At 61.7% G+C, this 60,747-nt stretch overlaps 2 protein-coding genes across 4 annotated transcripts; one reads left to right on the top strand and one right to left on the bottom strand.

The window, feature by feature from the left end:
- Positions 1-15,787: 15,787 nt before the first annotated feature.
- CDH15 (cadherin 15) lies at positions 15,788-55,971 on the top strand. Of its 3 annotated transcripts, XM_059713970.1 has the most exons (16): positions 15,788-27,768; positions 27,868-28,002; positions 28,915-29,026; positions 49,433-49,579; positions 50,940-51,095; positions 51,278-51,422; positions 52,123-52,280; positions 52,581-52,709; positions 52,802-52,987; positions 53,164-53,417; positions 53,520-53,662; positions 53,748-53,984; positions 54,066-54,305; positions 54,395-54,531; positions 54,607-54,771; positions 55,038-55,971. In XM_059713970.1, exons 3-16 carry the CDS (start codon positions 28,946-28,948, stop codon positions 55,233-55,235), a joined length of 2,376 nt encoding a protein of 791 aa, XP_059569953.1. In that variant the 5' UTR covers positions 15,788-27,768; positions 27,868-28,002; positions 28,915-28,945; the 3' UTR covers positions 55,236-55,971. The 3 variants fall into 3 exon arrangements, with proteins under 3 accessions (XP_059569953.1, XP_059569955.1, XP_059569956.1); XM_059713972.1 differs by lacking the exons at positions 15,788-27,768; positions 27,868-28,002 and adding an exon at positions 28,403-28,484; XM_059713973.1 differs by lacking the exons at positions 15,788-27,768; positions 27,868-28,002; positions 28,915-29,026 and adding an exon at positions 45,165-46,130.
- SLC22A31 (solute carrier family 22 member 31) lies at positions 55,963-60,224 on the bottom strand. Its single transcript, XM_059713974.1, has 9 exons — positions 59,934-60,224; positions 59,172-59,275; positions 58,935-59,089; positions 58,474-58,642; positions 57,864-58,009; positions 57,676-57,784; positions 57,237-57,451; positions 56,811-56,922; positions 55,963-56,699 (listed from the first exon to the last, which is right to left on the bottom strand). Exons 1-9 carry the CDS (start codon positions 60,201-60,203, stop codon positions 56,303-56,305), a joined length of 1,677 nt encoding a protein of 558 aa, XP_059569957.1. The 5' UTR covers positions 60,204-60,224; the 3' UTR covers positions 55,963-56,302.
- Between the last annotated feature and the right edge of the window lie 523 nt (positions 60,225-60,747).

Here is a 60,747-nt window from a genome sequence, read left to right on the forward strand (position 1 = left end):
AGCATTGCCTGGCTTTTCACCGGGGGCGCAGCCACTCTGCCTTCCCTTCGGTGGGCTGAGAGAGAGGGCTCTGTGTCCCACTGAGAGCGCGGGCGCACGCTTTGTTCCCAAGCCAGGCGACGGGTTGCTGGCAGTGCCAAGTGGGACAGCTGCCCTCCCTGGTCCTCCACAGCTGTCATTTCAAAGGCTGAGGCATCTGCCAGCCCACAACATTATCCCCCATAAGCTGGCTGCGGTCCCCGCTAGGCACATCAGGGGCATCAGCCAGCAGGGTCTGTCTAGGGGTCAGGATGTTGAGGTGGTATCCTCCACAACCCTCCCTCCCCAGTCATCTTTATCTCCCCCAGCCCTTTTCAGGAGCTCCCTGTTGGGCAGCTGTGCCAGCTCGGAGAGACCAGTGCGGCTTTCTCCGGAGCCTGTTCTGTTCACAGCAATCCTGGATGCATCGGAAAGGATCACTCGAGAGCCGTGCGTCAGATCTGTCCATGCAACGGGCTTCCAGCGTGGCCAGGGAGCCCCCTCCTGCCCCCTCCGTTCCTACGTGGTCCAGTGCTGCAGCCCCTGATGGGGCAGGCGCTCCAGTGCTTATGTTTGGAAGGATTTCCCCAGATGATACCACAGAGCCACTGCGCTGTGCCTGCCCTGGTCCCCGCTCAACAAGTCTGGGCCAGGAAAGGCAGCTGCACCGCTGGATAAAAGCCGTGCTGCGTACAGTGATCCCAAGGACACCCAAAGCACAGGACACAGGGGCGTGAGGTGGCCTGCGATACGGGGCCCCAGGTGAGATGCCATCAACCCGAGGGAGTTTGTCCTTTGCCAGACAATTGAACGCATCTTGGCTGGCCCTGCTGCAGAGATTTCTGGCACTCAGGAGAGGTTTTGTTGGTGGCACTTGAGTTTTCTGAGTCACAGAATTAAAAAGGAATCTCATTTTGGATGCAGTTTGTAGTATAATTGAACGTGTAACACCGGCTGCTGCGGGGCACGGTTGAGGCAAATAGCTTAGCAAGACTAAAGCATTTCAGACCTTGGGAAGGAAAAATGTCGGCCTTGCATTTGGTGCTGTGAAAATGCAAGGGCTGTCCTCCTCGTCCTGCAGGGTGGAAGGGACTCAGCCTTCCCACGGGGCTGTATTCGCCCTGCCAGCCTGGAGCATTACAGAAGTATTTTGTCGTGTCCGGAAGGAGATCCCCTGGGCCGCTCGCTGGACTGGGACGCCAGGCTGGATGCACCAATTTGGCAATTCGTGGGTCTCAGGACCTCCGTAAATACATTGCTGATGCCTTCCAAGGTGGTGCTTTATGCAATCTCTGATCTTCTTGTTTGTCAGGTGGGGAGATCGCTGTGGACGTGCCCCATTCGCACGCTCTGCCTCTGGATTATAGAATCAGAGAAAGTGAGGGTAGGAAGGGAGCTCAGGAGGTCACATCTAGTCCAACCCCTGCTCAAAGCAGGACCATCCTTGACTACATCATCCCAGCCAAGGCTTTGTCTAGCCAGGTCTTAACAATCTCCAAGGATGGAGAGTCCACCACGTCTCTGGGTAACTCATTCCAGTGCTTCACCACCCTCCTAGTAAGAGTGTTTTCCCTAATATCCAACCTCAACTTCCCTTGCTGCAACTTGAGCCCATTGCTCCTTGTTCTGTCATCTGTCTCCACTGAGAACAGTCCAGCTTCATCCTCTTTGCAGCCCCCCAAAAGGGAGGTGAAGGCTGCTATTCAATCCCCTCCATCTTCTCTTCTGCAGACTCCGTCAGCCCAGTTCCCTCGGCCTCTCCTCACAAGTCATTTGTATTATCTACTACTGCCAGTGTTGGAGCCAGGACACAGGGCAAGATGGGCTGTTGGCCTGACTCAGGATGGCTCTGCTTTCTCTTCTTAGTCCCTTCTTCTTGCGTGAAGCAAGAGCCACAACACCACGATTTACCGAGTGGTTCTCAGAAGGCAGGAGGGGACTGTCCCTGCCCTCGGGGGCAATCCAGGGGCACACAGTGATGGAGGCACAAATCCTTGACACTCAGGAAACCTATATTCTTTGTTTGTCCCAGGTGACCCCCGGCCTCGAAGACAAGGAAGGGGAGCTCTTGGTGAAGGGGCCGACGGTGTTTCGCGAATACTGGAACCGGCCTGCAGAAACCAAAGACGCTTTCACCCCCGACGGCTGGTTCCAAACAGGTACCACATGGGCACCGTGGCAGTCCTGGGGAGGGATTTGCTCCATCAGTGAGGGCACGGGGAGGTCTGCTTGTTCCCCTGTGTCTTGCTGCTGGCTGGGTCATCGTGGAGCAGTGCCAGTGCAGGGTCTCGCTCCCTTCCCTCCCCGTCTGTCTGGAAGCAAGGAGTAGCCGCATTGCCCAGCTCTGGGAGAAGAACGGGCAGGGTAATGGGGGCATTACTGGGTTAAGCGTGGTCAAGTCATGCATCAGAGTGGGCAGAAACTCCCTCTGGCTGGGCTGGTCTTCAGATGCCGGAGCTGCTTCCTAGAAAACCTTCAAAGCCCTTGCCCCCTTTGCAAACAGGACCCACTGCCACCAGTAACAGAGCAAGTTTTAGCACCCAAGCAGCCGCTCGGTACCTGAAACACAGCAATGCATTAACATCAGGCTGGGCACCTCGAGCCAAGCCCTATTGAAATGAGGAGCAGGGTTCCCATCGTCCTAGTGGGAATTGGGTTTTCCATAAAGAAAGCTGGCTCTGCTTCCCTGCCCAGCACTGTCCAGCATCCATCGAGGAAGTGACGGCGAGCTCTGCACGCCGCAGACACCGCAGGGTCATTGCGACCGGTCAGGAATTTTTCAAGGGCATGTCTCGTTGGAATACGCCACTTCACCAACGCTTCAGCTTTCTGGGGGGTGCAATTAATTTTCCAACACGAAAAAGAAATGTGGAGAAAAATCTAGAAGTTGCCAAAATGTTTCACTGCAGTGGTTTTGAGATGAAACGCGCCGGTTTTCCAGTAAGTTGTCATTTTGAAATTGAAATTCGTTATGGTAAAAGAAAACACAGAACAGCAAGGCGATGCTGTTGAGATGTGAACAAAAGGTTTTGGTGACCTGAGTTGTGTGCGCCTTGGACTTCTAGGTCACAAACGTTTTCAATATCGGACCTTTCCTCTCGATTCCAGGCAGGAAAAGCAAGGTGTTTGGGACTGGGGTGGGGAGCTGTGTGTCATGACATTTTCTTGCCTGGCAGTCAAACCATATCCTCCGCAGGTCTGTGGTTGGTTTTGCTCTGGATTTCCTGTGGTGCTGTCGTGGCACCGTACAGGCTGCCAGGGGGACCCATCCTCCCTGCATAAGCATTGGGAAAACAGAGTGCCGCTCTGAAACACCGTCTGATAGCAGCACCCTAATGAACCAAACTGCATGCCCCATGTATCCAGGCCAGAGTGGCACAGCTGGAATTTCACATGCTTCTAAAACAATGCTTGTTCCCAGTCTCCTGACCAAAAACTATCGTCCGAAGTATTAGCCAAGAATGCAAGGTACCAAATTCCACGAAATCAGTAGCTGCAAGCGGTTACTGAGCTGGAAAGAAGCAACAAGCCTTGAGTAAGTTATTCCTCCGCTCTAACTGTCATGTGCTGACCGTGCTCAGCACATCTGGGCAGAATTATCCAGCTGCAGCACCCTGGTGAACTGGAAGTACAACAAGGAGCTCGCTTTGGTCCCAAGCTCAGCTTGGAGTGTAGTGGGACCACAGGGCACCTTTGAAATAGCGTTTGCCGGGTTAAACCTGTTGGTTAATACCTCTGCCCTGTTTTGCTTTCTGTTACCTGGCTTCCTGGCAATGTGCTGTGAGTATTATGGAAGAAATGTAGACCTATTTGCCCCACTGCATTTGGGCCACCTTGAATCTTACGGATACAACAAATGCTATTCTTCCCCCCGCACTTAAACTTCCATCGTAGCCCTGCCGTGCACACAGCACTGCATTTTGCATTTCCATTCTTATTGCATGCCAGCTGTGCCATCAGCAGTCCTCAGGAGCACAGGGCTGCATTTCTAGTGCCCTCTCCATGGCCTTTTTATTGATTTTGCACATCATAAAAAAACACTTCCCTCCCCCCGACAACGCTACAATTTTTGCTTCCTTTAATTGAAGCTGGAGTTGTGACACCCCCCCTCTCCCCTGAGTGCTGTTCCCAGTGCCGGTATCACACCAGTAGCAAGGTTTCGTGACTCGGCATCAGCAGACAATGCAGGGTGTGGGGCAGTCAGCCTAAAACAATTTTTAGTCACCACTCCTGATGAATATTTGAAATGCAAAGGAATAGCGTGCATTAATTATTGTAAAGAGATGTCTTTAGGAGAAAATGATTTTGAAATTCAGTTTAATTTCATTGTAATGCGCTGCAAACAGGAAGGGAGTATGTGTGCTTAATTGGCTCTCGGGGGTAAGGCCTGGAAGATGGCATGCCTTTGTCACAGGCCATTAGCGATACAGACTGCATAATGAGAGAGTACAATCAGCTCACAGCTGCCGGCTCCTACAGGGAGAGAATGATATTAAATAGAAATCAGTATAAATTAAACTTAACCCCTTCATTTACCTCCAAAGCTAGGAATACTTGGGGGTTGGGGGGAAGTGAGAGTGGCAGCCGTGGGTTAGCGACCAGGGGCAGGAAGCCCAGGAGCCTTCCCCGGTCCAGCTCGATTTCTGCCCTCCCTTATGGCAAAGCTGGGAGGAGGATGGTATTGGGGCTGGGGTGTGGGGGGTGTTAGTTCTGTTTCCTCTGGCCCATGAAATGTTTGGTCTTTTGACCTCTTTCCCTGTCCCTCACCGGTGCAACGCTGGCAGGTGGGTGTGCTATCAGCAACGCAGCCTCCAGCCCCTCCTGGACTGTCGTCTTCACTCCTGGAAACGAGTGCTTCTTTTTGTGTGCAGAAGCAGAGATCCCAGTCCTGCGTGGCAGCTGGGAGTAGCCACCCCCTGCAGCCCAGGCTCTTGTGTGCTGTAGCTAGGTAGCTGTTAGCAGGTGGGATTTCAAGAACAGATGCATTAACCAAAGGTCGTTAACTTTCAGAGAAACGAGTGTTCGGGCAGCATCGCAGCATCGTGCTGCTTGCTTACGGATAACCCGCTAAGGCTGCCCCTGCACGTGTGTGCAAACACGGTCCTTGAATGGACTTGAATCTGCAGGGTACCACTGCTCTGTCTCCCTCTAGCACTGATGAAAGGCAGCTTTAACACCCGTGAGCCCACACCCTAATCCACATCGGGGTCCAGCTGCACGGGAAATGTCTAGCCCGGATGAAGCACCCAACCCAGCACGAGCACAGGCTATTGACAGGGCTTCTCAAGCGCTCTTCAAGGACACATGGAAGCATGCTCTCAGCTGGAGTAGGAATGAGCTTCAAGGAGACCAAACTGGGAAACAGTGTGCAGCGCTATTGCTAATAACGCCTGAGTTGTAATTTAGCGTTCTGCTGATTGTTAATGACAGTCCTAGAAACCAGCAGGTCAGCAAATGAAGAATAATTACTGCAAGCGAATGCACAGAGTGTTACTCTTGCAGCATCTCGTGGCGGATGTATCCGTACGAAGGCATAGCTGTCGCGGGCATCTGTCTGCAAAAGGGTGCTGGGCTGGAGAGAGACGCACGCCACAGCCTGCGGCCCGGTGGTAGTAAACAACGGGTGAAACCTGTGATTGATGCCGAATCCGGGTAGAAAAGGCAGGTCTTGGGCCTGTCTTCTCCCATGGTAGATAGCAACTGCACCGTGTCCAGAGAAAGCACCATGGTGGATGCAATTCCCAAATCACAGGTGCTGTGCGCATACTTCTTGGTGCGCTGCTGAGCCCTCGAAGGGTCTCCGTTTCTCTCCATGGAGACTTGCGCTTTGCAGCGCTCTGCTGTCAGCTCTCCCCTTCCATGTAAAAGAGCAGCTCGGTTGAACACCTTCGGTTTCGATCCTGCCTAGACTTCCTCCCAAAGGCGTTCATGGCAGTGTCCTAATGCTCATAATGCCTAGAAGCATATGGTCCTCAACTAGCCCATGGAAATCCCTGTATTGCTTTTGATCCCTAGTATCTTCCAAACGGCTTCGTTCTCCATCAGTTCTTCTCCGCAGACAAGCCAAGGCCACCCCGTTGTTGGACACGTCCCCTCGGAGGGTGGATGGATCGGCCTCTGCGCGAGCAGAGTGATTTTTCTTTTGAAGCCGGCGTTCCTCTCCGACGTGCTCCAGAAACGTGTCACAGCAGCAGGCACCGAACTTGCCACGTGCCCTGTTGCAAGCACCTGTCAAGATACCTCATGTTTCCCCTTCTGCAGCAAGAGGCTTGTTCCTCGAGCCGGTCGGTGCCTCTAGCGCTTCTGGGTGCTGGATAAGTGCCTTCTGCTGCCTCTTTCCTTGCCTGCTCAGGACCTGTGTCCTTGTGCTCCCTGTGTTTCTTGGGGAACGTGGGGGAAAGAGCCGAAAAAGGAGGCAGAACAGAGGCAAGGTGGCCTTTTTTCCTCCTTACTGGAAGCTCCTGTATTAACCCTCCTCTCCCTTCCAGGGAAGAGAGGACCCCAGGCTGCCTTTCTCAGGAGAGAAGTGATTGCTCCTCACCCTACATAGTAGGGAGAAGTGGAGCGTGGCCGCTAGCCCCCAAAAACCAAACCCATGACAACGGCGGGGGAAAGGAGCTGAACGCAGCAAGCCCACACCTCTCATTTCTCTAGCTCAGAGATCAATGCCGTGGCAATGCCCACGTCTGCAGAGGAGATTGCTTTACACCTGCAGAACGAAGGGGCGGTGCGGACACATCTAAAGTCACCTGCGTTTGGGAAAGCCGCGCTGCAGTCGGTACCGCCTGATGGGAATGTAAAGCATCGTCCCAAACTCTGTGGAGGAGAGTCGAAGCCGTGGTTGTCATGTCAGTAATTTATGGTTAACTCCCTTGCCCGTCGCTTGGCAGGGCCGTTGTCGAGTCTGGCTGGCTCTGCCGCTCGCTTCCATTTCGGGTGGGTTTGATGAGTTTTGTTGTGTGAATGCTTCTGACAGAGCCGCCTTGATCAAAGCCTCCAGTCCTCTCCGGAGAGCGCCGGGGTCCCACCTGCTAGCAGACGTCTGAGCAGCGCCACGCCATAGGAGACCAAGGCAAACCCAGAAGAAGAACATGCAATGCCTTCCCTCCCTTCTCGGGGCGACGTCTTCGGAGGACTCCTAACCCCTGAGTGTCTGGGGGGTGAAAGGCAGAGTTGGACCCATTCCCTGCACAGCCCCGCAGCGAGTCTGCCGGGCTGGCAAAGACCGATCCCTGATCGCTCCCAGCACTTCTCCCCACCCCGCTTGCATCCATTCCCCACAGCTCTCTGACCCTCGTGAAGTCAAGACCCATTTCCATCATCTCTGCCCTGGAAGTGATGGTCGTCGGTGTGTGATCTCGCTAGCCGCCGGCAGAGAGAAAGAGGTTGGGAGGCTGCCTAAATTGCAGAATTGTTTGACTGGGACACACCTGCCGTACTCACCGTCGGTGAGAAGGCAAGATACGTCCTTTTGAGGAATCTGGCACTGCAAAAGCTTGCACAGTCACGAGAGATGAGATGCTCGAGCAGCATCCTCCTCAGGGGAAAGGCGGCTTCCATGCACATTTGCCCACACATCCAGAAAATGAGAATCTGGTGTATTGAGGGAGATTTATTTTCAATTACAGGTTAAGGCAAAGACATGAAATAGCACTGGGTTTGAAAGCAGTGCATAAATCCTGCTACAAATCCATGTATCTCAGCTCCATATAATAAGATTTTATTGATTGCTATATTGTATCTGTCAGAATAAAACTCTCTTAATGCATGCATCAGGGCTGAGAAGATAGAAGGCGCGTCGGCAGTGGAATCTGATGCAGGAATCGATGCAATTTGATTAATATGTTGTTAAGAGAGCAAGAGTTATTTAACTTGTTTGATGCGCGTTTTGAAACGCCGCTGCCTTTCTTTTGAGTTTCTGGCTTTGGGCTGCGTTTGAGGAGCTGCCTCGTGGTTGTTTGTCCCGGGTTATCACTTGGAGCTCGTGCGAGATCCCTTTGTGGAGGTCAGGAAACCCCCACGCCCGTTCTTACGGGCTACAAACCCCTCTTAGGTCCGTCCGTTGGGGGCTTTAGGAAAGGGGGACCCGGAAGATCAGAAGTCCCTTTGTTTCGGGTACGAAAATCTATTCTGCCGCATGAGAGGCAGTTATGGAGAAACGAAGAAGTAGGTTTACAGCAAAATGCAACCGGAGAAGCCAGAAGCAGCCTTCGGCGCTGGCAGGCTTTCAAGCGTGGTGCCACCCTGCCGAGCCCAGGCAATGAGCGTGCTGCTCGCGCACAGCTCGAGCGCTTCCACCTCCAGCTACAAACTCAGGCAGCCAGGAAGGATCTGGGCATCGCCGTGCAGAGCCCGGTCCCTCCCGAGGCTTTCCCTCTCCCTGGCACCTCGTTTCGAGCGACAGGCCTAAGGGGTTTTGGGAGCTGACCTGAAGAACAGCATCCGCGTGGCACCGTCTTGCTTTCTCCTTCAGTGTGTTGTGCACCGTCGGAAATAGAGAGGGGGACACAGACTCCTGGGTCCTGGTCCGAGCGGTTTTCTTTTTACCTTTGCTTGAGTCCTGATTAGATATCCTGGCATGTGGGGACGCAATTTATGCCGCAACTCAGGTCCCATCCCATGAGGTGCAGGCTGCGGATGGCGGCTGGGCTGCGCTGGGACTTCAAGCCGGACGTTCGTGGCTGGAGGGTCTTGCCCCCTCGCTCAGGGTCAGCCCGATGCCAGATTTGGGGTCAGGAAGGAATTTTTCCCCTTGTTCAGACTGGGGTGGGGGTTGCTTTCCTCTCCCTTACCTGGGATCTCTCGAGCGCATATTAACAACTTTGTACAGCAGCAGGACGGCGGCTGCCGTGAACCGCCTGCTTTCGCCGTGGCAGGTTCGGTCGCGATGTGTGGTGCTGTGTTAGGGGTGACCGTGTCGCGTTGCTCCGAGGTTGGACAGTGGAGGTGTCTGGGCCGATCCTGCCGTAGGTAGCGGTTGGGCTAGATGCGACCTCCTCCCAGCCCTGCTTCTCTAGGATACGATGATAGCTCCGGCCACAGAAGGAGAAAGAGAACAAGGTCAGGCCTCCAGGGACGTTCGAAGACCCTTCTTTACAAGGACAGCGTGACAAGTCTGAGGTTTCGACGTTGGGAGTTTTTCCCGGGTGTTAGCCACCCCCCCACATCTGCTGTGACAGATTGAGAGCCCTCGCCGCGATGACTAAGAGCCTGCTGCGGCATTTCAGCCCACAGGTACCCGGGATTGCCGGCACGTCCTTGGGACAACCGGGCGGATCTTTTATACCAGCGTGGCCTTTCCAGTGGGGGTCAGCTCGGGTGCCGAAAGGAGGGACCGAAGAGCACGGCCTGGAAAGAGCCGGCGAGGCAGCGTTGAGCAGCCTGCTCCGTGCTCCCCTTGGCACAGACTTTCCCTGTCTCTGGAGCTAAGCAGGTGTTTCCTCGTCAAGAAAATCACTTCCATTTGTGGGCGTAACACTGACACCTGAAAACAGAAACTGCTTTAGCCTGAGCAAGGCGGTTTATAAATAGAAATGCATCTAATTAGCATCCTAATATGCAATTTTTCTGTTTGTTTGCAGTGTCTCTCCCAGTCATAAATTCAGTTAATACAAATGCTATTTTTTTTTTTAAATATTGCTTAATTAGGAGCTGGTGCAGATGTGGCAAGTGGCTTCTCAGGGTGGGAAGCCCACCAGGGAAAGGGAAAGGGCTGTTCCCGTGACTCTGGGCTGGGGGACAGAGCTCTCTTCCAGCCTGGGCACGCTGACATTGCTCTCTCGTCCGCGCCCTGGCGTGCTCTGCCGTGCGGCTCTGCTGTCCAGGCTGCGACTATTCCCAAGATCGAGACAGTGAAAGCCCTGGGAATTAGCAATACGGAGGTGCATGCATGAGCAGGGTTTAGACGATAAGGAAACTCCAAAGTCATGCTCCAGTTTAAGGGGTTCTGCATGGCTTCAAACTGTTCTCTTTTGTCTCCTACCAGAGCAGTGGGAGAGTTTACTTAATAGCCTCCCATTCCTAATTAACTCCTCCTGGCTGGAAGGTTTCACCGGCTCTGATGAGACGACACGCCAGGTTTGTCTCGTGGTTTCCAAGTCTCGGGGCTCCTACAACATCGCAGCAACAAAGCTCTGTGTTTCTTTGCCTGGATGCAGTTCACTTTATGAAGGCAGGAGGTCTGCAGGATTTGACTTGGGCATCTGCTTGCTGCTGCGAGAAGCAGTCTGGATCCCACCTTTTGGGTGGCATGGGCAGGCGTGGCCACAGCTGGCCGTAACAGCATCACAACTGCAGCTGGAGGCGGCAGGTGCTCAGCACCTCTGCAACCCGGCCCTTAGCCGCTCCTTGGCTGGGCGTGCCGGTCTCAGCCCAGGGCAGGTAGAGTCAGCGACTGGTGGCAACTTTTCCTTCCTCTCCAGGGCAGGCATGAAGGGTGCCCGCATGCTGCGGTCCCTCCATTCAGACCTGGGTTATATTTCAAGGGCAAGTTAAGTCTTGTCTGGCAGATGGAAACGCTCCCCGTGGGAATGACGAGTGAGCAGCGAGGGCTTCTAGTGGGAAACTGAGAAGGGTGAAGTGAGGAGATGCAGAGGCCAAGTACTGATCAGTGGAGACCGAGCTACACTGCCCACACGAGAGAAGTTGAAGTTAGATGTTAAGAAAAGCTTCCAGCCGAAGAGGGCAATAAAACACTGGAACGTGTTGCCCAGAGAGGTTGTGGTATCTCCATCCTTGGAGGTTTTGCAAACCTGGGTAGACAAATCCTTGGCTGGGATGATGTAGTTGGGGCTGGTGCTGCTTTGGGCAGGGGGTTGGACTAGATGTGACCTCCTGAGGTCCCTTCCCACCTGAATTTTCTAGTTTTCTACATATCTGGTCATTCCCATTGTGTTTGGTGAGCCCCGTCTCTGCCTCCAGCTGCTTTGAGCACGGCTGCGTTCACAGGCAGGGAGTCAGCAGACCACCTGAGCCGGCGGGGTCATATCTTCACCGGTGTTCGTTGGCGGTGTGGGGCAGACTCTTCCACAAGACGGGTAAAAGCTGATATGGGGAGGGTCCAGACTGCATTTTGTGCCACGTGGGGCTTCAAACAGCCACAGCCGTGCATATGCAGAGAGCTTTGGACCTGGGCAGTAAGAGATGGAGTGGGTTTGGGGGGATGTGTTTGAAGCACACTACACGCCGCAGCCAGGGCTTGCAGAGGGCAGGGGGTACTTGCGGCATCTTGGAGGGTCTCGTGTCCCCCAAGTGCCCTCTGGCTGTTTGCTCTGCTCAAAGCTGGGCCCAGACTCAGCGGGGTCACACCACCCCGCTCCGCTCTCACCCAGGACATTCAGCCTTGCAATGGGCTTGGGTGCATTTCACCTCCTTGCGCTGCTACTCCAGCATGGTCAGAGGTCTCCAGGTGCTTTCAAGTGAATGGTTTGCCCTTGGATTCCCTTCTCAACTGTTCTCTCATCTTGGTGGAGCTCTTTGGACGTTGTCTTCCTGCGGGAACGTGGCCGAACTCCACCCGTCCATGGGAACGGGTGTTGCAGCTGTCCGAGGGACCTCCGGTCGTCTGTGGTGGCTGGCGGAGGGCAAGGGTGTTCGAGGCGTCGATCTGGTTATTGCTCCTTCCTTCTTTTACCTTCCGGCCAGTTTTGCACACTCAGCTTTCTCCCTTCCTCGGCGGGTCGGTGCCCGGAGCCCAAGACGCTGCAACAAAGCCCGTGCTGTTTGCTCCCTTCGCCGGTGCTGCTTTGGCGCTCGGATTTCCAGTTGAGCCGCAGGCTCGAGGAGGTGGGATAGCACAAATTGCTGTCAGCTCCTAGGAGAAGCCGGCAACTCATCCTGGCCGTACCTCCCTGGCTCCGTGCAATCGTGAGCCCGTAAGGCAAGAGCTGTAAGTGGTTAGGCTTTTGCTTGGGGCTGGTAGCACGGGCTGACTAGAAGGCTTGAAAAGGAGCCAAATGCCTTTAATTTTGAAGAGGCTCCAGCTCGCCATCCACTCTCTAGTCCCGGCCAGATAACATCATAGGAAGTGCGCGTTCCAGGCATTTACTTTCAACAGACCCATCCCCATGGGTTTGGCTGGAGACAATCAAGAGCGTATTTACTCGTGGCTAATGGCATTGCGCTGTAAGCAAACGTATGTGGGACTCCTGTATATTTAACGCGAACAATTTAAACCCTCCATTATCTCAATGCTTTATTTACCAACCCTCTCGCAAGAGGCTGGGACCGGTCGTTGCGGCGGGGAGAAGAGGGAGGGCTCTGGTTAGTCCCCAGCTGTTCGGCGAAGGGCAGGTGTGAAGCAAAGGTTCATGCTGGGTGTTGTTCTCCGTGCCCTTGTTATTTTTAGCCATTGGCACGTGATTGCCGAGCTCTTTGCAGTGGCACCGGTTGCGTGGCAGGTGCCGGCCGCCACACCTGGCTTCTGTGTTCGTCTCTGAGTTTCCTTTTTGATCTCTTCTGCAGGGATTTCCAGGAGTATTTCAAGGAGAACATGGAACGGGGGGCGCAAGGGGAGTGCTTCCTATTTTTACCTACCCATTTTGTTTCCTGCAGTGATGCTGGCTCTGACAAGGGGCCCAACGGAGACTCAGTGCTGGGTTTGAGACGTACCTGGCTGTGACGCTCCATGAGGGTGATGCGGCCCCTTTCCTAGCAGAGCATCAGTCTAGACGCCAGAGATATTCTGCAGCTCCACTTCAGGTCAGGACTCCCCAGGGGATCTCAAGAAGGATCGTAGGCGTGTTAGGTGGGCCTAACCCACTGTTTAATGCCCACAGCACATCAGGCTTGCAGCAAAACCCAGTCCCTGCCCCAAAGAGCTCCCAGCTCTGAGAAGAGAGGAGAGAAGCCTACAGGCTCCTGCGTTTGCTGCTAGGAGAATCACTGCATGCCTGCAAGCATCAGGGCAGGCCTGTTTGTCACAAACACCAGTGACAAAGATTGAAAACCAAGCCAGAGAGTGGCATGGAAGCAACAAGGTGTCCCCAGCGGATGGGGCAGCACGTGGGTTTTGCAGGTTCCTGTAGGCCCAGCGCGTTTCTCATGGTCGCCTCTCTGTGGCATGCAGCATCACGGGGAGGGAACGGGCATCGTGGTGGCAGATGGGGCAGGGAGCAGAGCAGTAGATCAGGCATGGAGCACGTGGAAGGAAGCCAAAAGCAGGGCAGAAGTTCAGCGAGGGAGTATGGGGCAGGGAGCTGATGCAGAGCAGGTGGGAGAAAGGGACCACAGTGACACTTGGGGAGGGTGCAGGGGTAATTTGTGGCACACGTGGCTTAAACATTGCCCTAGCTGAGCTAGTCCTCCCCACACCGCTGCCAGATTCCCTGTTCCCAGGCAGACAAGGCTCCTCTTGAACCCCCCGTCAGGGAGGCTCCCCTGCTTCCCCAGGCCGCTTGCTCCATCGTGCATCTGTGCTGCGGGTTGAACACCCATGTGGAGCTCAATCGGCTTTTTCTCTGCTTTGCTGTGAGCCATGAAGGCGATGGGATCCCTGACTGATGAGACAGCACAGAGCGCAGCTCTCCTTAGGGCCTTGCTGCTGGCCATGGGAGACTTCCCCCACTTCGCTCCCTGGAAGCAGCCAGAGCACATGCAGCTCGGTGCTCATCACATGCCCTCCGTGCCGCATGCCCGCCGGGGCCCTGGAGGAGCCTCTTCCATCTTGGGCTCCTTGGGTGCAGCCCCGTTGCCCATGCCAGCGAGTCGCAGGTTAGCAGCCCCTCGTGTTGGCACGTGCCGCGGAGCGGTGGTGTGCTCAGGTGTAAATGCTGCGGAGCGGTGCCCGTGCTCTGCCTTCTTTCATCCTTTCTTTGCCCTTTCTCCCAGCGTGGCTCCGGCAGCCGGCGTGGCTGTGCGTGGAATACAAACGCGCTGCGAGTTCGGAGCATGATGAGAACGCCACTCCAGGCTGCATCCCTCCCTCCCTCCTTCCCTCAATGCTGGATGCTCGAGAGGGCTCTGGGAGAAGTTTTGAGCACCTAATCAGACCCAGCATCTTTCAGCAAGGCAGGAGGGGAGGAAAGCCATGAGGGAGCAGGACCCAGCGCACGGGAACACGTGCATCCTTCCATGGCTTCGAATCAGGCATTGGGGTGCTTGGAGGCTGCACGCCCCACCCGGGGAGCACGCGGCGGCTGCCGTTAGTGGTAACGGCAGCGAGGCACATGCAGCGAGGCAGGAGCAGCCCTCGGCTGCAAATCTACGTGGCAGTTTTACTATGTAAATAAATGGGGCTCGCACCTACACCTGCTGCTGCGGCTGTTCCCGGGAATGGTCCTGGCAAGACATGTAAAGAAATAGCTCTTCCCTTCTCCTCAATTTATTTCCTTTCATCACCAGAATGCCTCTGGAGTCCAGGCAACTACGAACCCGCCACCGTGCACAGCACTCGCTCTGCCCCGCCGGCCGGGACCTCCAAGGCATGACCGCAGCGAGGACCGTGGGAGATGCTTTGGGGGGCCTCAGTGACCTGCCTTGTCTGTAGCGTGCTGGTTGCCTACCTGCCTGCGCCTGGCTGCAGGGGTTTGCCTGCAAGTACAGCTCTGCTGTCCAGGCTGTGACTTTTCCCAGGGTCAAGATGATGAAAGCCCTGGGAATTAGCAATACGGAGGTGCGTTCACTAGCACAGTTTACACCTTCCTCATCTGTGAGCTACTCTCTGAGCCCAGGTCTCCAGATGGTGGAAAGCTGCTAAACAGAGCTGTGCGCTGTTGTGACCCCCACATCTCAAAAAGAGTGGAGTGTAATTGGGAAAGGTCCAGAGAAAGGCAAGCAAAATGATCAGGGCCCTGGAGCAGGTGCATACCAGGGAAAGGTAAAACAACAAGGACTCTTCATTTTGGAAAGGAGAAGAGGGAGGAGGTTTATGAAATCATGAAGGCAGTGGCCCAAGCGAACAGGGAGCTGTTGTTCCCCAAGTCCCAGAATACCAGACCTAGAGGGCACCTGCTCAGATTGGTAGGGGACAGGTTTAAAATGAACAAGAGAAAGTACTTTTTCACCCAATGTGTAGTTAACTGGAGGAATTCGTTGCCAGGGGAGGGGTAGAGGCAGACAGCAGAGCCAGGTTCAGCCAGCACCTGGATACATTTCTGGATGATGGATCTAATGAACAGGATGGTTGGAGAGGTTTCCTTTGACATCTCTAAGCCAATAAAGGGGGGATGCTGCATGTGAGGAGTCAGATCCTGATCCAGGTGGGGTCAACAGCAAATCTGTCCCCTGGGAGCTGGGCCAGGCCTCAAGCACGGCACTGCCAGAGCAGAACCAGCCTGTCGTCCGTCCCCCGAGGGCTCAGACTTGGGGCCTCGTCCGCTGCAATGGAGGATTCACTGCTGCCCTTCGTGACAAGGTCCGAGAGGGGCTCGGGTGGTGCGCAGAGCCGTGCGCAAGCTCGCTGCATTGGGTCTTGCACGGGATCCTCCACTCCTCCCATCTCCGGTGCAAAAGGTGAGCGAGCTCCCCCGTTCTCAGGCAGCGATGGGGTCACAGAGAGAGTGGCCGGCGCCTCTGAGAAACTCTGCCCATCTCCTAACCCGTGGAAAGGCATCTCTTATCTGCAGCTGCCGTGCCGCTGGCTCCCCACCCTCCCCTCCGCGGTCTTTGGCAGTCAGATGGATGGTGTGTAGGGACAGCTGCTGCCCCTGGGACCGCGAAAGCCCTGCCTGCCTGTTGTCAGCGCTGCCGGGCTGTAAATTTCCTGACGGCCCCTCGGGCTTCGGGGTGCGAGAAGTGACGCCGGCGCGGTCTCCCCGCGCGGCGGGTCCCAGGCGGAGGTGCTGGGCCGGCACTGAGTCGCTGCAGACTCTCCCGTGCTGCCCGCCAGGATCTGAACCAGCAGAGGAGTAGGGAAAGGCGACCGTTCCCAGGGACCATTTATGCACCGTTTGCAGGCCTGGGTTTGGTCGAGAAGTTACTGCGTCTCCTTGTCAAGGTCCATCCCTCCCCTTGGCGGCCTTTGATGGTCTCCTTAACGGTTGCATGATGGAGGTCTGTTTAAATAGGTGGGTGTGTGTAAATGCCCCGTGCTGCTCATCTCACCCTAATGAGGGGTTGTTGCATTCGTGGGCCTGGATCTCTTCCCAAGCTACACGCCCTGTGTACAAGCGCTCAGCTCTGCCCCCCGGTCCGTGGAGTTGGAGCCACTTCAGGGTCGTTACACCGGCAAGCATTGCACCCGCCAGAGAAATAGCCAGAGGAGCTGCGACGAGCTGCCCTGGAGGCCTGAGCAAGGAAGATGGGGCTTGGAGCAGCTCCCCGAGCTCGCTGGGTAGCGTGGAGTACCAGCACGGGGCACACAGCACCGGCCGCCTTCGCGACTCTCGTCCCCAGACAGGCGTTGTGTTAAGCCGCGTTCCAGCACTTGCCTGTTTTGCAGCCCCGGTGCCAGCCCAACGCTTACTGATGCCGAGAGGAGCCAAGGTTGCATCAGGCTTTGGTCAGGAGCGAATTATGCTTCCACGGAGGCCATCTCCGCCGCTCTGTCTGTCTGCCGGACCCGGGATGTGGGGATGTTTGCTGTCCAAGCCTGCTTCTGAGGACATCCTCAGTGGAGATGTGCTCTGGCCCCCCGAGGGTTTTAAACTTGGGGGACTCTGTCACCTGGGGCTTTACCTCTGCAGCTGTCTGTAGTGGTGATGCCATGAGCATGCATGGAGGTTGCTTCCTAGCGTTCTCCCCAGCTTTGAGATTGCGGCAAGAGCCCAGAACAAGCGTGCATTTGGTTTGCTTCATGTGCTAGAGGAAGCGCAGACGGGGAAGCTGATGGCATGGGGTACGGGCGAAAGGCAGGATTGAGAGCCACGGCTCCCGGGCTCTCTTCCTGAGTCTGCTGCAGGCTCGGGGTGAGATCTAAGGCAAGCCGCACATCCACCCTATATCTTTCTCCCCCACCTGACCCACGGGACCGTAGCGACCTGGGGCATTTCAGAGGCTCCCTGTGTGTGCAGCACTTCGAAAGTTTTGGGTGAAAGAAATTCAGAGGAGGCAGCAAAGTGAAGCTGATCCCTTCTGCGCCCAGCCCAGAGTCTTTGGAAGCACGGGCGTACGGCAGGCGGGACCAGCCCCTGGCGCTGGTGCGGAAACCTAGCACTCCAAAGATATTAATTACTGTTAATTAGCAACAATTTGTGCCGATAACCTCCGGAGCAGCCTCTGCCTCCCCAAGATGGCTGGCAGAAGCGATGAAAGCTCTTCATTTCCAAGCCATAAATCACGCTAGAGTTGCCTCTGTTATTTAGCCTATCATTTAGCATTTCATTAAATAGATATGGGCGCATACATCATCATTGGCACGGCCGTGTCATCCCCCTGCTTTAATCGAGTCCATCAGCACAGCGCCCTGTAGAAACCCTCTGTGCACCCTGTGCACCAGGCTAGCATCTCTCAGCGATCGGCCCAGGTCTGCGCATTAGTTGGTCTGTTGTGACGGTCCCTCTTGTATGACCAGGGCTCAGCCCCTGAGCTGCTGCAGGGAGCTTTGGTCTCGCTCAGAGACTGACGCTGGGCTCCGGGCCGGCAAACAGCAGCCGTGCTCAAAGGAGCGAGCGTCGTTCTGGTTCTGTGCAACCCCCGTCTAGTCGCTGCATCTCTGCAACTCATCCTCCTCCTCTTTAAATTGGGGAGAAGGGTGCTTTATCTCACGGGAGCATTGTGAGAGGTCTGCTATCAGATGCTGGGGGCCCATGGGAACTCCTGGTAGGATCTGAAGCCGAAGTGAAACTGGTTTCAGCTGGGCAAAGCTGCAGTGGGATCAATGGGAGCTCAGACTACATGGTAGGACGTGGGGGGAGCTGAAGAACCAGCTCTGGCCCCACCTGATTGGAGTGCCGGCACCTCTTGACTTCTGTGAGCTTCGACGAGGAGTACGCGGTGGCCACGGTCCAGCTCTGCTTTTCAGAAATGCTGCTGCCAGGGATGAAGGAGGAGAACCAGGCACGGAGGAGGTGATGGAAACTTGCCCCCTCCCGGCCCTTGTACCCAATGCGCTGGCACCCCATGGGCAAGGGCAGGGCTATGGGAAGGAAGGAGCTCGGCCGCGGCCCCGGTGGCACCTGCTCAGTGAATGGCTCCGTGGCATCAGCCCAAATAGGCACTATTCCCCAGTGCCAGAAAACACAGGGAGCAGCTAGAAAGAAAGGAGCCAAGCCGGAAACTAGCCACCGGTGCAGCACCTCCGTCCTGCAGCTGCAGAGCCTGGAAGCGAGCTCCTGGCTTCGTGCAGAGGCTGCGAGCTCTGGGAGCAAGGCTCGTAGGCTGGGCTGAGTCGGAAGCAGTCGTGCTGGTGTCTGCAGTCCCGCCGGACGTCCCCGGCTTTCCCCAGCAGCCAGCGGGTGAAACTGGGAGCGTGTCAACGGCCAACAGGTTCCCGACGCCGTGGCGGTCCGACGTGCGGAGATTTATGGGCGCTGACACCTGCCCTTGTGCTTTAGAGAGGTCACCTCTGCCTGCCATTGATTTTAATTTAGGCAGGAGGATTTATGTGCTCTTTAAACAGAAGTGTGTGCAGGGGGAGCGAAGCTATTAACCGTGCTGTGCTGGAATGAGCCGGGGCACGCGAATCCTGGTGAAGACACCCGTGCAGCGGTCAGCCCGGGGCAAACCCGGGGCTTTCGCGACCCCCAGAGATCTACTGTCTGGAGCACGAGGGTGAAGAGAGAGGCCTGCTGTCTAATGCGGCTCTGCTCCGGGCCGCTTGCTTTATGTTCGGAGCAAACTGGCTACTGAAAGCGTGGCTGCCCTTGCTGGCACAACGCAGCATCTTCCAGGCAGCCCTGCCCTGTGCTCCCCACTGCTCTGCCAGGCTTCGACTGCCGTCCCCCTTGCTGGCACCCCTCCCTGCTGACCTACAGCATCACCGGCCCCACCTCTTGCATGTTGCTGTGAATACATCTCCTTCTCCTGGTAACTCCCGTTCTCCCGGTCCTGGCTTTATCGGAGCAGAAACTGAACTTATTCTGAGCTGCGCTGTTTTATCCATCTCTGGTAACCAGCCAAGGGAAGCCGGTACCAAGCAGGGCAGAAAGCAAAACAGCAGATGGGGTATGGAGCAGAAAGCAGAGCAGCAGATCGGGCAGGGGAAGCGGGTCAAGGTGGTGCTCAGGGAAGCTAATTTGCAACCCCCACTGATAGCACGTGGTGCAGCCGCATCGTGGAGCTTCCAGCACCTCGGACGACGGACACGGGACTCGCGTGTAAGTCACGGTTAAGGACTTTCCTGTTGTGCGTGGGCCGGGGCTGGGGAGCTGGCATGGGAAACAGCCCCGCGCATGCTGTCTGCATGCAGCCAGCGCCCTCCCTTTCCCAGGGCGCCATAAATAAATCCCCCTAGTCCATCCGAGCCCACTGTATCAATCTTGTTTAATAGACTGGAAAGCTTATTGCATGGCAGCAGGTCACGAGGAGTGTCGAGGTGATGGATTGTGCCTTCCCGAAGTCGAGCGCCGTTGATGTATAATGAAATATTTATGATTTATTCCAGCTAATAAACTGGAATGAAGTGTGTGATGTATGGGAGCAGATGGGGGAACTGTCGATGCCGCTTTCACTGTGCACGGGATGGTGGGGGGAGGAGGGGGTGTGCCCAGGGCACGCTTGTGCTGGCACACACATGCCCCTCCGTGCCCCTTCCTGCCATGACCTGCATGCTCGTGGGAGGACAGATGATCAGAAAGCCCTTAACTCTTTCCCTCTTGCAATCCGTCACCCCACTTGCCCTCCTCCACGTGCCCCACAGAGCAGCAAACCTGCGACAGTAGCAAGGTCTGCAGAGCGGGGTTTTCCTCCCCTGGTGCTTCTGCAGCAGCTCATTGTGCGAGTGTCCCATGCATAGGATCTCTGTTGCCCTTGCAAAGCTTCCTCTTCTGCTGTGGAGGGCTGACTTCTTGCCGGAAGTGTACGGTGCATGGGCTGGCATGCTGCGTGCCCCGCTTTCCCTGGGCTGTCTGGGCAGCCTTCTTTGCACTTGGGAAACAGGGCAAAAGGAGGACTAGTGTAGAAAGGGAGAATTTGGGAGTTTCTGGCCTCCCCATCTTGCGACTCAAGAGCAGCGGGGCCATCCAGGCAGGGGCAAAGCAGGGCATTTAAGCAGGAGAAGCAAGCACCATGGGGGTTTCCACTACGGCCATGCACCAAGCGGGTCACTTGAGTGGGGATCCAGCCATGGCTGCACACAGGTGCCTGGCCCCCTTCTAGTGCTCGCACGCACAAGTGCCTGCACCCAATATGTGCACACAAGCGTTTGCAATCATCTGGCCCCAAGGCCTAGATTCTTTGGTGCACCTTGTCCTTCCAGGCTGGTCTGGTGCCAGGGTCAGAGCCCAGGGGTGCCCAGCTGTTGGCCACACACTCAAGCCAGTGCTAAGCAGTGCCTAGGGTGGCCAGGGAGTGGGCTGCACCCATGAGACAGCCAGGCCTGGGGATGGCCACCGAAGAGCCTGCAACCACACGCTGGAGCAGGACGCACAGGAGTTAACAGGATAAAGCCACCGCTGCCAGGGCTCCCTGCCTAGCCTCCTGTCCATGCCCCTGTGCCGGGGAAGAGGGAGGGAGAGACGGCTCTGCCATGCACGGGAGCTGTCCTGCCAGCTGTTCCTTTCTCTGCCTAATTAGCTCCCCTCTGCAAAGCACTTTGAGGTCCTCAGATGAAAGGTGCCGGAGAAGGACGGTGCATTATTACTTCTGACGGCCTCCCACGCCTGGTCCCGGCGGCTTTGGACCCGGGACGCCGGCTGGCCCTCCAGTGCGCTCCTTTGAAGAGCGCTGAGCTCTCCCGGCCTGCTGTTTGCAAAGGCATGCGGCAGGGAAGACCTCTCCTCCTGTCTGTGCCAGGGTAAGGGCTGGCGTGGGAGCTTTATTTTGCCTCCACGCAGCTGGCACGTGCGGCAGCCGTGTCTCGCTGCCCCTTCAAATCAAACATTTCAGCGGAGGGAGGCCATACCTGCATCCAGCCATATGGGGTGGAGATGTCCATCAGTGCAGCCACTGGGATGGAGACAGGGACAGGGCGAGTGGGAGGATCTGCCTTTCCAGCTGAGCTATTCTTGCGGCTGTACTTTAGGTGAAGGCAGGCCATTTGCACCAGCACTACCGAGGAGACCCAAACATAGGTCAGATGAATGGCAAAGGTGAAGCTTCTGCTGTAGTGTAGTCCGCGGCAGATGTGAGGGCCGCTTGGAAACCACGGGGCCGGCAGGTCAAAGGAATTGCAACCCAGGCATGGCTAACCCAAGTATGAGGCCAACAACCCTGGGTTTCCGAGCCCTGGGTGGGCAGCGGGGTGCATCTGCGTTGTAGTGCGCTGGAGCAGCAAGCCCTACGGTAGGAGGGCTGTCGAGAGGTCAGCGTGTTGGATGACCACGTACAGGGCCGTATATTCTGCGGTCGCTGTTCCCTTCTGTGACGTGCCGGGGACAGGGCCCTGCAAGGATCGCGGCAAGGGGAGAAATACGCCTTAGAAGCAAAGAGTCTAACAAACCGTCCCCGTCACCTCCGCGGTCCGTCCGCGAGACTCCGCTTTGTTCTTTGGAGACTTTGCGTGCAAACTGCTACGCAGGTGCTTTAAAAATCCTGCCCAATCCCCCTCTGCAGGGAACAGGAGGGGGGAGAAGGAAGCACCTCGGTTTGCGAGTCACCTCGGCACGAAGCCGGAGCCCGCGCGGGTCCTGCGGCTCGCGGCAGGAGCGAGCTCACAGAACAGCACGAAGACCCGCTGAGAGGACCCTCGAGCGCTTGGGGAGGCAGGGAAGGGGATTAAAATAGCTGCCTCCTGGCTGACAAGCAGCATATGTTTGCATCCGTCAAAGGGGTCGGGCCTTGGAGACGACCCCGCGCCGTGCGAGGCAGCATCCTCCATCTAATTAGGTCTGGCAATGCTGTCAGGAGCGCGCGGAGGCCGAGCCCTTGGGTCCGGAGCTGCCTGCAGGTCGCAGCACCACTTGCTCTCAGGACGCTGCTAGTGCAACAAGGAGACCTAGTGTGAAGCTGGGCTCGCGGTCCTCTTGGCTGAGTCCTGACCCTTTAGCTCACCAGGCTCAGTTCAGCACCGTCTTTTTCCCTAAAAATTGTGCCTGCTGCCTGACCAGCAGAGAACGAGATCCCCACAGCCCACGCTGTCTCTCGCCATGCCCCAGGCTGGGAGAGTACAAAGGCAGGGAGGTTTTGCCTGCAGGTGCTTTTGTGTTGCTGCTGTGCAAAGTGAACAGCATGCTGCCTGGTTTTCAGGGGCTGGGCTGGGCCGGGAGACGGCGAGGGGCACTTTGACTGGGATGTGTGCGATGATTATGTAGTCGTCTGGTTTGTTTGCATGTTATATATTGAAAGCGGGGCTGTTTCGGGGTGTTTTAGGTTCTGGTGGGATAAAGGTTAGTGGCTGGATTGCAGAGGGGCTGGGTGCAGCCTGGATGGCGCTGGAAGGCCCTTTCCAGAGATCCCTGCCTCTTTCTAGACGTTGCAGGAGGAGCCAGAGGGTGCACGTGCCCACCTGCGTGCCTTGCTGGTGGGAAGGTGGAGACGGAGGGAGCCGGCCACATGGGCATGGCACCGGGAAGGGCTGAAGTGGTGGGGCAGAGGCTGCGGAGAAGATGAGATCTCCAGGGCCGAGGAGGAAGTTTGCTGCAGAGACCGTGACGATTCCTATCAGCCAGTGATTGGGAAGTAAGCACCAGGCAGAGGTGGGAGCAAAAAGTTAGGAGATAATGTTTTAAACCTTTATGTTCTGCCTTCCCCCGCTGTACTGGAGGGTTTTCCCCTACGGATGAAAGTTGGGTGGGAGAGGATTATCCTTGAATTTAGCTGTCCTGTGATCGGGGGTCTCACGTGGCTGGGAGTTTGCACCTCACGCACTTAGGGTCCCGTCACAACATGTCACCCTAACAGAGACACGCTCGGAGTCGCCCCCATGGCCCGTCCTCTGATCCGCTGGACATGCCTGGTTCACAAAGCGGGCGTTCGGTCCACTGGATCGCTTGCTCCTAGCAAACAGAGGCTGTGTCGAAGCCGTGCTGGTGTCTGCTTCCTAGAGCAGCAAATGCAGAAGCAAATGTATAGCAGTAAGACAGAGGTGGGGAAAGGAGCTGCCAGAAGCCAAGCTGGAGTTCGCGGCCCTGCACAGTGATCCGGTGCCCTTCGCTGCGTGTACGCCGGCGTCCTGCTCTCAGCACCGCCGGTGCGAGTTCCCACCGGGGGCATTAAGCAGGATTGGCCTCAACCAGATCATCCCAGCCAGGGCTTTGTTGAGCCGGGTCTTAAAAACCTCCAAGGATGGAGCTTCTGCCACCTCGCTGGGTAACCCGTTCCAGTGTTTTACTACCTTCCTAGTGAGAAAGGTTTTATCTGATATCCAACCTAAACCTCCCTTGTATAATAGAAGCAGCGCGGGGTGCTTTACTGGACTGACGTGGCTGTGAGGCCGGTTGCATCTACAGGAATACAGGGCTGGGCTCCCTGCGGGCTGCAGAGCCACACACCAGACTGCCTGTCTCTCCGATAACGCACCTCACTAGGCAGGGCGTGCAGAGGAAGGCAGGATCGGGACCGGGAGTGATGCGTGCATAGCCAAGACCGAGGCTGGGTCTCCACATGAGCCGTGCATGTGGCTTCGTGCACCCGGTGAGGCCGGGGCTATTATTTATTTGCATTGCAGCAGCACCCCAGCTGAGATGGGGCCTCGGGGTGCTGGGCACCGTGTGTAGGAGGCAGACCCTGCCCTGAGGAGCTGCAGCCAGGGGGAAGGATGGGTGAGAGGCTCTTCTCCCTGCTGTATACATGCGGACGGGGGCACCCGGGGAGTCTGCGGCAGGGTCTGTCGAGATCCACGTCCCCGCCGTAGAGGGGTGGGCTCGTTGCTCCCTTGCTCTCCGTGCTCATGAGAAGCGCGACCCCTTGGACAGCAGCGCTCATGGGGGGTACCACAGGGGAGCCGCCGGCTTGAACCCTGCGGTCTCCCTTCCTCTAGCATCTGCATTTCCCCCCTAGGCTGACGGAGAGGATGCGTCCCATCCTCCTGTGACCCGAGGTGGAAGCAGTGGGCCGCAGCGCCGTGCTATGGGGGGTCCGGCTGGACCCGCAGCTTGGGTTTCACGATCTGCTGGAGTTGAAGCGACGGACTCATCGGGGAAGGGAGGATGCCGTGTCTCGAGACGGTGGCAAGGCGCAGAAAATCCGAGTTGGAAGGGACCTCGGGAGGCCAGACGCCAATTCAGCAGGGGCAGCGCGTGGGAGGAAGGTCGTTAAGTAGCACCCCCCAGCCTAGACATCCTGGAAGCTGCCTGTGCCATGTGCTGCAACGCCTGGCTTGCCAGCAACCTCCATTTGTCAGGCTGGTAGCAGATGGCACGGGGCAGAGGGTAATGCGCCTGGCCTCCGCGGGCCAGGCAGAGCGACGTGCACAGCAGGCTTGGTCCTGTCAGCAAGGGAAGTGACAGGAGGGCTCGGGGTCGGGAGAGGAAGAGCCGCATGGAGCCGGGGAGGTGCTGCGGGCTGGGGGTGAAGGATGTCCGTGTTGCGGGCGCGGGGCTGGTGCCCGCGGGGCAGGAGAGATGCAGAGCAGGGAGATTCCAGCTGAACCCCCCCCCACCACCCCTAAACACATGCATATTTCTAAGATGACTCTTCCTCCTTCCTGTCACTGCTCGCGGAAGAGCTGGGAAGGCAGCAGAGGCAGCTGCCTGAGAAGAGAAGCGTCTTTGGAGGAAGCAGATGCTTGCGGAGACCTCTGAACGCAGGTCGGGCAATAGCAGCCAGGGCCGGACAAGGCTGAACTCCTGCAGGCAGCTGCAGCATCAGGGAGAGCACAAGTACTTGCCCGGTCGACAGGAGCATCGGACCAAAGCCTCCATGGGCCTGCCTTGCCAGGGTTTTGTGCACAGGGGGTGATGCCAAGGCGAGTCTGCCCCAGGGAAGATCCCCTGCCAGGCACCGCAGCTCTGGGGCACCAACCTTTTAGAGCAAGGCGGCAGGCTAGGGCTTGCATTGGTCTTGGCCTGACGCTGAGGAAGGTGAGATGCCATGAGCAGATGCTACACAGACTCTGAAGGACCCCCCCAAATGCAGCACACAAGAAAGCTGCGTTGCAAAAGGCACCATCTCCCTGCTCTCCAGGCTCCTTGCTCCACTTCAGGGTACCAGCAGCAGCTTGCTTTCGTTTAGCACCCAGAGCTCTGCTCCGTGATGCCAGGGGTGGAGAGGGTCAAGTTCAAGCAAAGGAAGAGCTGTGCATTCAATTTTTTCCCACTTTGGAAAGACATAGGAAGGGGAAGGAGAGGTCCGGAGCCTGGGGATGCAGGACACTAGCACTGCTGTGTGAGGAGCAGATGCACGCACGCACAGTGATAAGGAGCAGAGAAGCACTGCGCTGTAACCCCTGGATGAATACCGTCCGTCCACGCTGAATCTCGGCGTTGTTCACGTCAGCGTACGTACCCATCAGTAATGACATCCCTGTGAACGTGCTGTGTGTCAAGGCCCTTCATCTGCTATGGGACATTTCAACCAGGGCTCAGACAAGTCTCCAGCCCGATCCATTTGGTGCATGCAACCCCTCCTCGCTGGACAAGCATCATAAACCCAGCCGGTGGGGCGTAAAGTGTGTTAGCCCCAGCTTGCTGAATAGAGGTTTCTTGCTGAATAGAGGCTTGCTGAATCTGGATTCCCTCTCCTTCCTGCCTGTGTTTTAGGACCGAGCAGCCGCCAGTTGCTGGCTGAAAGCGCCCGGTTCTCCAACCCCAACCCCGGCTTCTGGAGCCACGTTTTAATTAATGCTCGGCTCTGCGTTTCCATGTCAGCATCGCACGCTGCGCTGATACCCAGATAGCAGAAGGTCATTTATCATCTCGGTCGTGAATTCCTTTCAGCTGCTAAATATCAGGAGAGTCCCAGCTTCGAAAACTCCCACGCTGAAATATTCCAGGCAGGCCTTGCAATACACGGGCGTGCTTTGCTGCTTGTCTGAGACAAGCCAAAACCAAGGCAAGCTGATCAGGGAATAATTCAATCCCCTGGCCGGCTCGAGAGGTGAGTCCCTGTGCCTCGTGGCAGGAAGAAACCCGACTCAGGGGAAGGGCACCTGCTGCTGGAAGGGATTTAAGTCCTGCTTCTGGCTGCTCTCTGCAGAGGAGAAGGGGCAGGCGTGTGATGCTCAAATGCACCTGGGTAGCAGAGCGAGGGGCCTGTTGGCTGTCCTCAAGGAAGGCCATCGTGCAAGACTTTGCACACTGAAATGCACCTGTGCAAGCGAGGGAGTGAATCCAAGTGCTCCCATGAGAGTAAGCACCCAGCATACTGTCCTTCATGGCTGTACTGGACCGTGCCCTGCCTTGGGCCATGGGACACGAGAGCCAGCTCTGGACAGGTGGAGGACGCAGAGATGCCCTCTGCATGCAGCTGGCACTACTGAGCCCCACGGCTGCGTATCGCACCTGGCCGAGCACATCCTGGAAGCCCTTTGGGAGCTGTCCTGCGAGCTAGGCCTGCCTGCTTCCCACCGCCCTGCACCGAACCGAGGACATTCAGTACAAAACCCAAAGGCTGCAGCGTGCTGCAGAAGAGACCGAGGGCCCTGCCTGTGCCCGAAGCCCCCGCGGCGGCAGGGAATGCATCAGGCAGCATATGCCCAGGCCTCCCGGTATCCTGCTATAGAGGATAGCAGAGGACAAAATCCTTCACCAGCTCCTTGCAGAACCAGACTGGACCAGCCCCCAGGCAGAGACTGGGCCTGATACCGCGATGCCTCCAGCTCTCTGCTTGCAGGACCGCGGCGCTAATTCACGCATCTCGTGCCGTCGCTGAACGCTCCCGCTCGATGCTGCCCAGTACCTGTCTCACCGCGGCGTTAGAGCAACACCGCAACGAGGCCCCGTCAGTGAGACCTCGGCAGGGACCGGAGCTCACAACGGGGCTGCATATCACTGAGACAGGAAGGCAGATTGACATGCAGGTTAAAGCTAAGAGCCCCCCCGGCGCTCCTCGCCAGCGTCTGAAATTGGAATCAGAAGTCCTGAGACCCCCCTCGCCCCGAGGTTGGCGAAGGCTCTATTAGCAGGATGTGACTAATCATCTTAAGTAGCTATCAAAGTGCAACAGCTTGTTAAGCATTTAGCCAGGTTGTGCCGACGCGACCTCTGCCTCAATCTTCCCGGCCGCCAGCGCCAGCGGCTAATTACTGGCTCGCACCTGCCACGCTCGCTTTCTGCCTTCCTCCCTGTCACCAGACCCCGCGGAAAAGACGGGTCTGATTGTGCAAAGCCCGCTCCCTTCTCTTCCTCCTCACAAAGCCGGGTTGCAAGGTGTGACGCGTGTAGCCGAAGTCTCCCAGGCCTGTTCCCGCGGATGTGGCGAGCGGGAAGCATTTGAAGGCGGCGTCACTGTCGGCAGGGCACGTTCACACACGTGTGCCCCTGTTAGCTAGTGTGGATGCTGCTGGGAGAAGAGTCAGGGGTGACTCACAGAGGCAGGGGGCTTGCTAACCCAACCGGGCCTGGGGGAGGTAGGAGGAATCAAGGTCATGGGCTGCACTGCCGTGATGGAGCAGCGCTGGGAACAGCCCAGCGGTGGAGAAGGGCTGGGTGGACCCTCCTCCTTTGCCCCAGCTCATTGCCAATAAATGCAAGAAAGGGCCTGCTGCATGCAAGCATCCTGCTTGAGGTCCCGCAGCAGCAGGGAGAGGGCTGGCTCACATTTCTGTGACCTTCACGTTCAAGGAGGTTTGCTCTTCGGGAGGCAGGAGGTGCAGCAGGGCTAGCCAGCCTGCTCTAGGTCTGTGGGTCTCCCTGCAGAAGGGTGCATGCAGTGGAGACGGTGCCGGGGGAGGAAGAGCCAGGGACCTGCCTCTCACGGGTGCCTACTTTGTTCCAGGGGATACGGCAGCCTACAAGGACGGCACCTACTGGATCAGGGGCCGGACCTCGGTGGACATCATCAAAAGCGGCGGCTACAAAATTAGCGCCCTGGACGTCGAACGTCACCTGCTAGCCCACCCTGGCATTGCAGGTAACGTGTGGCCCCTGGTTCTGTGTCCTCCACTTGTCTGGGGGAGGAGGGGGTCTTAGGACCGTAATGCTCACATTGAGCCAGGGCCAGGGTGGGTGGGCACTGGCACCCTTTCCCCAGCACATCTGTCCTGTGCAACAGTGCTCCCTCGGGTCTCTGCAGACCGGCACGCTGTAAGGGTGCCGTACTGGCCCAGAGCTGTATTGCAACCTGGCTTCAAGACCACCAAGGGAAGGGTCTGCCTTTGTAGCCAGGCCCCCCTTTAGCAGTGACCTTTCCGCTCCCCGTTGCAGCCCCGGTGCCAGCTGTGCATCACTTTGGCTTTGTCTCCATGCCACGCAGTCGTGAGGACCGGAGGCATACGATGCGGGCACCGCCAGGGAGCCAGGCCAGGGTGACGGTGCCAGCCCTGGGGCAGACACGCTGCTGCTGGAAGTGTCTTGCCTGGGGCCATTTCGCAGTGTTGCCCTCGCTGGGCTCGGGTGAGCCAGCAGCACGCAGGCTCTGAGGCTGGAGCTTGCACGTGGGGGTAGATGAGCTTTGCGGACTGTGCTTCTCTTGCTGAAGCACGGCTCTCCCCCTTTCCTCACAGAGGCAGAGCCCCTGGCAGCGCAGCGTTGGGCCCTGCTGTATCTCCCCTCCAGGCCCTTCACTTCCCCCAGGCGAGGGAGCTCCCTGCAATTCCCCCCGGGGACCTTTTCCACCCTCTGCTAAACCCTGCCCATAGGAGAGCCCTGATATTGTCCTTCGGTCAGTCCCACCCCCTTGCTCCTAGTGATGCCCTTCATAGCCCTCCCAAAAGACGTCCCCTCCCCAGCGCGGGGTACTTGTGTCTGTCTCGGGCTTGCAAGGTTCACTCGTTTCCTTTTTCCACTGGAAAATGGCCCTGAATCTTCTGCGCTCTTTCTCCAGACGTAGCTGTGATCGGTGCCCCCGACGCGACATGGGGCCAGCGGGTCAGCGCCGTGGTGGAGCTGCACGACGGGGAGGAACTGTCTCTCGAGGCTTTGAAGAACTGGGCACGGTAAGATGCCGGCCACGGGGCTGTAGGTGGGATGAGTCCCTCTGCGTCTTATCCCAGGACCTTTCTGAATGCATACCCTGCTCGTTTATAAAGCCTCCGTCCGAGCGTCGGACTCCGCCAGGCTGCACCCACGTGGGCTAATGGGTTCCTCGCTGACTCTGTGATGCCGAAGTGTTTCATCGGTCAGCTGTTCCCAGGAATGAGGCTGGAAAGAAGATACGTGCATTTCCCATGTTACGGAGATGTCTGGTGGCTTTTCCTTTGAGCAGCTCCAGCACCTCTGTGCTTTGAAACGGGGACTTTAGACTTGGCAGGGCTTGCTGTTTTATCAGCAGTGAGCCTTTGGCTCTGCCTGGCGAAGTCTGCTCCGTGCTGGCCGAGCACTGAGCCTTTGCGCTATCCCAGTCCAGCCGTGCTCGTTGAGACTACCCTTTAGTTTAGCGGCCAGTATCTCCAGGATTCACGGGGCGTGCTCAAGCCTCTTCCTGCTCCTTGCACGGCCCCTTTGCGTGTCCGAGTTGTGCACGCGCTGCCTCTGGACGGCACCTGAGTGTGCTGCAGCCGTCTGAGGCCAGACTTTTCCTGCAATTGTGTCTGAGCAGAGGCAAGGAGAATTCAGAGCAGTGGAGACTGGGAGCCGGAGAGGAAAGGAGACAGACCAGGGATGGGGCTGGAGGGGTGGGATGGGATGAGGTGTGCCCTGCCATGGCAGAGCTCCTGCATCTCCCCCTTCCTCCGCTGTGCAAACACCCAGCGAAGTATTCCACCCCTCGATGCCGGTCCACCCCGTGGGAGGACTGCCTGCTCCTGCCCCCAGTTACCACGTTAGCTCACACGACAGGCGTTTGCACAGTGGAGCTGCAGCAGTGATTCAGCCCGAGTGCTGCAGCCCCCCCGGGTGCCTTGAGATGCGTCCAAGGGTGCCACGCAATGCTAGCACTGCTAGGTGTGTGAGCTGGATTCACAGGATCAACCCAGAGACTTCAGGTGGGAATCCAGTGTGTTAAAAACACTGCCCCGTAGCAGTGTCTGAGTTCCTCGCAGCAGAGACTTGCTCTGTTGTTTTACTGTACACAGAAAAACCCAAGTGAAAGCAAAGGGCTGGTATTTTCCAAGGGGTCTGTAGTCTAGCAAGGGAGGCCTCGAGTCCAACAAGGTTGAGACCAACTGGTGCAAGGAGTCTGCAGTGGCGAGGCAGGGAACCAAGCAGGAAAGCAGCGTGTCCCAATGTGCTTACTCTTGTCATGCAAAGGCATGAGGACTTGGCAGGCTTCAGGCCGGCATTGCCTGACTTGTGAGTTCAGACTTGGCCCTTCAATCATGCGCCATGAACAGGTCGGCTGTAGCGGGAGCATGGCTCCATCAGGGCAGGGACACGGTTTGCACCGGAGGCTGCTCCCAGACGCCGTGGCCTTTGTTAGGGCCTGTGGGGCGACACGCTGAGAGCAGTGGCACCGGCTCCAGGCCTGGGATGCTCTGATGTGGGTGCCCGCCCTGTCGGGAGAGTTGAGCTGTAAGCGAGGCTTGGTGTTGGCCCCGATACTGGCCCTAGAAAACAGAAAGGAGACAGCGAGACCAGCCCCACTGTGGCTGCTGGACTGGGCAGAAGGGCCAAGCTTGGGTCCCAGAGCCTCTCCTGGGGTCCTGGCTGGCTGTGAGCACTCATGAAGTCTTAGCAGTGGCATCGTCTCCTGCAGTCGGCCCGCCTCTTCCTTGTGGGTTACAGCCAGGAGCTACGCAGCCCTTCCCCTGCTTCGGAAAAGGTGGTCTTTGCTGGCCCGCCCCGGTGCCAGACAGGGCTCGGCCCAGAGGGTGCCAGGGTGCCCTGCTGGGACAGCGGGACGTGTGCGGTCACACACAGTCTCTGGGGTCCGTGTGTGCCTGCCCCAAAAGGTGTGTTCGGACACGCCAACCGGCCGCTCTCTGGCACTCCTCCCTCGGCCGTCCCGGGAAGGAGCAGAGCAGGCAGGGAGACCCGTGCAGGGCTGGGGCCTCTCTGCTCCTGCCTTTGCATTCATCCCCTTTCCCTGTCACACGTCCTAGAGACGCACGGTCTCGCAGCCCCTGCCTTTCTGCCCCTGCCCAGCCCCCCTGCCGCCACGTTCGGCTCCCATGGTGGAGTCACGCTGTCTCCTTGCCTGTGCGCAGCACAGAGGAGCTGCACGCAGCGTCCTTCAAGAGAGGAAAAACCCAGCCGGTGCCTGCCGCGTGCTTGCTCGCGGAGCCCCAGGAAGCATCCTCTGCTCTGTCTCCTGCCCTGCCACCCCCGGGCACTGCGCTCTCCCCGGGTCCCTGTCTCTCCCCTTTACTGGAGATGTCACTTGCATTTGCTTTGCCCCTTCCTCGCTCTCCCTGGCAGGAGACACATGTCCCTCTTCAGAGTGATTCATTTTGCGGCTTTCGCCTCCAATCTAGCTTCCCGGTGACAGGCGCCATCCTGAGTTAGAGCCATCCATATGGCAGGATGTGTCGATCGCGGGGCCGGGAGGGAGGAGGGGGCGGGGGGTGGAAGAGCGCCGCGCACTTGGCATGTTGCATTAGGATCAGTGCCAGGGAGCTGCCTGCTGGCGCTGGGCACGGCCCCAGGTCGGGAACACGCAGGCAGGCAGAAGAGCCCCCCTGCCAGCCTCCCATGCTCTTCAGACGGAGACGTCCCACACTCGCTCTGCACCAAGGCACCTCCTGCAACAGGAGGAAGGAAGTGTGTGCACCAGGGGCACGCGGTAGCACGGGCACACTTAGCTCACCTGTGTCAGCAGCCCGGGATCTCACCCATGCTGCGCCTGGCAGTGCAGAGGGCGGCTCAAAACCAGCCTGGCTGGGACGGCATATTGCTGCTGCTCCTGCTTTATCATCTGTTTTCCCTGCCAGACCTCGTTCCGGGGATGGATGAGTCTCCATGAAGAGCTGTCTGTTCTGCTTGCGGGAGGCGGCTCGTCGTCTCCCCTCCCAACAAGTGCACGCGTCTTTGGGGTGCTTTGCTCATCCGCTGGAGCAACCTGAGCGCGCGAGGGCTGAGATGGGGAATGCATCCGTCCCAAGGGACCTGGATGCTGCTGTCCGGGTGCGGAGCTGAGTGCATGCTCCTTCCCCTCCTCAGAGCAACAACCGGCCCCTGCGGGTGCGCCTGCACGCTTGGGGAGGGCTGGTGCGGTCTCTGCAGTATGCCACGTCTCTCATGGCCCCTTTGGCACTTCCTCTTTATTCCCTGGTCTGCCCAGAAGCCATCTCCGGCCCCTGATTTCTCCACACCCCGGCTTGGACAAGGCTCTCTCTTCCAGGCATCAAATCCCTCCTGTAGATGCCCTCCTTCTGCCAAGACCTGTTGATGCAGATCCCTCTGGAGAAGTCTCAGCCTCTCTGTGTGCATGGGACCGCTGCCCGGGGGCCGTGTCTGAGCTGGGCTGCGAGCTTCCTAGGGTCGTGGCACAGCTTGCAAAAGGCCCTATGCCTGGAGAGCGACCTATAAATAGTCTGCGCTATGGTGTCATGCTGCTGCTTCTGACATCGTGATGCACCATCCGGGGACGGGAGAGAGCTGCCGTCCACACCAGCTGCCGTGGAGCAAGGAGACGGGGGACAAAAACCAGGGGCCGGGTCCTGAGACTTGCACTAGTACATCCAAGACCAGTTAGGGTATCTTCTCCTTTGCACACCCAGCTACGACCATCACATGGGGTTGTGATCCTGGTGTGAGCCAGCAATGCTCTGTGTGGTTCTCAAACTCGTCGCCCGCCTGCAATTATCACGGAGACCATCTGGCCTGAGGTCTGCTAAGACAGGGCCACGTCATGGCTCAAGCAAAGGCAGGGAGGATCTAGGTGGGGCAGGGCATTTGCAGGCCTTCCTAAAGGAAACAACTGAAATTTGGGGGGGTTTAGTCCCAGGGGCTGAGTGGGATTTCACCGGCGCCTCCATCACAGGCACGACCCAAACCTTCCAGGTTGGTAACCTTTCCTCCGTGGGCCGGGCCACGGCCCCACCTCACCGAGAGCTGGTTGCGCTGCCTTGTGCTGCGCTCGCATCGATGCACGCACGGACGCGGATGGACGTTCACGGCCCCTTGTACTCACAGGTTTTGTGCTTTTGAACGAAGCCGTGATGGCCGTTTCTCTAGTACGTCCCGCAGGACACAGGTGAGATAGAGCTGCCGTCTTCCCACATCGCTCTCTGCGGGGACTGCGTTGGACTGGGATGACGTGAGCCTGCGTTGCAACCGCCTTGTGCCTGGAGAGTCACGGGGCCGCGCTGCAAGCCCCGACTGCTTTCTCGGATGCTTTCATGACAAACGTCTTGACCCTTTGAACTCCCACCTGGGTCACCACCCCTTGACCAGCAGGAAGGAGCGGCTCTTGAATGACCTGTTAGATTGAGTCAACAAGCGCTTGGGTGTTTTGGAAGCGAGCAAAGCATAGCGTAGCATAGAGGACTGGACTAGATGGCTTTGCAAAGTCCCTTCCAGCCCCACTTTCCTGTGATCCTGGGGCAACAGAGGGGACGTGCGGGCTCCTTCCGGCCTATTGACAGGGTGTGTTCCTCTGTTGCAGGGAAACCATGGCCCCCTACACGATCCCGACAGAGCTGATCCTGGTGGAGGAGATCCCCCGCAATCAGATGGGAAAGGTCAACAAGAAGGAACTGCTCAGGCACTTCTACCCGGCCTAGCGGGGCGCCCACTGCCCGAAGCGAGCCTCTCGGACACCCCTTTCGAATGACGCTGATCAGGTCCCGGCGGTGACTGCAGTGGCAGGGCTCAGCTCGCGACTCTTTGCTGTGTTGGGTTGGCACTGCAACAAGGCTCAATAAGAGCCAAATTGAAGCCCCCTAAACCACCTTGGCTGAGCAAGAGTGAAAGCGTGGCAAGAATCCCTTCTCAGGAGACCTGTTCAATGCAGGGTCACAGCTGCTGGCCCCTGGGCTGCTCGGTCCCCTGGGAACGCCAGGTACCAGCAGTGCAAATGCAGGGTTCATTTCATCTGCACCAGAGCTGGCCACGCAGCCGTCTCCTTCCTCCGCAGCACTGTATCGGGGGGTCTTGCATAGCCCGAGACATGCCCCAGACCCCACATAACTCTCCGGCGTGCGGCTGCAGTGATGTGCCGCTGTCAGAGAAGATCTCTGCAGAGCCCCCAGGCCCCTCTTGCCTGCCTTGGCTTGCCTCTCTGCGGATGCTCAGCCGAGATGCAGTTTATATCCCCATGCCTCAGGCCATATGCAACTCATCCCCCGATGAAATTACTCTTTAAATTAAACTCCTCTCTCCAGGCTTCTGCAGTGACGCCTGTTAATTCTGCCTGGCTTTCCACGCTCTCCCACTGACTCGGTGACTTTCCTCCTGGTTTGTCTGCACGTGTGCATGTGTGTGATGGAGCAGTCCAAGCCCACATTTCGGGGACACCCATCCTCGTGGGGGTGCCTTGTACCTGGCGGTAGGTGGAGGCCTGCCCGCTGGCTCCCTTCAGCACATGTCTCCATGCCCCGGCTTTCTTGCAAATGCAGAAAAACAGCAATTAGAAAAGCACAAATAAATGCAAGGAGCTCTTAATAACACTGGCATCTCTCTCACCCCCACCCCTTGCTCTGGGCCAGGGAAGTGCTTGCTGTCCTGAGAGTATGTGCCATGGGCACATACCGCTCGGGCTCTGCAGCACCATGTGCTGATCCACTCTCGGGGCGCGGGGAGCACAAAGCCCCCTTGTCCCTGCCACAGGCTTGGGTTGCACCCAGGCCCCTGGCTCGGGCTGTGCGGAGTAGGGAGCTCCATTGCTGTGCAGCAGCTTTTCTAGACAAATGATCCCTGGGTGATCCCTCTGCACTGGAGGGGGGCAGGATCTCCAGCTGGCCCCCCATCTAGCACCAGCACCAGGGGGGAACATCAGCGGGTGGCAGACACGAGGCTGAAATGGCTGCTGTTGCACTGCAGGTGCGGATGCAAAGCTCGGTGCACGGGGCCCTGCAAAGAGGCACTAGGTGTCAGCTTGTCTAGGCAGCCCACAGCAGGGTGGACATAGTGCATGGGGTGGGGGCTGCTAGTGCCAGGCCGTGCCTGGGTTGGCTGGGCCTCATCTCGGGGAAGGGCACGGGCTCAAGGTGCCTCCACCCGGTGAGTTCCCAGACATCCGCCCCGGCTCTCATAGGGCTTGAACCACTTTATGCCCGCTGGCTCCCTGGCCTGCATCCCTGTCGCAACCCGCACGGTCAGTCTGCACGCTTCCAGTGTGAAATACCAGCCCCTGCGCCGAACGGGACGGCCCCCCCGCCGCAGCGTGGGCGGCGTGGCACTCACCTGCCCATCACCCGTCAGAGCTGCTGACAGCTGCCTGTGTCCCCCGCTCCCCCCCCTGCGCAGCGCAGTGCTCATTTCGGATGCGGCAGCCTGCGCGGAGCAGACCCCGCTGAGATCTCGCACTCCGCTCTCAAATTAAAACCAGGAGCTGGGCGCCGGGGGAGCTGTGCTGCTGACAGCTCGATAAAAACCTGTTTGCCACCGTTCCCTCTCCTCTCCTCTCCTCACCTGGCTCGCGGCCTTTCATCTCGGCTGCTGGGGCTGCCTGGGTGGAGACGTGCTCTGCACCCAGGGACCCCGCGGGCCAGCGCTGTCTGCTGCGAAGCCCTCCGTGGAGGGGGCAGGGAGCCCCAGGGGCTGCCACTGCCCTCCCCTGCCCCGTGTGTGCTCCTGGAGGGGCGCGGGGGGTCCCAGGCGGTACCCATGCCCAGAGGTGCTGTGACTGTCCTGGGGATGCAGGGCATGGGGAGGCTGCATGAGACCACCGTGGAGCCATCCAGCCCCACGCTGGAGCTGTGCAGAGGGGGGCTTGGCAGTGCCGCTCCTGATAAGTCGGAGCCTTTGCGTGCGTTTGTGTGCTCGCACACTGAATAGCTCCTCAGCAGCCCTCGGCCTCCCGGAGAGAATAGCTGGGGTGCAGGGCAGGGAGAAAAGGACCCAAGCTGCCCCTTGTCAGAGGACACGCATCTCGGGCCGTGGCAGAGCGACTGGGAACGGCTGAGCTGTCTGGGCCCCTACCTCAGCCTGAGCCCTGCATGCATGGTGCTGGTGGGCTGCAGGCTTGGGGTCACCTGCCAGGAAGAGAGGGGTGCTGGCAACCTGATGCCCAGGTATGGGATGGTGTCACCTGTGGTAGAGGGCCAGGATGTGTCCCAGCCGGCTGAGCCAAGGGAGGGGATTGCCCTGACCCCTTGCGCTGATCTGGTCGAGAGACCCTAACCCCATGACTTCCAGAGGCCACGCGCCCGATACCCCGTTGCTGTGCGTGCCTGGCGTGCAAGCACCCATCCAGGGCTTCACCCCGCCAGCCCGGGCGCCAGGTCGGCTGGGAATGCACGTGGCAGCCAAATCTGTGCCACGGCTGAGCGTGCACGTGTGCATGTGACAGAGCCCGTGTCCGAAGGTCTCTGGGAGGACGGGCAGTGCCTGCCTGGATGGGTTCGTGTCCCTGCTTGACCTCGGGCAGGACCTGCAGCCCGGCGAGGGGAGAGAGGATTGATAGGTGCCACGCGGGAGCCTCTCAGCCGAGCTGCCGGGTCCAGAGGCGGGAGAGGGGACAGCAAACAGAGGCATCTGCCTGGCAGCTTTTCCTGGCCACATGGGAGCTGATTAGTGGCTCTGGCAATCCATCTCGGTGCCGGCCGCGCGGGCGCGGGAAGGATGGATGGCGTGCGGGAGCCCAAGTGGCAGCTCGAGGGGCCGGGCTGCGGCTGGAAAAGAGGAGCTGTCAGGCCCCTCACAGTGAAGATGATGGAGCATCCCAGCTCATCCCGGTGCCCCGGGTCCCGCCTGGGGAGGGTCTGAGGGAATGCAGCCAGCCTGTCGGAGCAGGGAGGTCGGGCCGTGCAGGGGCCTGGTGGATGACAGGACGGGATGGGAAGGACGGGACCCTTTGCACTTGCTGCGCCGGGAGCCCGCAGCTGGGATGGGCTGGGCTGGGCTGGGGTCTCTTCTCTGCCAGGCAGGGCTCCGGGGCTTTGCCTGGAGCAGGAGGGATGCCATGCAGAGGGGCATCCCTGAGCAAACCCCACAAGTGTTTATAAGGTGGGTTTGGAGATGGTGGGGGCCGGGCATGGCCCCCAGGGCCAGTTCACCTCACGCCTTGTCAACTTGCATGCATCTTGTATGCAGCATGGGGCCGCATCCGAACCCCGGGGCAGCCTGGGGTCTTGAGGAGGGAGGATGAGACCGAAGCCGAGTGGATCCGCGCTGGTGTGAGTTGCGCCAGGGCAGGTATCATGCGTCTGCTGCCTGGTCGGAGATTGCTTTTTCCTGCAGTGGCAGTAATAGCAGCCGACAGCCACTCCAGCAGCCTGCTCCCCAGACCCGCCTTGCTGTGGGGTGGACCCGTGGCCCGGGAGCCCTGTGCTGGGGAGCAACGAGCCCCCTGCTAGCAGCATCCAGGAGGATGTGTGGGTGGAGCAGGGAGCTCCTGCCATTGCAAGCATCAGGGAAGCGGGTGCAGAGAGGCCAAGATGCAGCTTGGCTCTGGCTGCCCCAGGGCAGCTGGTGCCAAGGCAGGAGGTCAGTGCGGGAGCAGATGTCCCAGCACCCAGCCCCGTTTCTTGACTCAGCCCGGCTTCATTCCCCAGCCCTTCAGCTCCGCAGCCCAGGCACATCGGGCGCTGTCTCTCTCCCTTGCCAGCCTCCCATCATTGCCTCCTGGCACCTTCGCTGCCCGCGTGGCCCAGCTCAGGGAGCGACGGCTGCAGCAATACCCCAGCTTGGTGCTCGGAGAATGCACCTCGAACCCAGCCGAGTCCCGTCCCACTGCCTACCTGGCCGGGGGACCCGCAAAGCAATGAGCCTTCGCACGGTGCCCGCCTGGACCCAAGCCTGGCACCGTGCTGCTGCTGCCCGGGTGCGAGCATGCTGCGGGGGGGCAGGATGGGCTCTGAAGTCGCGTGGCGGGAGGAATGGAGCGCATCCTTTGTTAAAACCTCAGTCATGCAGTAAATTTTTTAACTTACCAAATAGATCAATATCAAATTATCATGTCTCACATTCATAACTCTTAAGCAAGCAACAATGGGGAGAGACAAGGTCACTGGAGAATAAATAGCAGCAAAAGCTCTTAATGATCTATCATTCTCGACAGCCCGGGCACCCAGCACCCGCCCGGTGACAAGATCATTAATAAGGCTCCGCGGGAGCGCTATCGATTGCTGTGATGGATGAGCACAGGTAGCAAATACTGTAAAACACCTGGTTGTCACACACTCAAATGAGGAGTTTGATTCCGGCGGCGGCGGGGGCTCCTCGCCGGTTGTTTCTGCTCAGCCCGCGTGTGTCTGAAGGACCTTTCAGGGCTGGGAAATTCACGGCGGAGCCCCACACCTGCGCCCGGGGTGCAGCACTCCTGCCCTCTGCCCCCAGGCCCCAGGCACGCAGAAAGGAGCCGAGATTGCAACAGGCTCATGACTGCTGCTCTGCTCGGTGCTTGCCAGGCCCCCACTGCCGGATGGGTCCTCGCCTGGGTACCCCAGGCCAGTGCTGCGGTCCCAGCGGGGTAGGGGGCTGCAGAAGTCCACCCAGCAAGCAGGGCGGCATCGGTGGATGGGTGCGTCTCATCCACGGCACAGGTCTTGATGGCAGTGTGGGACTGCCTTCAAGTCAGGTCCAGGCAGGGTCTCCGGCAAGGGTTGGGGCTGGCACGCCGGCCTCCCCAGCTACCTGCGCGGGACCGGGGGCATTGCAGGCTGGAGCCGGGGGCACGGGGTTATTGAGGTCTCCCTGGAGCAAGGGAGGGCCCCGTCGGCAGGTCCCCAGTCCAGTGCCCCAGGTCTTGCGTCCGTCAGCCTCGGGCTGCTGCTCCCGCTCCCCGCTGTCATGGTCCGGGTGGGTCCTGCCTGCACATCGGGCGTCTCACGGCTGGTGAAAGCAGTGGGCCAGATCTGTGCTCGGCGAGACAGGAGAGCTACCGTGGACTCGGCGCCCGTCAGACCTCGTCCTGCCGACCCGCGGTGCTGCTTGCCTTCTCCCAGGCAGCAGTGCCCGAGGAGCCCCATGCCCAGGGCCCTCTCCAAATGCCCCATCCTCCCCCATTGCAGCCCATGGCGCATCTCCTGCGACGAGCAGACCGGCAAACCACCGTGGGAAAGCGAGGGCAGCGGGGAGCCCCCGACTGCCCCCGGCCCCGCCTGGGTCTCTCCACGTGTCTCCCTCCGTCCGCCTTTGATCGGCTTGCGCTGCACGTCTGCATTGACAGTCTGATCCTACGTACACAACCATTCAATTACTCTGTAATGGCTACAGGCTATTAAGTCATCAATCTACTTCATTACAGCCTGCCAGGCCTTTTCCCGGCACCATGCAATCAAAACCATTCAAACAACAGCCACCACCAAAAGTAGCATCCTTAATGCATCGGCGCTCGTTCCCTTTAATGCCCGGCTTCGCCGCTGCGAGCACCGCCGTGGTTAAGAGATGTCGGGAGGCGGACGCGGCCCGCGACGGGGGATCCCGCCGATGGGTTTGCTGCCGGGGTGGCCAGGCCTCCTGCACCCCGGGCTTCATCGAGGTTCCCGGGGGCCTCTTAAAAGCTCCTACCTGCCGTTCTCTGTGATGTTTGCTACTCGGGGAGGCCCCTAAATATGCAACAACTAAGATCTAAGGGACTAGAAATGCTAACGCAGGAGCAGGGGTACAGGGCGCTGGGTGGCACAGACCATAGCTTGCTGGTTCCTGTGCCCTGTAACCACCCCGGCCCGGTCCTGTCAGGACAAGCAGGGGTGGGCTTGCACCCCGAGCAGCAGCGGTGGGGGCAGGCGCTAGCTGGGGGTCGGCACGAGACCCTGCAACGAAGGGCAGTGGGCAAACCCCGCAGCCACGAGGCAGGGCGCATGTCACCAGGTGCCATCACAAGAGGCTCCATAGTGCGAAGGGCCACGTGTTGCACCCACGACCTCTGCATCGGACACGTGATCTCTGCCAGGGGACTCTGCACCCATCTGCTTTCCAGACCCCCCCTCGTCCTGGCCCGGTTGGAGGCACCGACGTGTCCCCTCGTCCTGCCCCGTGTGCTGTCCCGCGTCTCCAGGCACGGTGCCGGGGCCCTGGCTCTGCATCCTAGGCTCGCTCCAGGCCTGGCCAGCTCCCCCGCGCACCCCACCGCCTTGCAGGGTGAATCCCAGGCGTCCTGCTGCCTCGCGCGAGCTAGGCAGGCCGAGCGGTGCTGGCGCTGGTGCACTTTACAGCCAACATTAGCTTTTATGGCCATATAAAATCCCAAGCTCGGGTGGCTTTATGGCTGCTGCTCTGGCATTCACCAGCTGGCTTCTCTCTCTCCGGGGTGGGGTCCCTGCCTCTGCCCGCTCAGGGGCCTCTCCCTGCCCCGGTGCCCAGCTATCTGCCCTGGGGTCCATGCCCAGGAGGGGTCTTTTGTGTCTGCTAGCTCAGGCTTGCCGCCCCGTCTCCCCCCCAGGACCCTTTTGGTCAGCCTGGCGCTTTGCCACGCGAGTCGGGCTGGGCGAGTGGGAGGAGACGTGGTCTTTGCAGATCCGGTTGGTCCCAGACTAGGTGTCAAGCCCCACAAGGGAGCGGTGTGAGAGGCGTGGGGGCTGGGTGCTTGTGAGCTTACACTTAGGAGACCTGGAGCTAGCACCTGCTCTGCCACAGCTTCCCCGCATGCCCCTGGGCATGTCACTTAGCTCCGGTGCCGGGTCAGCTGCAACCTCTCTCCCCGCATGGACGCGCCAAGGATGGCTCCTGTGTTGACTTCAGTGCGTCCGGCTCGTTGGGCAAAGTGGGGCGCGGGGTGCCACGGGGCGGTGGACAGGGAGAACGCGCTCTGCTCCGTTTCCCGCGGAGCGTGCCGTGACCCGTGTCAGCGCCGCTTTGTCAGGGCCGATTGGCTTTGATGGGTCTTGCCATGGGTCTGAGCAGCTCCTGGCCTGCCCCAGCCCCCCGAGCCCCCGCGCCGGTGGCAGGGAGCATCTGCTACCCCCGCGCCTCCTGCCATAGTGCATTAGGATCCAGCAAGGCAGCCGGAGCCTGGGGCCGGGGCCGGGGCTGACGGGGCCAGGGGGGGTCGGGGCCGCGGCTGCAGGGTGAAGCAGCGAAGGAGAAACGACCGCGCTCTCCTGCCAAGGAAATCAGACGCTCGTCAAGGGCATCGGAGGGAGGGAGACGGACAGAGACCGACAGCCCCCCTCCCTGCCGCTCTGAGCACCGACCTGCCGCCGAGTCGGGGGCTGGCGTGGGACGCTTCGGGCTGTGCCGCCTAGCAGGGCCTCTCCGAGCCCTGCTCTCCCCCTGCCCCGGGGGTCAGCGGGCAGAGCTGACCTTGCAGGGAGCAAGGCCGAGCATCCTGGGCCCGGTCGGAGACCGCCCTGGCAGGGAGGGGGGCAAGCACCGTGTCTCCCTTGGGTCCCAGCCCGCCTGTCCGGGGGGCACGGGAGCCACGGGGGCTGGCAGGACGCGGGTGGCAGTGTGGGGTCGGGGGGGTCGTTTGGTTTCTCGTCATCTCCTTGTCACGGGAGTCGGGCATATGTGGGCTGACAAGCCGGCGTCGCCACTCGCCAGGCTGCACGGCTCAGCGCCCAGCCGTGACGGCATGGGATGTGACAGCCGCGCAGGGCTCGGGGCGGCGCGGGGGCCAGCCAATGGCTTTCAAATGCTACCCGTTGCCTTCATGCCAGCCCCGAGCCAGCCAGGAGCGGGGGAGGCAGGAATCGCCCCCTCCCTGCCCGTGGAAAAGGGCAGCGACACCTCCTGACTCAGGACCCCCCAGACGCTCTCCACCGCGGGGCTCGCGGTGCGCCTGGCTGCATGTGGGGCGAGCTGGAGCATCCTGGTGCGGGTCCCTGTGTGGCTGCAGGGAGCGGGGTCTCTGGGGGGGCCTGAGCCCCCGCACCCAGCTTGGGGGGGCTCTACGCCACCCTCTCCTCGTCCTCGTCACCCCGGCTGTTGGTGCACAAGAGCCGCGGTTGTGCACCTGGGGAGCAGGGGGCTGGCTCAGCCCTGCAGAGAGGCGCCCTGGCATTGCCTGGAGCTGGCGCGTCCTGGCGCTGCGGTCTCCCCTTTGGGGAGTGGCGCCTGGCGTGGATGTGCCCCCGTGCTGGAGGGTGGGGGCCAGCTGCAATGCCAGACCTGGTGGGACTCGGCTCTTCCCAGGATCAGGCTGCGGGTCGGGGGCAGAGCAATGACATGGGAGCATCTCTTTGGCCCGGCGCTGCCAGGGATATCAGCAGGGCAGGACCCGCCACTTCATCGGGGCTGGCTCCCCCGGCACAGAAAGCCAAGGAGAGTTGCACTGTCTAGACTAACCGAAGCAGACCTAGGTCGAGAGGACGAGCTCTGGTGGGTCCCAGTCTGATTGGGACCCGTGTGCCTTTGGTGTGGTCAGAGCCGCGCGGTGACCAGCGGCGTGTGAGCCTGGCCCGGCCCCCTGCGAGTGTGAGCGCACACCGTGTGCTTGCACGTGGGTGCTCACCAGGCCCCATTCGCTGGTACAATGCTGCCATCTGCTGCCCGCACGCCAGCACAGTGGGCTCACCTGGGGGTGGGGTCCCCACTGCATGCTCATTGCACACTCAGGGCACCGATTGTGCGATACACTAGCTTGGCACTCACGCTAGTGCGTGGGGAGCAGCTGGAGCTTCCCCTCGTGCCCCCCGCTGTGCGGGGCAGTGCCAGGCCGGCCCGGTAGACACGAGGCTCGTGGATTTGGGGCCGCGCTCCCCGGGGAGAGGGGGCTGCGACAGCTGCAGACCCAAGTCCTTGGGGTCTGGTGCCATGGGAGGGGGTTGGAGTGGCTGCTAATTAGGCCCGGTCTCATTTAGTATCTGGGCTCCTGGGGAGAGGCCAGCGTGGGGGTGAGAAGCTGGCCTGGGGGGCGTTGAGAGGCAAGTCCGACCAGGCACCGGGCAGTGCCCCGGCCCGAGGGTGGGTCTTGGGTTTCAGTGGCTGGTGCCCGTGGGGTTTTCTGGTGTCCTTCGAGCTTTCCGAGCCACTCGGCGTGGCGGGAACTCCAGCCACGGGGCCGGGACAGACCCCAGTGTAACGGGTTTTGTGTGCGGAGGTGTCCTACCCTGGGATTCGGAGGGGCAGACAGGCAGGTAGCCCGGGGCTGCAGCTATTCAGCACCTCACCGCTGGGCGAGGGGAGCAGGCCTTGTTCAGCCCCTGCCCTGGCCTGGCCTGCGTGCAGACAGACGGCTCCTGACCCAGGGAACTTGCACCGGGGCCTTCTTAATCCTCGTTTTTCCTGGGGGGTCTAGCAGGGAACCTGGGCGCAGGGTGAAGACCGGTCCCCCCGGGCCGGGGCGAGAGCCCCCATGCAGGAAGCCTGGGCTAGACGCAGTCATCCCCGTGCGGAGCTGCGTTGCTGAGTTGCTTCTGTTCAGGATGTGCAGGAGCTCCGGGCAGGTGCGGGGCGTCTGCCTGAGTCTGCCGACAGCCGCGGCCCGTTGAGCGGCAGGGCACAGCACCCCCGTCCCATCCCACCTCCCCGGGGGCATAGGCAGGAAGGCACGCAGAGCCCCCGAGGCTTATCCCACCATGCCTTCCCCTCCCCGGGCCGAGGTGCAATGGGACGGGGGACCCGCAATGGTGCAGGCGGGGGTGTCAGCCCTGTGCCGGGAGCTGCAGGGAGTCTCGGCACTCCCTGCCTCAGCTGCGCCACGCCGGGACATGCCCTCCAGCGCAGCGTGGGGCCGAAGGGCCCTGGGTGCCATCTGCAAAGCGTCTGCTGCATGGGGGGGTCCCAGGGCAAGGAGGGGAGGGGAGGGGTGCCACGACCCAGCTGCTCTCAGCGAGCCCTCGGGCAGGGGCACCCCCTGTGCAGCTGAGTGTGTGCCATGACAGCCACCGCGTGCGGCTGGTGCCGCTGCGCCTGCCTTGGCCCCCTTCCAGCGCCCTGCGAGCGGACAGATGGCACCCGCACCTGCGCGGCGCTTGGCAATCTGGAGAGCAGGCAGCGGGGGGGGCTGCCGGCAGCCTGCCCAGGGAAAGGGCAGCGCGGTCCGTGCCAGGGCAGGGCTGAGCTCCAATCCTGGCATAGGTGGCACCCCTGTAGGCCACGAGCTGGTGCTGGGGTGTCTGCTGGCTGCACCCAGGGCTGTCCGGGGGAGTGGGAAAGGGCGCTGCCCTCCCGGGCACCAACACCTTAGGGTCACCCCTTCGAGCACATGAGCTGCAGGGAGATCTGGGAAGTGTGAGTGCAATCCCCATGCACTGGGCTGGGGGGTGTGCAAATGTGAGTACACCCAGAGAACAACAGGGGAGTGGAGGCATGAGTGTACAATGTGTGTGTGCAGGTGTGGGTGTAATGTGTACATGCAGGCATGAGTGTGCCATGTGTATGTGCAAGTGTCACCATGCAGTGTGTGCATGCAGGTGTACGTGTAATGTGTATGTGCAGGCATGAGAATGCAATGTGTGTGTGTGTGTGTGCAGGCATGAGTGCGCAATGTATGTGTGCAGGTGTGGGTGTGCCATGTGTACATGCAGGTGTGAGTACACAAAGTGTGTGCAAGTGTGGGTGTAATGTGTACATGCATTGTGTGTGTGCATGTGTGCAGATGTGGGTGCAATGTGTATGTCCAGGCATGAGTGTGCAGTGTGCGCATGCAGGTGTGAGCCCGCCTGGGGCGCAGCAGGCGTGTGCTGGGAGGCGTGCACTCAGCATGCAGTGGCTGTGTGCGTGCATGCACCCGCAGCACAACAGAGGGGTGTGTGCCCGTGTGTGCAGACGTGTGCCAGCCCCAGAGCTCCACCTCTCCTGCTCCGTGCCCGCCACGCACGCTCCGGGTGTGCTCAGAGCAGCCGCGTGGGGCTCACTTCCCTTCGAGCACACCCATGTCTCGCTCACTTGCTGCGGGGGTCCGCGCTGCGCCCCCGGCCTGTCCCCCAGGCTCAGGCATCCAGGGCGGAGCAGCTGGCGGGGCCGGGGGGCTTGGGAAGCTCGATGCAAGATTCCTCACGCGTCCTTCCCGGCGGGGTGGGGGGGTCCCGGCGCGACGCCCGGGGACAGCTGCCACATTCCTGCCGAGTGCGGGGCCTCCCCCGGCACCTCCCCGCGGCCTCTGGAAGGGGCAGAGGGACCCCAGGAGGCTGCGGCATGGGGTCAGGGCCGGGGAGCTGGGTGCAGAGAGGTGGGGGGTCAGGGGGGTGGGGGGAAGATGCTCCAGGCACCAAACCACAGAGGCTTCAGCTCTGTGCTGCACCCACGCAGCTCTGCCACCTGTCCTGGCCCCCGCGGGCAGCCTCCAGCCACTCCTGGAGCCCGGGCAGCAGCTGTTGCAAAGCATCCCTCGCCTGCCAGCGGCCGAGGCCCAGCCGGTAGCACGGAGCTGCTGCCCGGCCAAGCCCCGCGTGCCCCACCGTCCTGCGGGCACCCTGCTCCGCACACGCGGCAGCCGGCCCCAAGCAGGGCACCTCCCGGGGGCTTTTCCTGCATCCCCTGCGGGGCAGGGACTGGCACAGCTGAGCGAGGCGGGTGCAGGATGGCTCCGCTCTGGGGGCGTTGTCGTCTCCACGGGTCTGGGGGGGATAGCTCAGGGCAGTCATCGTTCAGCCTGGATCCTTGCCCCGGGCTGAGCCACCCCCTCGGTGGTGGCTGCCCTGGTGCTTTGCCGGGGGTCCAGCCCAGCCCCCACGCCCCCAGGCCTGCAACCAGGCATGGGGCACGGGCAGCCGCGTGCATGCCCCGTAGCTCATAGAGGAGCTGCATTAGCCCACCCCAACGGGCTCACGGCCTGCCCCTGCCCGGGCGCCAGCTCAGCCGCGGGGAAGGCAGATGGGGGAAGAGCCCCAAGGCTTCCCCAGGCAGGGTGGGAGGTGGAGGGAGCTGGCAGGCAGAGGGTTAACCGGTGCATTCCCCCTCGCAGCCCCCCCAGGGTCGGGGGCCTGGGATATGTGACCTGTGTAATGGGGACAGCTGCTCCGGCCCCCCCGCCTGATCCCCGGCCTCCGCACTCACCGCACATGTGCTGTCACTCAGCCAGGCTCCAGTTTTATTTTAGCTCCGCTCCAGCGCCTGGTTCCCACTCCCAGCCCGACGGTCCCTGCCCGCGGCACCGACCAGCCCCGCGGCCGCCCCGCCATGGACAGCGCTCTCCTGCTCGCCCTCTGCCTCCTGCCGCCCCTCTGGGCTCAGGTAAGGGGTGCGCCCGCGGCCTCGGCGCCCGGCGCTGGCGGGTGCGTGGGCACCGTGCCCCGTGGGAAAGGAGCCGTGGACTGCCGGGCACTGGGCATCTCCGTTCCCCACCCAGAGACGCGGAGGGGGCTTGGGAGCGTGGCTCGGCCCCATGCCAGGCTGTGAGGAAGGGGCTGCAGGTTGGCAGAGGGGATGGATCTGCAGGCTGTGCCCGCATGCCCTGGGTGGGGGGCCGGGAGCAGACAGCTAGGGGAGCGCCCAGCACCGGTCCCTTGAGACCTGTTGGGACCTGCCGCTGTGGTCCTCACCTCCTCGGCGTGCCCAGATCTCCCCCTTCTTGACCCTCCCCATCCTGGTTCTTGTATCCGGAGGTCCCTGCCTGCATGGTGCCTGGTCTGGGGGTGCTGGGTGGGCACCAGCCTCGGCACTGGGGAACCCCTGCAGCTGGGAGAGCTGGGCTAGAGGAGGGTTTGCCCCCCTGGAAACCCACAGTCCCCCAGGCAGCACAGGCCAAGCAGAGCCAGGTGCTCTCAGGGCAGGCTGGGCCCAGGGGGGAGCAGGGGCGCACCCCCCTGCACGCCCATGCCATGCACGCGCATGCCCTGGTGGAGCCATCTGCACACACCTGTCTGGGCTGAGCAGCTCACACCCTGCACACGCGGGCACCGGCTGTGCGGCCATCTGCACGGACCCATGCACACACCTGGGCCGGCATTGCACGCGCGTGCCATTATCTGCATGCATGCATGCAAACATGCCTTCACAGGCGTGTGCACATCCCCCAAATGCCCTCTCTTCCAGGTGGGGGTTGGAGGGATGCAACTGGGAGGGCACCGTCAGCTGTGGGCGTGCAGCCGGAGGCGCTCTGTGGTCCCCGCGGGAATCTGGGGTATCCTTGGGGATCTGCTGCTAGAAGGGGGAACTGGGGCTGGGGGGTCCTGGCGTGCTCGTGCTGGGATCACAGCCCTGCCCCCCCTGCTCCGCCCGGCGCCGGGGGTCCCGCGGTCCTGCCCTGCCTGGCTGGGAGTCAGCGGGGAGCCCGTGACAAGCATGAAGCGTGGCGAATGCCACCGTGGGGCTCGGCCTCGGCCTGCGGGCGGGCATTTGGTTCGCATTAGCTCCGCTCCGGCCCTCTGCCCCCCAGCCCTGGGCAGGGGGAGTGAGGGAGAGAGCCGCAGCAAGCGGAGACGTGCATGTCGAAGCCCCTCGCCACCGGTCGCCTTTCATCCACGCTGACCTACGGCCCCTCTGCTCTGCGGGTGCCCGAGCCTGACCCACGACCCCTGCTAGCCCGGCCCTGCCCCCCCGGCCGCTCGTGGACGTCCCCACATCCTGGCCCCGCTCTGTGCTGGCTGCAACGTGGCCGGGGACAGTTGAAGAGGCCAAGTCAGTGTGGCTGGCCCGGTTGGCAGGGTCCCCACGCTTGGGCCTGATCCAGCATGCATTAACCCCTTCCTCGCCTTGCTCAGAGGGCGAGGGAGGGTGATGCTGGGGATAGGCAGCCCCCGGGGTGGGGGGTGCAGGTAGTTCAGGGGCCTGGGCATGCGAGAGGGGTGGGGGCCGCCTTGGCCAGCTGCTGCGGCTGGAATCCAGAGTGGGGCCGGGAGCATCCCAGGCACGCAGGAGGTGACCATCGGCTCGGTCAGAGGGCACGGGCTAAAAATGTCTCTGCTCTACTGGGCTAAGAGTCATCTGCTGCAGCCAGCACCCCCTCACCGGCTCCCAGCTCCGTCCCCCAGTTTGGCCAGCTCTGCCGGGCTGTGCTGCCCCTATCACCGGGGCTGGGATGCCCTCCCTGCCTTTGTCCATCACAACAGCCCTGGGAACCAAGGGCTCAGCCTGGGCTCCCGGCTTCTCCGCGACTGTGGGAGCGCGGGTTGCAGCGACATCAGGGCTGTGCAATTCTCCCAGGCCCCGGGGAGAGCGTGTCTGGGCTCCGGGCCAGCTCTCTGCACTGGAGGGCCCGCCCCGTCCCAGGGGCTGGGGGCAGGCTGGGTCAGGCCGGGTGGAGCTGGGCTGCTGCACAGGGGTTTGGTGGGTGCAAGAGGAGTCCAGTCCCGCTCACAGCCCCCTGAGCCCCAATGAATGCCCCTGGAGCTGAAAGGACAGGGACCAGGGCAGCTAACCCCTTGCCTTGACCCTTGTGTACGTGGCATGGAGGGACACAGGTGGGTGTCCTTTGGGGGACCAGGCGAGGGGCTTTGGGCTGGGAGTGCCTCGCTGCAGGGCCCTTTCTCCCTGGGCTGGGTGGTGCCATGGTCTCTGCCTGCAGCAGCCCAGCTCTGCCCTGGGTCACGACACAGCTGCTCGGGGCGGTGGCGCGTTCCCCGCGCTCACCACAGGCCCTGCCTGCTCCATTTATAGCCGGCGCGGCCGGCCGAGCTGGCCCAGGTCCCCCGGGGCCTGCGGGAACCCGCGATGAGCTTGTTGGCTCCTCTCTGTGCCCAGCCAGCGTGGACCCTGCTCCACCCCCGGAGCCACGTACGATCCGGGGGGGGAAGGAAAAGTGCTGGGGGGATGCCCCCCTTCCGCAGCCCCCAGACAGCCCCCTGCCCCCCAGCGTCTCTCCCAGGGCAGCTGTTCCCCGAAGCCCCTGCACAAAGGGCTCTTGTGTTACACGGCTGCGGCCTTGGCCACACCTGCTCTGGCCACTCACGGGTTTCGGCGGCTCACGGGGACTCTGGTTCTTGGGTGGGGGAGGGCTCTGATGACGCCCCCCCCCCCCCTCCACCCAGTTGTGGTTGAGTGGGTGCAGCAACAGCTGGGGAAGGGGCACGCTGGGAAAGGGGGTGGTGAAGGATGGTTGTAGGGGTGGTGTCTTGCTATATAGCTGGGGGGTGTTTGCAATGCGTGCATGTATGTCTACACGTGTACACGGGGGTGTGGGTCTGCCTGGGAGCATCTGTGTGCGCAGGGTGTGGGTCTCAGGGGCAGCGCTGACCCCCCCCCCCCCCGCCCTGCTCCAACCACTAGGCCATGCTGCACCCGGGGCGGTGGGGAAGGGGCAGCTCGGAGAAGCGGGGTCATCTTGTCGTAGCTCCCGGCAGCCGCGAGGTGTCACTGCAGCCCCACAGCTGGGGAGAGCTGGCCCCATGCCCGTGGCCCCTGCCCGCTCTCTGTGCCCTCCATGCTCCTCTGCCCTGCGCCACCTGCCCAGGGGCCAGCTGGGGCCGGTGGTGGGTGAGGAGGGGTGCCGGGTGCTGCCACCCCCATGCTCTGTAGCCAGCCCCCCAATGCCCACCCCCACCTCAGCATGAGCTGCACCCCCAAGTGCCAACACCAGCTCCTTCTCCTCCCTGCAGGGCCCCGACCCATCCGGTGCAGCACCCGCGGCCCCGGTCCTGCGCCCGTGGAGGCCGGAGGGGCCCCGGCGAGTGAAGCGGGCCTGGGTGATCCCCCCCATCAGCGTCTCCGAGAACCACAAGCGCATCCCCCACCTCCTGGTGCAGGTAGGAGCTGGGGGGCTGACCTGGGGGGCTGTGCTCTCACCCCTTTCCCCCACCCTCCATTGCCGCACAAAAGGCCATGTGCGCTCACTGACTTGCACACGTGCATTGTGAACACACACCTGCAGCCTCCTCCATGGCGCATGCATGCACACACGCACACACACAGGTGCCAACTTGCATGTATGTATACACACACAAACACACATTCAGCCTCCTCCGTGGTGTGCATGCACACACACGACGTGCATGTACACTTGCATTCACCCTGTCATGAACATTCATGGGAAGCCTCCTCCATCACACGTGCACGCGCATGCACACACACCCCACCTTGAACACACACATGCAGCCTTCTCCATGGCATATGCACATGTGCACACGCACATACACACAATATCTGCCAACTTTCAGGGGTGTGTACACACACACACACACACACACACACACACACACACACACCCCCACCATGAACACGCATTTGCAGCTTCCTGCATGGTACACGTACACAATATCTGCCATTTTCCATGTATATCTTTATGCACACATGCAAGCTTGCAGATATTATATATGCGTGTGTATATGTACCTGTGTGTGTGTGTGTGTGTAGGGTGTTTGTAAAGTCCTTGTGCAACTTTAAACTGTAATAACTTTGGATGTGCACATGATGGAAGCAAACGGCAAACGGGGATTGAAAGCAGAACTCAAGTTTTAACTCAATACAGCTCAAATTGCTAGACTTCAATACAGGCATCTCATGAGACGTCGTTCAATCTGATTTTCCAGCTCTGAGAAACATTTTCCAGTTGCTGCTGTGAGATTTCATGAATTGCACTCGTGATCCTTACCCTGCGCATTGCTTACACTCTGCTAAAAACATAATGAATGATGCTTTCAATCGCCGTTTGCAGTTTGCGTCCATCGTGTGTGCATCCAAAGGGATTAAAGTTGCACGAGGACTTTTACAAACACCCTGTGTAACACACGCCCATCATGAATGCATGTGTAGCCTCCTCCGTGGTACATGCATGCACCTGCCAACTTGCACATACACACACACACACACACACACACATACATGTGCACCTGTGCACACACTAATCTACCGTTGCGTGCAAGGCCACAGCCCCCCCCCCCCCAGCATTGTGCACAGGACCCCTCCCCTTATGCCCAGCCCACACGGTGCACTGCAGAGGTGGGGGCATGCACGGGTGGGCAGCGGCAGGGCAGCTCAGTGGTGGGTGAAGCAGCACATGCCACCTTGGGCATCTCCTAGGGAAGGGTGGGGTTGGGGTGGGAGCTGTGAGCATCCTGCAGCAGTGCCGGCCCCCTTGCTTCCTGGGTTTGTCCCCCACCCCGCCAGATCAAGTCGGACAAGCAGCAGCCTGGGGGCGTCATCTACAGCATCAAGGGGCCGGGCGTGGACGAGGAGCCGCTGGGCATCTTCTCCATCGACAAGCTCAGCGGGAAGGTCTTCCTCAACACCGTGCTGGACCGGGAGCAGAACGAGCGCTTCCGCGTAAGCCCGGCTCCCCGGACCCCCCTGCCCCTGCAACACAGCCTCCTGCTGGGGTGCCACAGCACCGGTGCGCCTACCCCTCCGGCTGGCTGCCCTTCCCCTAGCCGGGGGGGTTTGCAGCTGCCCGGGGGTGGGCATTGCGAGCTGCCGATGCGGTGTCTGACACCCCGTCCTGTGCCCAGCTGAAGGCCTACGCGCTGGACCTGGGGGGCAAGACGCTGGAGGACCCCACTGACCTGGAGATCATCGTGGTGGACCAGAACGACAACCGGCCCCTCTTCCGGCAGGAGGTGTTCACGGGGCACGTGATGGAGGGCGCTGAGCCAGGTGGGTGCATGGCGGGGCTGGCACTGAGCCAATGGCGTGCCCTTGTCGCCACAAAGGCTACCGGCATCCCGGGCTGCGTTGGCAGGAGCGGTGCCAGCAGATCGAGGGCAGTGATGGTTGCTTCCCCTCCATTCAGCACTGGGGAGGCCACATCTGGAGTCCTGCGTCCAGCTGTGGGCCCCCCACTACAGAAGGGATGTGGACACGTGGGAGAGAGCCCAGTGGAGGGCAGTGAAAATGGTTGGGTGCCTGGGGGGCAGGACTGGTGAGGAGAGGCCGAGGGAACTGGGCTGACTGAGTCTGGAGAAGAGGAGACCGAGGGGGATTGAATAGCAGCCTTCGCCTCCCTGCAGGGGGGCTGCGAAGAGGATGAAGCTGGGCTGGTCTCAGTGGGGGCAGATGACAGAAGGAGCAATGGGCTCAGGCTGCAGCAAGGGAAGTTGAGGTTGGATATTAGGGAAAACTCTCTCACTAGGAGGGTGGTGAAGCACTGGCACAGGTTACCCAGAGAGGTGGTGGGCTTTCCATCCTTGGCGGCTTTTAAGCCCCAGTTCAACAGAGCCCTGGCTGGGATGATGTAGTTGGGGCTGGTGCTGCTTGGAGCAGGGGTTGGACTAGACGTGACTTCTGCGCTCCTTTCAACCTTCATTGTGTGTGATTCTGTGACCGTGTGTGCACGTGTGTGTGTGTGTGTTCATAGGTACCCTGGTGATGACGGCAGAGGCCACGGATGCCGACGACCCCAACACGGACAACGCGGTGCTGCGGTTCTCCATCCTGGAGCCGGCCACCGGTGCCTTCCACATCAACGAGACCACGGGCGAGATCCGCACCGCCCAGGCCGGGCTGGACCGAGAGGTAACAGGCCCTGGGGCCCCGGCCGCTGGCACTATGGGGTGGGGGGCTGGGAGGTGCCCAGGGCACTTGCAAGCAGAGCTGAGGTGCTTGGGGCAGCCCTGGGGTGGCGTTGGCAGCAGCTGGGTGTGGGCTTTCAGTAGGTGGAGGTGTAGGGGGCACAGGGCTAATGCAGGGGGGTGATGGAGGGCAGGCAGGCAGCCCAGCATGGCTCAGACGGGGTGCCCAGGCCGTGCAGAGAGGCAGTCACTGGGGGCACAGGGCCACGCTGGCAGTGCCAGGTGGTGACCTGTGCCCATCCAGGCAGTGGCCGTGTACAACCTGACGCTCCAAGTAGCCGACATGTCCGGGGACGGCCTCACCACCACGGCCGCCGCGGTCATCCACGTGGACGACATCAACGACAACCCGCCCGAGTTCACGGAGGACGAGGTAGGGGCTGGCGCCTGGGGGCCGGGGCAGGACGCCTGGGTCCCTTTCGCCCCATTCGGGGCAGAGCGGAGCAACCCCGTCCTCTCCTGCAGTTCTCCCTGGAGGTGGCGGAGGGCGCGCGGGGGGCCGAGGTGGGCCGCGTGCTGGTGCACGACAAGGACCTGCCCGGCTCCCCCAACTGGCTGGCGCACTTCACCATCCTGGAGGGCGACCCCGAGGGCGTCTTCGCCATCCGCACCGACCCCCGCACCAACGATGGCGTCCTCTCCACCGCCAAGGTGAGGGCTGCTGCGGAGATCCCCCCCGCCAGCGTGTGCACCCCTGCCAGGGGCAGCTATGCCACGGGAGGGGTGGCACGGAGTAAAGGGCACTTGACCTTCCTTGGACGGGCAGGGACCCTGCTGGATGAGGGCATGTGCCCCCACACTGACCCTTTCCCCCCTTCTCCACCCAGGCGCTGGACCACGAAGTCCGGGACCGCTTCGAGCTCACGGTCTCGGTGCAGAACCAGCAGGTGCTGGACCCCACGGCCCCGCAGAGCGCCCGGGCCCTGGCCACAGTGCACGTGCACGTGCGAGACGTCAACGAGGCGCCCGTCTTCCCGGAGAACCCGCGCTTGGTGAGCGTGGCTGAGGGGGCGCCGCCTGGCACCGAGGTCACCGTGTACCGCGCCAGCGACCCCGACATCCGCCAGCCCCAGGCCCTCAGGTGAGACCCACCCCAGGGCAGGGGCAGGAGCCAGCTCTCGCCGTGCACCGGGGATGCCAGGGGGTCCGGGGGTCCCGGTGACCGGTCTCCGTCTGCCCCCAGCTACTCCCTGGCCTACGACCCAGCAGCCTGGCTGCGGGTGGAGCCGGGCTCCGGGCGGGTGCTGACCACGCGGGAGCTGCCACGGCTCTCAGCTTTCCTGCAGGGAGGCCTCTACACGGCCCTCGTCCTGGCCAGCGACGATGGTAAGACCCCCTCTCCCCAGCCCCGGGAGGGCATTGGGGCAGTGCCAGGCCCTGACCCCTGTTTTATGCGCTCCCTTCCACGCAGGCGAGCCCCCGCTCACAGCCACGGGGACCCTCTCCATCGAGATCTGGGAGGTCAACGACCACGCGCCCGTCCTGACCCTGCTGGCGGGCATCGTGTGCAGCCAGCCGGGCCGGGGCCGGCCCCTGCTGCTCAGTGCTACCGACGAGGACCTGTCACCCCACGCCGAGCCCTTCAACTTCAGCCTGGGCCACGGAGACCCCCAGCTCGCCCGCAACTGGACCCTCGGCCGCGTCAACAGTGAGGGGCTGGAGCTGGGGCTGGTGCAGGAGGTGGGGGGCATGCATGGGCACCGTGTCCCACACCTCTCCCTGCCTGCAGAGACCCACGCGGCGCTGAGGCTGCTGGCGGAGGTGCCCGAGGGGCTCTACGTGCTGCCCGTGCTGGTCCGCGACTCGGGGATACCGCCGCAGGAGCGGAAGCAGGCGCTCAACGTGTCCGTGTGCCTCTGCGGGGACGGCGGCGCCTGCTGGGATGGGACGACGGCCGCCTCCGCGGTGGGTGCCGGCCTCAGCTTCGAGGCCCTCATGATCGTCCTGGGCACCATCATCCTGCTGCTGCGTAAGTGAGACCGCGGCCCGGACCTTGCCCCGCTCTGCCCCCGCTCCCACTGCCCCAGCCCCACGCGCCGTGTCCGTCTGTCCCGGCAGTGCTGGTCCTGCTGGCAGCCGTCGGGGAGCGGTGCCGGCGGCGCGCGCTGCGCAAGGGGCTGCTGGCCGGGTCGCAGGACGACCTGCGGGACAACATCCTCAACTACGACGAGCAGGGCGGCGGCGAGGAGGACCAGGTGAGACCGGGGGGATCTGACCCCGCACGGGCAGGAGGAGCCCCCAGCACATCCCTAACCCTGCCCGCCCCGCAGAACGCCTATGACCTCAACCAGCTGCGCCACCCCGAGCTGTTCCCGCCGCCGTCGCCGCGGGGCAAGCAGCCGCTCCGCAGGGACGCGCCGTACAGCTATGGCTCCCCGCCGTACCCTCGGCGCCTGCCCGCTGGCCCCTCTGACATCGAGGACTTCATCAACGAGGTGAGACGGGGCAGGTGGGCCATGGGGACCTCCCCCTGCATCCCCCAGCCAAGGCCTAGGGTCCCGTCCAGCCGCGGGATCTCCTGGGGCAGGGGCAGCCTGCCCCAGCTTTACTTTAGAGAGGAAGATGCCCCGGCTGCCCGTCCCACAGCTCCAGCGGCACCCAGCCCTGCTCCTCCAACATACCCCAGCTCCGCAGGGCACTGCCAGGCACGTGCACCCCGCTGGAGAGCCCTGCTATGCCTGACCCCTTCCTGCACCCCCAGGGGCTGGACGCGGCCGACAGCGACCCCAGCGTGCCTCCCTACGACACGGCTCTCATCTATGACTACGAGGGCTCAGGCTCCGTGGCCGGGACGCTCAGCTCCATCATCTCCAGCCTGGAGGACGGCGACCAGGACTACGACTACCTCAACGAGTGGGGCCCGCGCTTCCGGCGCCTGGCAGACCTGTACGGGCAGTAGGGGCGGCCGGGGCGCTGCGCCTGGCTGCACCGCTCCAGCGTCCAGCATGGGCGCCTGCGGCACAGGGGGACTTTGCTTTCAGCGACACACGTGCACTAGGGTTTTCCCAGCTTTTAACCCTAAACCTGCAAGTTTTTGCACAGGGGAGAAGACCCCCAAACCCCTGTCGCACGGGACAGCGGCCCCCTGCCCTGGCCTAGCCCCCCAGCCCGGCTGGGAGAAAGCACCGGTGCAGCGCAGCGGAGGCTCAGGCCAGGTCCCAGCTCCTGGCTCCAGCCCGGGGCCCATGGAGCAATATAGGGCAGGGCGCTTCCTTGCAGAGGCAGAGCAAGGGGGAGGGAAGGGGATCATTTACCCGTGGCAGAGGGACATCGAGGCTGGACTTTTGCAGCAGCGATGGAGCCAGCCTTGGGAGCGTCGGCCAGACCCTGAGAGCACAGAAGCCGAGGCAGGAGCCCAGACAGCAGCCGAGCAAGCAGCACCAGGCTGGGGGCAGCAGGAGAGGACAAGGGCCCAGGCAGGCACCAGCCAGCAAGGGGCACCACTAGGGCAGGGAAGGGGACCTGGAGCCCGGAGAGAGGAGCCAAGACCACCGCAGGCAGCCCTAGCCCCGGGGGGGCAGGCCGAGGGGGTGAGGACCGCATCTGTGCACCCAGGGCAGGGGAAGGTCCCTGGTGGCTGGGAGCCAGGACGGCCTGGGAGAAATAAAGCAGAGCCAAGCCCGGGCTAGAAACAAGACACTTTATTGGCAGCGCCGGGCACACAGGGAGCGTCACCCCCCACCCCCAGCTGAGCCCTGCCAGGGTGAGGTCTGCCCCCGGCCTGCAGGGTAGGGGGACGGGCACCGTGTGCTGCGGGACCCCCCCAGGCACAGCATGGGGCAGGGACGCAGAGGGTCTGTCCTGAGCACAGCGCGGGCGCCTTGCAGCCCGTGGCATACGCTCACAGGACCACCCCAGCGCCCAGATGCCCCGTGCAGCCCCCAGTCACTCCCGGGCTCCACACCTCCCTGCCCGCGGCCGGTCGCAGCTCCCCCCCTTCACGTCCATACCGAACACTGGACCCAGCTATGGCCCCAGGCAGGACCCATAGGCACGGGGGGTGGCTGGCAACAGGCGAGGGCTCCGGTGCGTGGAGCCCAGCAGCTTCTTGGTGGCCGTGACAAGGCGGGCATAGCTCTGGGCATCATCCTGGCTGTGGGACAAGAGCAGGGGCAGCTGGTCCTTGCGGTGCGAGGCCCGGAAGAGCGCGGGCCGGCGCCGGCGCTCCCCGTCCTCCAGGGACTCGGGCAGGGCCTTGCCCTTGGGCTCAGGCAGCGACATGATGCTGAGCACGGAGAGGATGGCAAAGGAGGCAAAGACTACATGGTGCAGGAAGAAGCCGCGGCTGTTGCTGATGGCCATGATGGGCGCCGTTGCCTGGCCCATGAAGCTGGCTGCCAGGATGAGGCCCAGGCCCGAGCCCCTGCAAGGGAGAGCAGGCTTCAGCACCCAGCCACGGAGGGGAAGTAGGTCCTATAGCTCAGCGCTGCCACGTGCCCGCCCCTGAAGGGGGCAAAGCAGGGCCCTCTCCTACCTGAGCACGGTGGGGAGCACCTCGCCAGCGAAGAGGATGCTGAGCATAGCGACGGCGTGCGAGGTGGTGATGCCCAGGACAGACAGGGTCAGCACCACCGAGGCCAGCAGGTCTGTGGGGGGCAAGGGAAGCAGTTAGGGTGCATCGGGGCAGCAAGTGGGTCTCCCCAAGCCTGGAGGAGCAGGCTGGAAGTCGAAGCAGGACCAGCGCCACCCACGGATGCTCCAGCCCCAAGGGTGGGAGAGGAAGTCTCCCATGCTATATCCCAGCCCCCCATGGACTGGGGGGTTCCCCCATCACCCCGGAGCACGCAGGGGCTCTCGGTACAGGCAGCCAGAGGGGTTGGACTCCCAATTCCCCCGTGGCCCTGGGAGCACCCCCGCGTCACGAGCCAGAGGGGTGCTCGTGAGCCGCCCCGCGCCTTACACTGGGTGAGCGCCAGCAGCAGCAGGGAGGCGATGCCCGTGAGGATGGTGCAGAGCAGCAGCATGGCGCGCCGGCCGAAGCGGTCCACAGTGAGGCAGAGGCAGAGGCAGGCCACGGCCTCGGTGGCTGCCAGCAGGAAATAGGAGAAGTAGAAGCGGGGCGGGTAGGGTGCCAGGTTGCGGGTGAAGCAGTGTCGGATGCCGTTGCCGATGAACCTGGGGGAGACGCATGTGCACGTGTGTGCATCTGTACCTGTTGCACCGGCCACCTTCCAGGCTCAGCCTGGTCCGAGCCACAGGGCTGGAGCAGCCCCGGCGGGCACAGCCGGGACGAGGGGCACATGGGCCGGGCCTGGAGCCCACACCAGGGGCAGGAAGACACTGAGGAAGGAGTGGGGGGACCCCAGCAGCCCCCAGCGCCCACGCGGTGGGGTCCTTACGCAGTGAAGCCTAGGATGAGGCTGTTCTTCCAGATGACGCGGGTGTCGATGATCTCGCAGACCGAGTGGTACTGGGGCAGCGGGGGCCCCTCCGACAGCGAGTCCAGCTCTGCCGGTGCAAGGCGGCAGGGTCAGCGGGGGCACCGGGGCGGTGGCGGGCTCCGGTCCCAGCACCCCCCGGCCCTCACCTGTGAATAGGTGCTCCCGGCTGTAGAAGTCGTCCTCCAGGGTCACGCCGTTGCCCTCGGCCAGGCACCGCAGGACCTTCCTGCCCTTCTCCAGCTGCCGCGTGGCCAGGAGCCAGCGGGGCGACTCCGGGAAGAACAAGGGGCAGCTGTGGGGGGGGCGGCATCACCATCAGCGGGGTCCCAGGGAACACTCCAGCCCCTCACCCAGCTCCAGCCCCCACCGGTGGCATTAGGGAGAAGCCAGGAGCAGTCCCAGCACCCTCCTTCCCCCCCGGCCGGGCACAGACCCTACCACACTCATGCCCCATGCCCAGGGACACAGCAGGTCCCAGCTCCATGGGGCACCCAAGGTAGGCAAGCCCCGTCCATGGTGCGCCCTGCCCCAGCCCCCACTCTTCCCCCTCCCTGCGTCACCCCCCAGCTCTAGCCCATCCTGCCCAACAGCTCCAACCTTGGCAAATATTTACCCGTGGCGCCTGCCCGCAGCACTCGAGATGGAGGGTGCGGGCGAGCTTTGATCCACCCCGGCCTTGGAGAGGCTGGAGCGGCACTTGACTGTTCCCAGGGGCCCAGAGCAACCCCCATCCCGGCCGCGGGGGCCGGTCCTTACCTGGCGCAGACGGCCAGCAGTGCCAGCAGCAGGGTCACGGTGCCCTGCAGCACCCGCCACTCCTGGCACAGCACGGCCAGGCCGGGCAGCAGCAGCTCCCCCGCCACCCAGAAGAAGTTGGCCACCATGACCACCATGAGGCGGTGCGGGGGGTCACATAGCTCCAGCCCTGGGGAAGACAGGCAGAGGATGCCCAGGCTGGTTGCATGGGAGCCCTGGGCATCGGGCCGAGACAGCCTGGCACCCTGGTGCCCTGCTGCAGACCCAGGCTCCCCGACATGCCCCCCATTGCAAAGCCCCAGCCCTATGGACGAGGCACCCTCTGCCCCAGCTGCATCCCCTGCCAGCTTAGCGCTTTCGTGCCTGCGGAAGCAGGGAGACAACGTTGGCATCAGAGCAGACGTGCCCGGAGCCGGGGAAGGTGCAAGCCGCCGAGCGGGGTGGGAGCAGGGGACACTCACGTGCGACGTAGAGGGCGAGGAAGGCTCCGGCCAGCGCGGCCCCCAGCAGCATCCGCAGCACCAGCAGCATGACGTAGTCCAGCGCCAGCGCCACGCCGACGCCCAGCGGGGCTGCGAGCACCAGGGAGCACACGAAGCCGGCGCGGCGCCCGAACCTGGAAGGCCGGGCAGGGCCGTGAGGGCCAGGCGGGTGCACCCGGGCAGGGGCAGGGGCGCGAGCACGGGCTGGGCTGTTACCTGTCGCAGGCCAGGCCCAGGAGGAGGCAGCCGCACAGCCAGCCCAGCAGGTAGGTGGTCTGCTCCAGGGGCACCTTCCAGTGGTCCGAGCACACCAGGTCCCACTGCGGGGGAGCGGCCGTGAGCTCCCTGCCGCTGCGGGGCTGCCACGAGCACCCGGGAACAGCCCGGAGACCCTCGGCCCCGGCCGCCCCGCCCTGCAGGAGCGTCCCCAGGATGCCAGCGGGACCCCAAGCCCCCGCACGGCCGCTTAGGGAGCCCAGGCTAGGCCCGTGCTGCCCAGGGTGCCCTCGGAGAGCAGAGGTGGAGGGCAGGGACCCGGGTCCGAGCTGGATTTCCCCCGTCCCGCGACCTGCATTGCCGGTCCGACTCGGAGGCCGTGCCCCTCGTGCTCAACGGGGCGACTGACCAGTCCATCCCCTGCCCGGCCCCCGAGCCACCCCCGAGCAGTCTGCCGTGGGGGCACGGCCGTGCTCCCTCCACCACCCCGCGCTGCTGCGGGCAACCTGCGGGATCGGTAGGAGCCGCGTGCCCCCCTTGCCCCTGGGACCCTGCTCCCTGCGGGGTCCCGCCTCTGCCCCGAAAGGCAGGGCCGACCCCGCACCCCCTGCCCCAGGCACAGGCACCCTCCCACCCACAGCCCTGCCTCCGCCTGCGGTCTCTGCAGGGACCCCCGCCCAGGGCCCGGGCGAGGCGAGGCGAGGCAGGGCGGCGGCTGCACAGCCCGCCTCGGGGGCGAAGGGGAAAGAGGACACAACACACCTGGGTGACGAGGGTGGAGCGGAGGCCGGCGGCGGGCAGCGCGTAGTGCCAGGCGCGGGCGCAGGGCGCGGGGCCGGGGCCGGCGCTGCGGGGCGGCAGCGAGGCGTTGCGGGGCGCGGGCCGGCGGAGCGCGGGGGCGGCGGCCAGCAGCGGCCCCGAGAAGAAGCCGAGCGCCAGGGGCAGCGCCGCCGCCCACCCGCCCGCCGCCAGCGCCCGCGCCCGCCGGCCCCAGCCGCCCGCCGCCCGCAGCACCCGCGCGTCGAACTCCATGGGCCGCCCGCTCCGCTCCGCTCCGCTCCCGCACACACCAGCCTGCGGCCCCTGCCCGCCCGCCCGCCCGCCCTTAACACCGCCGCACAACGAGCCGCACGTGCGCGGGGCGGGCCGGGGCGGGCCGGGGCGGTGTCCGGGGCGGGGCTCCCCCTTGGCTCCGCGGCGCTGCACGGAGCCCGCTCGCCGGGAGGAGACGCCGGCCCCGCCAGCCACGAGCTGTGCCGGGGGGAGCGGGCTCTCCGGGCTGCACCCGCAGCGGGGCCAGGAGACAGCTGGCCCTCGCCCCAGCCTGTGCAGGGCCCGGGCCAGACATGCCCACCCCTGCCAGGCCTGCCTGGGCCGCTGGGACGGTCCCTGGGGCCCTGCCAGCGGGGCTGAGGGCGCCGCAGCACGCAAGGCACCCGGGAGTGACCCACGGGCGAGGACGGGGCTCGAGTCCTGCCCTTGCCCGAGCTACCGGGTGGCAGCAGCAGCCTCGCCATCCCTCCAGGCCTTGAAACCCGCGGGCCCTGCCACCCGGCAGCACCCTAAAAGCCGCCCG

Source organism: Alligator mississippiensis, chromosome 10 (genome assembly GCF_030867095.1).
Source record: "Alligator mississippiensis isolate rAllMis1 chromosome 10, rAllMis1, whole genome shotgun sequence".
NCBI lineage: Eukaryota > Metazoa > Chordata > Crocodylia > Alligatoridae > Alligator > Alligator mississippiensis.

Bases quoted from the DNA above. Each gene is read 5' to 3' on its own strand.
- CDH15 (XM_059713970.1), top strand. From the start codon at position 28,946: ATGGGGCCAGCGGGTCAGCGCCGTGGTGGAGCTGCACGACGGGGAGGA. The intron at 51,096-51,277 runs GTAAGCCCGGCT...TCCTGTGCCCAG, and splicing joins AGCAGAACGAGCGCTTCCGC to CTGAAGGCCTACGCGCTGGA. The intron at 53,418-53,519 runs GTGAGACCCACC...GTCTGCCCCCAG, and splicing joins CGCCAGCCCCAGGCCCTCAG to CTACTCCCTGGCCTACGACC.
- SLC22A31 (XM_059713974.1), bottom strand. From the start codon at position 60,203: ATGGAGTTCGACGCGCGGGTGCTGCGGGCGGCGGGCGGCTGGGGCCGG. The intron at 59,276-59,933 runs GTGTGTTGTGTC...GCTCCCCCGCAG, and splicing joins GCTCCACCCTCGTCACCCAG to TGGGACCTGGTGTGCTCGGA. The intron at 59,090-59,171 runs GTAACAGCCCAG...CCGGCCTTCCAG, and splicing joins CTGGGCCTGGCCTGCGACAG to GTTCGGGCGCCGCGCCGGCT.